General features: G+C 42.6%; 3 protein-coding genes across 4 annotated transcripts in view; 1 reads left to right on the top strand and 2 right to left on the bottom strand.

The window, feature by feature from the left end:
- The window catches only part of LOC138977965 (uncharacterized), a 14509-nt gene extending 5756 nt beyond the window's left edge, over positions 1-8753 (top strand). The window contains exons 2-3 of the mRNA XM_070350568.1: positions 2506-2703; positions 6563-8753. Coding sequence (XP_070206669.1) covers positions 2506-2703; positions 6563-6933 — 569 coding nt within the window. The 3' untranslated portion in view covers positions 6934-8753. The remainder of the gene's footprint in view (positions 1-2505; positions 2704-6562) is intronic.
- Positions 8754-18314: 9561 nt separating this feature from the next.
- Positions 18315-33575, bottom strand: LOC138977970 (ribosome-binding protein 1-like). Of its 2 annotated transcripts, XM_070350579.1 has the most exons (6): positions 33444-33575; positions 32353-32517; positions 31106-31537; positions 30335-30433; positions 27830-27877; positions 18315-20288 (listed from the first exon to the last, which is right to left on the bottom strand). In XM_070350579.1, exons 2-6 carry the CDS (start codon positions 32444-32446, stop codon positions 18895-18897), a joined length of 2067 nt encoding a protein of 688 aa, XP_070206680.1. In that variant the 5' UTR covers positions 32447-32517; positions 33444-33575; the 3' UTR covers positions 18315-18894. The 2 variants fall into 2 exon arrangements, with proteins under 2 accessions (XP_070206680.1, XP_070206679.1); XM_070350578.1 differs by lacking the exon at positions 33444-33575 and having other exon boundaries at positions 32353-32636.
- An 11023-nt stretch (positions 33576-44598) lies between these two features.
- Positions 44599-45426, bottom strand: LOC138979119 (uncharacterized). The gene has a single exon (XM_070351929.1). It carries the CDS (start codon positions 45424-45426, stop codon positions 44599-44601), a length of 828 nt encoding a protein of 275 aa, XP_070208030.1.
- Between the last annotated feature and the right edge of the window lie 12074 nt (positions 45427-57500).

Below are 57500 nucleotides of genomic sequence, written 5' to 3'. Positions count from 1 at the left end.
ACACACACACACACAACTTGACGGGCAAAGGTTCCGAGTTGTGAGTTTTACGGCGTTCGCTATTGTACTGTGGTAGAACTGTATGACTCAACTGTGGTCACAATTAACGACAATAGTTTAACTAGTACTACGATTTATCATTTGATAAATCGATCCAAAAATGATGTCATCTTATTCTTTATAATTGCCTGATTCCAAAAACATATAGATATAATATGTTGTATTCAAAACACGCCTCGAAAGTTAAAAAGAATACAGGAAAGCGCTCTGTCCTGCTTACCACAATACGCTATTGTGCTTTTCTGGCTTGTCAGTTTCACTTCGTGTTGCACGGGAAATGTTAGCGATTTCCGTTTGCCGCGGGGATTGACGAAGCTGTTTTGTCTTGGTGGGTTCAGTTTCATTCTGTGAGTTCGTCAGATTGACTAAATGTTGTAATTTCGCCTTACGCGATTTGTTTCTTTCTTTCTTTTTGAGTGATTCTTCAAGGCACCACTTTTACTGCACACACTAAAAATGTTTCCGCTTTTGTTTCCACGTGCAAAACCCGTATCTCGACCGTGTAAACCTCGCGCCACAGACCCGGAACTTTTAAGTGCACCTATTACAAAATTAAATGAGAATATGGAACAGAATACCCTAAGTGAAAGTCACGGTAAATATAACCTGGAGTAGGAAAGAATACAATACAACACAAAACAGTTCATCACGATTACACGTTCAAATGGAAGGGTGTTTGTACTGTGTGTAAAAGCCTGACAGTATCTGTGATGGTTTACGGGAGGCTTAACTGTCCGGGCGTGATTTCCGGTATTGAATATTCATAAGAGCACCAAAACGAGGCGCCATTGTTGTAGAGGACCAAGTCCACGAAAATAAATTCTTTGAAAATTTCTCACGCTCGACAGAAAGCAGCCAGGATGTTCCCGTTCGGTGAGCGTTCAAATGGAAGTATGCTTGTACTGTATGTAGACGCTCGGGGAGCTCTGTGATGGTTTACGGGAGGCTTACTGTGCCTTTAAAATAAACTTATGTTTAAACCAAGGGTCTCATTCTATCGATGTAAACTGGCCATAGCCGTGGATTGATGATTATCAGAATATTTTTGGACCGTGGTGCGTTTTTGCGCTAGACCTAACTTTTAAAATCTAAATAATAAATTGACAGCTTGTTACACAAACATTCTTTAATCATAAAAGAATTCTTTTTTCATCAAGACAAGATCAGTAATCTGCAATTCGAAGTTGTGAAAGTTTGAAAAAAGAAAAGCCCGGAAGCAGGGTCACGCAAGGGTCGTAGCAGACGACGGTTTATGCATATCGCCGTTCCTCTCAACAGTCAAAAGCCATCGCTAGAGTTCTTGTGAACCACAGCCGTTTGTTTCGTGCATAAAAACGTGCTATTGTAGATAAGCTCACATCGAGTCGCATTCAAATGACTAACTGACGACTACATTGTGAAAAAGGGAAACTGGATCACACGGGTGGGGCTCACGATGGCTCAGGGGTAAGGTAAACCACGCAAAAATAAATTCTTTGAAAATTGTTCGCTCTTTACGGAGGGCACCTAGGATGTTCTCAATCGGTGAGTGTTTAAATGAAAGGGTATTTGTACTGTGTGTAAAAGCCTGACCGTATCTGTGATGGTTTACGGGAGGCTTACTGTGCCTTTAACAAAGGTTACAATCATGACATGTATAGCCTACATGTTACACAGCTAACAGCAACAAGCTAGAATTCTATGTCTTGAGGGAGTACACACGGGGGTTGAGACTTGACGGGCTTCATTGAAGCTTCCGTCGGGCTTCATTGAGGCTTCCGTCGGACTTCATTGAGGCTTCTGTCGGGCTTCATTGAGGCTTCCGTCGGGCTTCATTGAGGCTTCCGTTGGGCTTCATTGAGGCTTCCGTCGGGCTTCATTGAGGCTTCCGTCGGGCTTCATTGAGGCTTCCGTCGGGTGTCAATTGACCATGGTAACTTCACAGTTTCAAAAAGAAGCCTATCAAGGTGTTACTGGACAGCGGTAATCTGAAGAATCGCAGTTACATTCTGAACACAATACAGGGGGAGGGGCTAATAGCTCAGTGGGTAGAGCACTTGACTTGTGATCCGCGGATCACAGGTTCGAATCCACGGTCGGGACGAACACGGGTCAACTTTATGTGCAGACTCAGAGACGGTATCCATGTTCCACCCCTGTTTCACCACCATGGCACATAAAAGACCTCGGTCATTCTGCCTTGAGTGCAGATGGCTGATTAAACACACACACACACACACACACACACACACACACACACACACACACACACACACACACACACACACACACACACACACCTGGGTAGCGCGGCTTTGTCACTGCTAGCTTTCCACTGGGAGGAAGCGACCCATATTTCCCAGCGATTTGACAATAAAGTAATGAAAATGAAAAAAAAATATAAAAAGATTAAAAAATTAAAAATTAAAGTTTAAAAACAAAATCATTTTTCTGTGGTGCGTGCAGGCGGACTAAATTGCTTCCAGTGCTTGGACCCGAAGACTGGGGGGCCGTGTCAGCACGACTTCAAGGGACTGACGAACACCTCTAAGGGAATCTTCCCCAACATTACCAAGCCCTACTACAAGGAATGCTATAACGATACCTTTAATAAGAGGCACATCGTACAGGACTATTGCGTCATTGAGACGTTCCATCTCGGAGGTAAGACATTTAAAAAAAAACCAGTTACACTGCTAACGCTACAAGGGGAAAATGTAAGTTTTACGCCCTCCCGGAAAACCCAGTAGGGGCATGTTACACGGGAAAACCCGGCATTGTATAACAAATAACAATAAAAATGCAGGGGGGGGGGAGGGGGGAGGGGAGTTGTAGACAGCTGGCTGCTGGCTGCTAGAGGAGACCTGAAATGGGCTAGGGACCGGGTTGGGTCGTCTTGGGTCAGTACTGAAATGGTTACTTTATGGGCTGTTGGCCGATCGGACACCGGGGCTTCATATTTTTGCATGCATGTATTCGTGTTTCCAAGGCCTGAGACTTTCGCTGTGTCCCTGGGATCTTTATCGTGCACACAGGGGTGTTCGGACACCGAGGAGAGTCTGCACAAAGTTGACTCTGGGACACCCTAAAATCAACAACACAATATGTAGCCCAACTCCAAGCTACACACCGAATGTCAGCTCAACCGACCCACAGATCTCAGTCTAAAGAAAGAGACAGACAGACAGACAGACAGACAGACAGACAGACAGACAGACACGCATGATACAGGTAATGAACTTAGATTAGAATGAGTTCCTGTCTCGAGTCTCTGGCGAGACATGAGTCATGAGGAAACAACATAAATTATGTTCATTATATGTATCATACTTGTGTCTCTTGTCTGTTCACTGTTACGACCTTTGGGTCGAAGGACCTGTGACCTGTGACCTGTCCAATAACTTGCCATCCTTATGTCTTGATTCTCGGATGTAAGGTTTTGTTTCGGTGGCGTTTCTGTGTTATGTGATTCAGAATGACCTACTCTTCGAGTTGTGCCCACCGTCCCATATATGGGACGCTATCTTTTAGTGGAGATTATAAATTAACTGAACCCAATAAAGTGGTTATCATTCCCCAGACATATCAAGGGAGGCTACGTGTGTCCAGTTTTCGTGTTGAACGGTATGTATGATCTCCCTTACCGTTTCACACAGGTGCAGCCATTTGCATTTTTTGGTCTGAATTGATGAGCAGAATGGCAAGCAGTAAAAGGTAAGTTGTTATTTTCTTTACCAAGGACTTTTATATATCAAACAAAGAATAAATAATGGAGATACTGATGTTATCTGAATATGGATTTCGCGGATTGTTTACAAAAAAGTTTTGCTTGCATCTGAGTGTTTGAAGTGCCGTCCCATATATGGGACTGTGGGCACGAGAGGGGTGGGTTTTTTAACATATACAAAGAAGGATTTGCTTCTCTTGTCTTCCAGACTCTATAATGTCAACGACGAACGGTTTCATCCGAATGCTGGAAGATGACAGCAGTGTCCATGACTGAACTGAGCCTCTGTCTTCATTATCAGAGTGCCACCTCAGTCCTGTGACCCGGCTGAGGACACTGATGAAGACAGCAGACTGAGAAGCGGAAGACGGGGGATTGAAGGGACAGTCTCCAACCTCAATGGCCGTCAGCTGCGCCGGGCGCCTGCTTCTGCCACAGTTGTCAGGAATGGTCAACGCCAGTCACTTTATGAACCCGAAAATGACAGGTCTTCAGATGAAGAAAGAATAAGATTGGACATAAGCTTCAGTGTGTAAAACAGTGATCTAGGGTTATCTGCAGTGGAATTATCAATCCAACGCCCAAACCTCCCTCTGTCTCTCTCTCTAATTTTATGTTTATTGCGGTTTTTAGAATGCACCCTCGACCTCTCGGACCACTACTGCAACTTCCACTGAGCGCAGGCAGAGTCAACGGCAGAAAAATAAACCCAGGCCTCCTTATGAACTTGACATCTTCAGTTCTTCAGATGAAAGAGTAAGTGTGGAAAAACAATTTGTATGCGATGGAACGACAACAATATCGTGAACGTCGTCTCAAACAAGGTTGGGGTACATCCACTTCAGGTGGCAAAGAGGTGGTCAAGGTCAGAGTCCAGGCAAGTTCAACTCCCACAGCCCTTCCTGATTCGCCACTACAACCAAACCATGGGAGGTGTTGATCGCACTGATCAGAACGTTGGCAAGTACAGGGTTGCCATACGCTCGAAGAAGTGGTGGTGGGCCATCTTTGCCTACTGCCTAGACGTCTGTATCCAACAGGTGTGGCATCTGTACCGAGCAACTGAGGCTGCAAAGAACAACCCGCTGGATCTTCTCGCCATCCGCAGGCGAGTTGTCAGGGTCTACCTTGGCCGCGCTTCACTACCATGCAGCACCTGGCCGTCCAAGAGGCCACGTTTCTGTGGACAAGCGGGTCTTGGACGAGATCAGGTTTGACCGACAGGACCATCTGGTGGAATTATGGTCAACACAACTGAGATGCGGAGCTTGCGGCAAGAAGACCAAGCACCGTTGCTCAAAATGCAAGGTCGGGGTTCATGACCGATGCTTCCGGCAATATTACACTAAATGATGTTCTTCAACGTATGTGAACCACGACTGCAACACTCTATTCTTCAGTTGAATTGAAGTCAAAATGACAAAAGCCACCGACTGTTTCCAGAGTCAGAAACGAAACGTCGAATTGTGTTCACAGTTTGTTTCATTCTGTACAAAATGTTAGAATGAACAGTTTATTTCCCATTTATTAAAGGCATCAAAATTCAGTTGTGTGACTTGTTTATGTTATATTGAATGATTTTATTTCAATAAAAGTTCAGATCATCTGTAATTTTTGCTTTTCTATGTAATGTGAGACAGTAAGAAAACCTCTCTCGTGCCCACTGTCCCATAATATGGGACGGTCACGTTTTGTCTTACAAATCACTAATTTCAAAGTTTTACTCCAAATGAGTATGAAATAGGTCAATTATAGACCAAATGCTATGCCAACAAGCAATTTTTGTTTGAAAAAAGAATTGAGCATATATATGGGTTAACGTCCTTTGTGCCTAAGTAGCCTGTGTATTGGGAAATATACGGAGGATTTGCTCTGGTATTTTGTTTGTTTGTTTGTCGAACAACCCCGATTTAGCTCTTTTCGACTCATCGATCGGCATTCCATCGGCTGACAAATACGACGACGACGACGATGATGATTTGTGTTTGGACACCTAGGAAAATCAGTTTGACTTTTCCCGGTGCTCCAACAGAGTCAATATTGTGCAGACTCTCCTCTGTGTCCGAGGACCCCCCACCCCCTCCCCCCCGTGTTTACTCATGTGCACGATAAAGATCCCAAGCTCGTCCACAACAAAAGTCTATATTATAAAGAGTCGCCGTACATATACAGTCCTGATTTGCAAACGACTTCTTTAAAGTTCATCTCTGCGAATGAACTGAAGAGCTTCATTCCTCACCTCGTTCCATGCAACTCGTAATGCCGTCCCCTTGCTATAGTAGATCTTCTGCAACTAAAGCCTATAACTCTTGATTTACAAACGACTGTTTTCATCCCTGCAGTCGAGCTGAAGAGATTTGGTCTTCGTCTCATTTCAGGAAAATCTTACTGGCATCATTTGTGACTAATTCTTCCACAAGCAAGGCCTATTACTCTGGATTAACGCCGAACATCCGTCTTCAGGGCACAAAGACTTGTCAAAGTAGAAGGCCACATAGCTAAATCTAGCGTTGCCGGTGACATCGGATGCAGTCCAGACGCAAAAATAAAGAGCTACATCTGTCTGGCCCGCATACCAGCTGATGTTGGCCTTTAAAGCCTCAATTTAACTGGGCGAAGTTGACTACGCGACGTATACTTCGCGACGCTAGCCGCATGGAGCTTAAGTACTGAGTTTTCGGTATACACAACATCTATAAAAGATGAAAACAATTGGCGGAGTCTCCGCGATGTCGACTTCGGGCTGAATCAAGGACCGGCCTTAACAAACAACTTTGTTTTTTCTCCTCCGTGCAGGCGAACTGAAGAGCTTCATCCGGGACTGCAGCGACGGCCAGAACTTCTCCTTCACGGGCGACGTGAAGAACGAGAAGCTGAACGACATCACTCCCAACAATTTCACCACCTGCGTCTACCGCCTCTCCGCCAACGCCCACATCTGCATCACTCTCTGCAACACGGGGGACTTCTGCAACGGCCCAATCCCGGCACCCAACGACACTGAGGACTGCTACGACAACGAGACGGGAGACAACTCCACATGCGGGGCGGGGTCGCTGCTGCTGGGTACTTCCGGTCCTTTTGGACCAATCGTCGATCGCTTGTTGGGACGCGCCTATCTCCTGCCTGTGTTGGTGTCTATGTTGTCTGTGCACTTCTTTGGCTAAAAGACGAAAAAGACAAAATAAAAATAAAATAAAATGAAAATAAGATCAGGAACAAGACTTGCTCACATGACATTTTCTTTTGTCTGTGCACATCTTTGGCTACAAGACAATTTTGTTTTTGTTTTTTAAATGAAATAAGATCGGGAACAGGACTTGCTTACATGTCTATTGTGTCTGTGCACATCTTTGGCTAAAAGACGAAAAAGACAAAATAAAATAATAAATTTAAAAAATTGAAATAAGATCGGGAACAGGACTTGCTTACATGTCTATTGTGTCTGTGCACATCTTTGGCTAAAAGACGAAAAAGACAAAATAAAAACAAAGAAATAAAATGAAAATAAGATCGGTAACAGGGCTTGCTCAGATGAACAACTACTGTAAAAAAAATACATGACAAGTGTATATATATCAAAGCTTTTTTAGAATTGCAGTGAAGATCGTTTTAAAAGTGTTGAATAATCATGAATTAAGAAGTAGAAACCAACACGCGAATCAATCCACAGGCAGTAACATTATGACCCTGATACGATGAACAAGACTTCGTCTTTACAACAACAAAAATGGTTTGACAAAGTTGGACATTTGCAACAATCAATATAAAAAAATGTTGAAAATCAGGGATGGGACGTCTCAGCACGGAATTCAACTGGACACTTTTTTTTCTTTTTATTTTGTTGAGAGGGGGGGGGGGGTGTAATTGATGATGAAAGCAGAGAAGTTGACGGCATTAGGAAGTAATCAATGATGACAAGAAATATGAGACGGGTGCAGCGGCCTAGTGGACTAGACGCGAGCCTACCAAGCGGAAGGTCGTGGGTTGGAATCCAGGGCTGAGGGGCACAAAGCGCGGGTTCTGATTGGTTGAAATCACAACACATCTCATGTTCAACCAACCCAACACTGTGGTAAGTCTCGTGCGTTTCGATTCATTCAAAGATGCAAAGATTTTCGTTGTTGATACAAAGGGACTTGACGCTCACTTTCTGCACGCTCGGAACGCCACTTCCTACAGTGACGCTGAGAACGTTCAAAAATACCATCAAAATATTAATTCTGCCATACAGCGTTTTAGTTGGTCCATGATAGGTCCAACCATTTGTTTTCCTAATTTATGTCAAGCCTCTGATGCCAAGAAATTGAATGAAGCCGACCCGCTTTGAATTTTCAACTGTAATATGACTAAGGAGTTACGCCCCTTATCCGTCGTTATCAAAGCCTTGTGTAGGGAACGTCATGGCTTTGAGTTCAAAGTGGGTACAGGGTGGCGATTTTTCCGATCTCCGAGGTCAACGTATGTTCAGACCTGCTATAGTGCCTTATCCCCTTCCGTGTGTACACGCAGACACAAGACCAAGTACGCACGAAAAGATCATGTAATACATGTCAAAGTTTGGTGGATTATACAAACACGAAAATACCAAGGATGCATCCTCCGAAATTGGTGTATGTCTGCCTAAATGGTGGGATAAAAACGGTCGTACACTTAAAAAGCATCCATGGGAGTTTCAGCCCATGAACGTAGAAGAAGAGCAAACACAAAATAATATCTGTCTGTCCTGTGATCCACCAAGCGCTTCCACTTAGACACATTCCCCACATCTATAGTCTGCTACTTTTCTGTAAATAGTAGTCATTTTGTTGTTGTTGTTGTTGTTGTTGTTGTTGTTGCTGTTGTTGTCTTTTACTACATTAATTTCGCTGTTTGACATAGATGACATGAATTAATTCAGCAATAAATAGATAGATACATAAATAAATTGAAAATAAATAAATACATTCAAATAAATCGATAAATAAAAAGAAAGAAAGAAAGAAAGCGCTCTCTGCACAGAAAGTCAGGTTATATTTGTTTGGCATGTGCTCATGCACGCAAAAGGATGTTCTTACTCATTTCAAAAATGTTGGCAAATATGTAGTGATTAACAGCATCATGATTTGCACGACAAGAATTAAGGTGTCCCAAGGTTGTTTGTTTTTCTCTGAACATCAGAATGTACTTTTCTACTCCCATTGCTGTATAACGGTGACTATGAGTTCTCCTTTACATCAGTCAGTCAAATTACGCAGAAACACACCGACACAGACAGACACAGACACACACACACACAGACAGACAGACAGACACACACACACACACACAGACCACAGACACACACACACAGACATACGCACACACGCACACACACAATGATACAAGTTTACATGCCGGATCAAATAATGTTGTATAAGCTTCTGTGATACAACCTGATGATACGGTCGTAACTACGTAAATATATATATATATATTTTGTTAACCATATGCAAAGTTGGCTTGAAGACACGCCTCCTTCACGTGAAACAAAAAGTTCAGCCTACTGTCTCGGATCTGATCAGGTTTTACATGGGACAAAACCATCCCTCCACTTGGTCACATACCAACACTGAACAGCCTGGGTGTTACACGGGATAAGACCATCCCTCCACTTGGTCACATACCAACATTGAACAGCCTGGGTGTTACACGGGATAAGACCATCCCTCCACTTGGTCACATACCAACACTGAACACCCTGGGTGCTAGGCCTATCGGTGCACAGTGGCATGTTGTTATGAAATATTGTTGCACAAGCCAACAGCGGCTTTTTAAGAAATTAATTCAAAACTAAATCCGAGCTGATGACAGCAGGCAGTTAGAGTGTTGACGTTTGGTGTGTGTCCAAGAGAAGGGATGGTCTTATTCCAGTCGCCTGACCAGACCCTACATGGTGGGCCCAACTGTTTTGACGAGAAGGAGTGTGCCTGTGAAGGCCATGTCAATTATGTACTGCGTAGACATTTCGCTTGAACGGTTTGATTTTCTTTCGTTTGAACTGTGCAAGACTAAAATCCGTCATTGCAATCAAGACCTCACATTTCTTTGTGTATACCGCCCTCCCCCCAATAAAAAGAACAAACTATCTACTCCGCAGTTTTTGGCTGAGTTCACAGAGCTTTTAGACGAATACGCCAATTTGCACTGTAATCTTGTAGTTGTCGGAGACATCAACCTTCATTATGATTCACAGTCGGACTTGAACGCTAACACGCTGAAAACACTGCTCCCCACTCTCAACTTGTCCCAGCTGGTAGACAGGCCGACGCATCGTCGTGGACACACCCTTGACTGGGTGGTGGTCGGCGGGGACGTCGGCGTCTCAGACCTGATTGTGCAGGACATGCTGATCTCCGACCACTTCGTCATTTCTTTCAGCTTCGACCTTCAGAAGCCAGGCCCTGCCAGACGAGTCGTCACCTCGCGCAACATGAAGCGGATCGACATGGCAGCACTGAAGGATGACGTCAGAGCACTCCAGTTAGACAGACATGACCTCGTGTCCAGCTACAACAGCGACCTGCGCCGGATTCTGGACAAGCACGCCCCTCTCACCACACGCACAGTCACCGACAGACCCTCGGCACCTTGGCTTACGCCGGAGGTCTCCACAGCCAAGCAAGATCGGCGTCGTGCTGAGAGAGAGTGGAGGAAATCGGCTCTCACGGTCCACAGGCAAATCTTTACTTTTCACCGAGAGGCCGTCAAAGAGATGGTGGATAAGAACAGACACCAGTTTATTTCTCAGAAAATCGAGAACAGCACCTCCAGCAAAGAACTCTTTCTGATCACAGGGCAGCTCCTCGGTAAAGTTCAAAATAAAAAGCTACCAAACTCCGTCCCTCTTGATGACCTTCCAGATAAGTTTGGGGACTTTTTTGCCGAAAAAATCGAGAAGATCCGAGTCGAGCTTGATGCTGCTCCTGGGCATCCAGAGCATGCGCCATTTCACGGCGCCCACCTCACCGATTTTTCTCCTGTCACTAAAGAACAAGTGAAGAAGATCATTGAAAAAGCTCCACCCAAATCCTGTATTCTCGACCCAATTCCTTCAGAGCTATTAAATGAGTGTCTAGAGGAATTACTCCCTGTCATTACTGACATCATAAATCAATCCCTCACATCCGGTCAAGTACCCCCTTCTTTTAAGCATGCAGTAGTCACTCCCCTCCTGAAAAAAGCTAACCTTGACATCAACACTTTCAAGAACTACCGCCCTGTCTCCAATTTGCCTTTTGTTTCGAAAGTCCTTGAAAAAGTTGTTTTGGCCCAATTGTCAGAGCATCTCGCTAAGACAGGTATGGTTGAACCATTACAGTCCGCCTACCGCGCAGATCACAGCACTGAAACAGCCCTACTTAAGGTAGCGAATGATCTTCTCACTGCTTGTGACAGCGGCTCTGTTTCGCTTCTGGCCCTGTTGGACCTATCCGCAGCGTTCGACACCCTTGACCACGATATACTGCTGGCAAGGTTGAACACCACATTCGGCATAACAGGCACGGCTCTGGGGTGGTTCTGCTCCTACCTGACTGGACGCACTCAGGCTGTTGTGATCCAGAATAAGCACTCCGAGGACACCATATTAAAGTATGGTGTCCCACAAGGATCTGTGTTAGGCCCAGTGTTATTCACTATGTACATGCAGCCGTTAAGCAAAGTCATAAAGCACCACAATGTCCTGTACCACATGTTCGCAGACGACACTCAACTACAAAAATCCGCACACACCAAACAGTTTACAGAGTTAGTGCAGTCAATAGAATCATGCAGCGATTCCATCAAACAGTGGATGACAGTCAACAAGCTCAAGATGAATGATGATAAGACAGAGATCATGCCAGTTGGCAAACAATCAAAGTTAAAGCTTCTTTCAGAAACATCCAGTCTTACCCTTTCTGATACCACAGTCACATTCAGCACCAAAGTAAAAAACCTGGGTGTCCACCTTGACAGTAGCCTGTCAATGGACGCCCACATCAACTCACTCTGCAGAACCGCCTTTCTTGAAATGCGGAGGATTAGCCAAATCAGACACCTTCTTTCCCTCGACGCAACCAAGACACTGGTTTCGGCTTTTATTTTGTCGAGACTGGATTACTGCAACTCGCTCCTAGCCGGCCTCCCAGACGCCAAGCTAGACCGCCTACAGCGCATCATGAACAATGCAGCACGTCTTGTGCTGCGCAAGCGCAAGCGCGACCATGTCACCCCTCTCCTCATGACCCTTCACTGGCTACCAATCAAAGCACGCATTACATATAAAATAGCTACCCTGTGTTACCGTAGCCTTCAAGACTCTGCCCCTTCTTACCTGTCTTCGCTCTTAAAGCCACACGTCCCCACACGCAACCTCAGATCCGCTGACGCAGGGCACCTTGTTGTCCCACGCGTCAAACTGAACGCTTTCGGCAAGCGCGCCTTTACCTACACAGCTCCCTCTATTTGGAACTCTCTGCCCATGTCTGTCCGCCTTTCTACCTCTCTCCCTTCCTTCAAGTCCTCTCTAAAAACACACCTCTTCCGGGAATACTTCAACCCCTAGCCTGTGCGAGTGATTCGATGTTGTCCGTGTGTGTGTTTGTGTGTGTGTGCGAGTGAGCGACACGAGTATATGCGAGTAATTGGTTGTGTGCACTGTTCAGTATTTGCCACATTAAGGAGAGGGGTCGCTTGCCATCGTAGCGCGCTGTGGGCCGGCTGGGGGCGGGTTGCTTGCGAGGGCTGTATTTTGTACATTGATTATTTGATACATGTATAATTATTAAATGCGTCTCCAGGAATATGTTTAGTTTAAATCTTGTGTCGATACTATTTAATTCTGCCTCGCTATTAGCCATTGAGTAAAACTGTTTTATCACCATTGCTTTATTGTTGTTAATTCGTCTCCAGAAATATGTTTTGTTTTAATCTTGTGTCGATACTATTTAACTCTGCCTCGTTATTAGCCATTGAGTATAACTGTTTTATCACCATTGTTTTATTGTTGTTCTTTGGCCATTTACGTTGAATGACTTGTTATACATTGACATTGATAGTTTTATTCTTCTTCTTCTTCGTCGTTCGCTAGATAGTTTTATTATAAGAACCTTTTTTTTTAATTCCTATTAACTCGATGTTCTTTAACTATGTTTGTAAATTGTTAGAGGATCTTTTAGTAGAAGTGTTTAACTGTCGAAGCTGCTTTTACCTAAGAGACCGACTGTATATTGTGCTGTTGTACTTGTCAGACTTGATTGTACCAAGTCCTTCACATGTTGTAATGCGCTTAGAGCCAAATATTTTTGTTTTTTGTAAGGGATAGGCGCAATATAAATACACTTTATTATTATTATGTGGCCATGAGGTGTGAGATTACGTAGTGTTGTTGTCAGGTTGAATGAGTGTTGTACTTGTGAAGGCCATGTCAATTATGTGGCCATGATGTGTGAGATTACGTAGTGTTGTTGTCAGGTTGAATGAGTGTTGTACTTGTGAAGGCCATGTCCATTATGTGGCCATGAGGTGTGAGATTACGTAGTGTTGTTGTCAGGTTGAATGAGTGTTGTACTTGTGAAGGCCATGTCAATTATGTGGCCATGATGTGTGAGATTACGTAGTGTTGTTGTCAGGTGGAATGAGTGTTGTACTTGTGAAGGCCATGTCCATTATGTGGCCATGAGGTGTGAGATTACGTAGTGTTGTTGTCAGGTTGAATGAGTGTTGTACTTGTGAAGGCCATGTCAATTATGTGGCCATGATGTGTGAGATTACGTAGTGTTGTTGTCAGGTGGAATGAGTGTTGTACTTGTGAAGACCATGTCAATTATGTGGCCATGATGTGTGAGATTACGTAGTGTTGTTGTCAGGTGGAATGAGTGTTGTACTTGTGAAGGCCATGTCCATTATGTGGCCATGAGGTGTGAGATTAGGTAGTGTTGTTGTCAGGTTGAATGAGTGTTGTACTTGTGAAGGCCATGTCAATTATGTGGCCATGATGTGTGAGATTACGTAGTGTTGTTGTCAGGTGGAATGAGTGTTGTACTTGTGGGAACGAATGCTTGTTAAGGTACGCAGTGGGGGGTGGCCGTACTGTGTCTGAAAAAAAGGGGGGGGTGATGGAGAGTGTGTCAGTGTGTGAGTGTATGTTAATTCATGTGTGTGTGCGTGCGTGAGTGTGTTCGTTCGTGCGTGTGTGTGTGTGTGTGTGTGTGTGTTTGTTTATGGGGCTGGGAACGATGCAGAGGTGCCACAGGACTTGCGAGTGAGGCAGAAGGGGTCTTTGTCCACAACAAAGTGGGTGCATTCCCGGTTGGTGTACTTCCTGTGGGCGTTGTTCCTGTACACAGGGAATGCACCCCGTGGGTGCACTGATTTGCTGTAGCGTTTTGCTGATCTCGCTGAAAGTCACTTGATACTCTGCCACTTTGATAACATTTGATATGTTTCTATCCTTTTCTTTAGATATATCCAAGAGATTTGATTTAGTTTTGCAATTTGTATTGACTGAATAAGAAAATTCATGATCAAGTCTTCCTGTCGAACCGAATTTTGGATGATGAAGGGAAGCGAAGCTGAGGTGAGTCATCAGACTCTTAGTTGGCGCGAGATTGAGTGGTATCGCACTCCCCTGCAGGAAATCAACCCGGATGCATTCCCTGTATACAGGAAAAACGCCTGCAGGTGGTGCACCTCCAGGGAATGCCCCCACTTTTGGTCGACATTGACCCCGTCTTTGTTAGTGTGTGGATATGACGTGCATACGTAGTCGTTTGTCAACACTATTCGAACATCATTACTACTGACTTTGAATTTAGTCACCCCATTATTTGATCGTTGCTTCTGTATCTTATTGTTTTTCTATATTTGTTTTTAAAACAAATTAACGAACTTCAAATGATTGTTGTAAATTGTCCATTTTAATAAACGACACTTACTGTTTTAAAACTTGTTTGGCACGGGACCGGCGGAATTGAGTGCATGCATGTTAGTGCATGTGTGTGTGTGAGAGAGTGTAGGCGGGCGTGTCACTGTGTGTGTGTGTGAGTGCGTGTCACTGTGTGTGTGTGTGTGTGTGTGTGTGTCACTGTGTGTGCGTGTGTGTGTTAATTGATTTTGCTTTTTCCTCGTATGTAAAAGTTGCCAAGTTACGCCTATTCTGAATTTTTGTCGATTTATTTATTGGTACCTGATGTTTATGTCAGGTCGATTTTGGCGGCGGTCACGTGATACCTATTACAGAAAGCTTTGATAAGAAAAGTGTGGCAGAAAGCCAAGTGGAGAGCCTTTGACGGCATATAAAGGTTGAATGAAATTACACGTACGGAAATGAATGTTTTTGTTGGCGTACGAAAATGGGTGCAACAATCTTTTTGCACAGTTTAGCTTTTGTGAGACAAAAGAAGGGTTCTGAACATCATTTTTTCTAAAAAGCAGACAAAGCCAGAACATGTGGACCATGCATATAATGCACATTTTTAATTCAGTTCCATCTAACGGCTGAAATGTGTACTCTGAGGCTTGGAGTTGGAGGAACACTGGTATCACTATCAGAAAGGCAGATTTTGGTGTCGGCTTTGTTGAGTTACCGTAGAACGTTATCCTTGCTTATCAGCAATCATTGGGACTATTGCTTTAAAACATTCAAAATCGTATGCCCAATGAATTATGAATTAATGCTTACAAATGTACAAACTCAAATGAAACCATCTCTTTTCGGAACGCATATCTTGAAAAACGTAAACTTACACACGGTCACTTATATATCTTTACTCAAAGACAATGCTTTGTATGTGCAATTCAAACAAAACTGACACTTAAATCTGCATGTTTGAACCATGCATGCAAGATACAAAATCAAAACAATCCCTTGTGGATATCCTCCGGAGAAAGTTGAAACAACACTCAATTTGCCAGAATTCCAGCTTCTGATATATATATATATATATATATATATATATCCCATGACCTCCCTTCTTTGTCTCTGTTACTTCAGTATGGGTATATATGTTGTATTTTTATAGCTCAATAAATACATCATGGACTCCAAAAAATATATGATAGTGCAGATTCCGATTTGGGCAAAGGACTACTTTCCTCCCGACCTTTGACCTCGCGCCGAACAATGTGACACATTTGTATGAAGTTCTAAAATCGTATTACACGGCTCAGAAAACCATATCAGTTGCACGCAAAAATGAATCTCAGAACTGATCTGATGTATGAGATGCAATAAGCAAAAGTTTCTTTCATTATGAAAGCAATGCAGGTCGAAAAAAACGAACATTCAACTTACAAGATAACCAGATGCTAGCGAACCAAAACAAAAACACGAGTACCCTCCCCTTGCATCGTTAGCAGACGACTTTTGAGAATCTGTCGGTAGTGTGTTTTGGTGTGCGCCTTCAGCTATCAAACATCGGCTGTTTCACGTGTTTTGCGAGCAAGTCTACTCTTTTGCCTGGCTCTGCAGTAAGTCCACATATTTTTCCGTAATCCAGTCATATTCCTTCAAAATGCAATCAATCGGCGGTGACAGACGTGTCGGTCGCGTTTTCCTCACACCCATACCAGTTTAAGTTCATCCATGCAAACACACTCGCAAAACAGTTTATCACGTAGATACATTTCAAATAGGGAGCAAATGGTTAAATCTAAACCTACATATTTGTTCCCTAAAATTTGCTTCTCTGTCAATAAGCCTAATTACACACGTTCGAGAAAAACAACGTGGAATCAATTCTGAATCGAGTAAGCCAAATGGGTCCCAAACCCGTTTCGCCCGTTCTGCCGACCTGAAACGCAAAACAAAAGAATTGTGCGCTTCAACTAAATTAATTTCTATTCGACTTCATTACTTTCTTGCAACTTATGAACCTTTACTTAAAGCTTTTAAATGGTCTGAAAGTAGTGTTACCGCGTACTTATCGATGCACTCATTCGTTTTATTTTTTCAGCGACGGTCACTTAGTTTAAGGTTGCAAAAGGGCTAAGTCTCGCTGGCAACAGTTTTACCCTGCACAGATCGCAACAGTGCCGCTAGTAGTCTACACTTTGTGTTTGATGGTAGAATGGGATATACAGGTTACAACACTCGTGTTTTTTTTTATATGGCTTGTATTTTAGTCAAGACCCAGCGGGAATATCAATCGAGAGCCACTCGCCAGAGGCTCGTGTCTCCCGATGATATTCATCCGCTGGGTCTTGACTGAAATACAAGCCATATAAAAAACCACTCGTGTTGTAACCTATACATATACAAACATACACACACACACACGCATACACACACATACACAAATACACGCACACACACACACTCAAACATACACAAAACACGAGCGTACACACACACATGCACACTCACAAACATGCACACACCCACATGCATACACACACAGTGATACACTCACACCCACACCTCATGACACCTTTCTCGAATTTGTTTGCCAAACATATCATTTTAAATCAAAGGTAAGAGTAAGTACAGGTATTAATGCTCTGGAGAAGAACTGCACACCCTTCAACTCAAACACAAACCAACATTGAATAGCCTGGCTTCTTCCTTTGCAGCATGGAACTTCTTTACATTCATGCAGGGATGGCAAATCACAAAATGTAAACTCTCAAGCCACAGTAAATACCACATTTAAACTCTCAAGCCACAGTAAATACCACATTTAAATAATAATAATAATAATAATAATGGAAACTTATAGAGCGCTTACCTAGAAGCTCTAAGCGCTTTACAATGACATTGCTATACACATGTACAAAACCAAAATACAGCATTAAGACACAAAAAGAACAGGAGTACAAAAGCAAATTCATCGTTGAAGTCCATGCAGTCACAATAATACAAACCCACGCGTGCGCACGCACATACGCGTGCGCATACACACACACATGCTATTAAACTCTCAAGCCACAGTAAATACCACATTTAAACTCTCAAGCCACAGTAAATACCACATTTAAACTCTCAAGCCACAGTAAATACCACATTTAAACTCTCAAGCCACAGTAAATACCACATTTAAACTCTCAAGCCACAGTAAATACCACATTTAAACTCTCAAGCCACAGTAAATACCACATTTAAACTCTCAAGCCACAGTAAATACCACATTTAAACTCTCAAGCCACAGTAAATACCACATTTAAACTCTCAAGCCACAGTAAATACCACATTTAAACTCTCAAGCCACAGTAAATACCACATTTAAACTCTCAAGCCACAGTAAATACCACATTTAAACTCTCAAGCCACAGTAAATACCACATTTAAACTCTCAAGCCACAGTAAATACCACATTTAAACTCTCAAGCCACAGTAAATACCACATGTAAACTCTCAAGCCACAGTAAATACCACATTTAAACTCTCAAGCCACAGTAAATACCACATGTAAACTCTCAAGCCACAGTAAATACCACATTTAAACTCTCAAGCCACAGTAAATACCACATTTAAACTCTCAAGCCACAGTAAATACCACATTTAAACTCTCAAGTCACAGTAAATACCACATGTAAACTCTCAAGCCACAGTAAATACCACATTTAAACTCTCAAGCCACAGTAAATACCACATTTAAACTCTCAAGCCACAGTAAATACCACATTTAAACTCTCAAGCCACAGTAAATACCACATTTAAACTCTCAAGCCACAGTAAATACCACATTTAAACTCTCAAGCCACAGTAAATACCACATTTGCTGCATCTGCAGAGTTTATAACGAACACTTTGAAACTAGAATTAGTAGAAATGGTTCAACCAGAAGTGTTGCATTCCACCCGATTTTTCACCAGCCAGCCGGGCGAGTTACCAGGTGCATGGTTTCTACTAGCCCGGTGGAAATTGTATTTGACCCTAGCTGGCGACCTGGCGGACGATTTGGTAATCCCTGTCCACGTTTGTATAATTTGACACAGGTGTCCATTTGCAAAATTAATTGTGTACACAACTCAGCACAGAATGCAGCCACCCTTTTGACTTGTGGTAGGTATCCAAGCGGACGGATTCTTTTATTCAATGCACAAGCCTGGAGAGTTCTGTGGTGGTGAACACAAAGGAAGCACGGTACCTTTAAAGTTGTGGAAGGGGTAGCTTTTTCACAGCTGTTTTAGGAAGATGAGGAACAATCCGTGCTCTCTAATGATGCAGAGTTCAGCTGCTTCTCAAGGATTTCTTTCTTTGCTTGCTCACTGCCTAGCTGAGTTTGTAGAATCTGCATTTCTAGTGCATGTTTTTCTTCTTGCATTTCTAGTTTTTGTTCCAATGCCTGAATTTCGAGTCTTGTTTTTTTTATCTCCACTTCCACCAGTGATGCATAGTCAGAACGATCCTGAGAATGCTCCATTTTCCTTTTTCTTTTCAAGTTCTTTGGCGACACGGTTCTCTTGCTAGTGTCCGAAGAGGAGCGTTCCAGTGATGAGGTGCACGCTACAGAACTGTGGCGCACACCTGGTGGGAGACCTGCCGTTGTTGTGCCGCCAAGACTCGGTGAGGGGATTTCCCACCTCTCTGCGCCAGTGTACAAAGAACCTTCCCCTCTCTCCGCGCCAGTGTACAAGAGGTCTTTCCCTCTCCCCGGGCCACTGTTCAGGGAACGTTCCCCTCTCTCCGCACCATTATACAGGGAACATTCCCGTCTGTCCCTGCCACTGTTCAGGGAACGTTCCTCTCTCTCTGCGCCATTATACAGGGAACATTCCCGTCTGTCCCTGCCACTGTTCAGGGAATGTTCCCCTCTCTCTGTACCATTATACAGGGAACATTCCCGTCTGTCCCTGCCACTGTTCAGGGAACGTTCCTCTCTCTCTGCGCCATTATACAGGGAACATTCCCGTCTGTCCCTGCCACTGTTCAAGAGGTCTGTCCCTCTCCCCGCGCCACTGTTCAGGGAATGTTCCCCTCTCTCTGCACCATTATGCAGGGAACGTTCCCCTATCTCTGCACCATGATTCAGGGAACTTTCCCCTCTCTCTGCACCCTTATTCAGGGAACGTTCCCCTCTCTCTGCACCATTATTCAGGGAACGTTCCCCTCTCTCTGCACCATTATTCAGGGAACGTTCACCTCTCTCTGCACCATGATTCAGGGAACGTTCCTTTCTCTCTGCACTATTATTCAGGGAACGTTCCCCTCTCTCTGCACCATTATTCAGGGAACGTTCCCCTCTCTCTGCACCATTATTCAGGGAACGTTCCCCTCTCTCCGCACTATTATACAGGGAACGTTCCCCTCTCTCTGCACTATTATACAGGGAACGTTCCCCTCTCTCCGCACTATTATACAGGGAACGTTCCCCTCTCTCCGCACCACTGTTCAAGGAACTATCCCCTTTGTCCCTGCCACTGTTCAAGAGGTCTTCCCCTCTGCCGCTGAAGCTCCCCATGCAATGCTGTGCTTGACTGGGGCTGAGAGTGACTGCAATGGCTTTACCGCCTTGTATGTGCACCACTGCCATGGTTGGGCCTGAAGAGCACGGAGGGGTACTTGTGTCTAGATGGAGGCCTGCACATGAACAACAGACTCAGCCCTTTAATCAAACTCGCTGCGGTGTGAGTTTTATCATTCCTGTTGATTCTTTTTAACTGACACAGACAGATTGACAACGTTCCATAATCTAAACTTAAAAATAACAAGAAATGTTTGTGAATGGGACGTTTAATTAACACAAATTGAGTTTTTTCTCAGAAATTAAAGTGTCAGTTTAAACTGAAGGTGATGCGATGGTATTTAGGACTGGACAAGGATGGAGAGGGAGGGGGAAGGAATGGAGATAGCGGATGTGGGCGGGACCTAGAAGTAAGGAGGGAGGGTGTCACCGTGTTGTAGTGGAGGTTTTGGCGCCAAACGTTCTGGCAAGTGAGTGCCAGAGGATACACGCTCTTGCATTAGCGGCAAAGCAGCAGCAGCAGCAGCATTGAAGTGCGCGCGTCAGCAAGTGAACATTATTTGTGAGATCATGTCCGAAATAGAACAATGGTGTAAGGAGTCAAACCTTCCTTCAGCGGAAGTTTAAAAGTTTCATTAACTAATATTTTTTATTTTTTTATGTTGATTTCTCTTAATGATTTGACTAAAGGCTAACTGATGAGTTAAGCCATGAGCACCCAGGTCAGTACAGTGGAACCTCCCTTTTAAGACTTCCCTTTTTATATTTAGTCAAGTTTTGACTAAATATTTTAACATCGATGGGGAATCGAAACGAGGGTCGTGGTGTATGTGCGTGCGTGTGTGCGTGCGTGCGTGTGTGTGTGTGTGTGTAGAGCGATTCAGACTAAACTACTGGACCGATCTTTATGAAATTTGACATGAGAGTTCCTGGGTATGAAATCCCCGAACGTTTTTTTCATTTTTTTGATAAATGTCTTTGATGACGTCATATCCGGCTTTTCGTGAAAGTTGAGGCGGCACTGTCACCCCCTCATTTTTCAACCAAATTGATTGAAATTTTGGTCAAGTAATCTTCGACAAAGCCCGGGGTTCGGTATTGCATTTCAGCTTGGTGGCTTAAAAATTAATTAATGACTTTGGTCATTAAAAATCTGAAAATTGTAAAAAAAAATAAAAATTTATAAAACGATCCAAATTTACGTTCATCTTATTCTCCATCATTTGCTGATTCCAAAAACATATAAATATGTTATATTCGGATTAAAAACAAGCTCTGAAAATTGAATATATAACAAGAAGGGCAAAGCCCATACGACTCACATGCTTGACCTTGACCTTTACATGACCTTGACCTTCAGGGTCAAGGTCAAATAACTAAACCTAGCAATGACATCATACACTAAGAACTGCTTTACACATTTTTCCTACCAAAATGCATGTGACCTTGACCCAAGGTCAAGGTCATCCAAGGTCATGCAACACAAAGCTGTTAATTCAAGACATAGGAAGTACAATGGTGCTTATTGGCTCTTTCTACCATTAGATATGGTCACTTTTAGTGGTTCACTACCTTATTTTGGTCACATTTCATAAGGGTCAAAGTGACCTTGACCTTATGTGACCAAATGTGTCTCATGATGAAAGCATAACATGTGCCCCACATAATTTTTAAGTTTGAAACAGTTATCTTCCATAGTTCAGGGTCAAGGTCACTTCAAAATATGTATACAATCCAACTTTAAAGGACCCTTGCGACCTTGACCTTGAAGCAAGGTCAACCAAACTGGTGTCCAAAGATAGGGCTTACATTGCCCTGTATAGCATACATAGCTAAGGTTGCCATTCTCGATAACTTCAGAAAACAAGAAGAGCAAACGCTCGATCGAGTCACTTTCGCAGTTCTGAATATTATATGAGGCATCAGATGGACAGGAAGAAATTGCTATTCACAACACAATGAGTCACGTTCACATAAAATTTGAGCCCGGTCACTTTTATAGTTTCCGAGAAAAGCCCAACGTTAAGTTGTGTGTTGCCGAACAGAAAAGGCTAGTTATCTCCCTTGTTTTTCTGATAACGTTCGTAAAAGGCTACAGATGTAAATACTTTGATGTAAAGAATAATCCTACAAAGTTTCAATCACATCCGATGAACTTTGTCAAAGATATAAAATGTCTAATTTTTCCTTTGACGCTGACCTGTGACCTTGAAAAAGGTCAAAGGTCAACGAAACCATCGTTAAAGTGTAGAGGTCATTGGAGGTCACGACTAAACAAAATATGAGCCCGATCGCTTTGATAGTTTCCGAGAAAAGTCCAACGTTAAGGTGGTGTCTACGGACGGCCGGCCGGACGGCCGGCCGGACGGCCGGCCGGACAGACAGACTAACACTGACCGATTACATAGAGTCACTTTTTCTCAAGTGACTCAAAAATGCGAAAATGTGAAAAATGGTCGTTTTTAAGACAACAATTACGGCTCCTGTGACCTTAAACTTGAAGTGAGGTCAAGTTGCCGCACATGTTTTTTGAGATCTTGTAACCATACACCATCAGGCCACATCAGGTGTTGATAGACTTAATAATGTCCAAGAAATATCCAACGTTAAAGTTTTCCGGACGGACGGACGGACGTCCGGACGGACGACTCGGGTGAGTACATAGACTCACTTTTGCTTCGCATGTGAGTCAAAAATTATTATCAAAATTAAATTGTCGAAATCAATTTAAAAACACTTTCATCTTATTCCTTGTCGGTTCCTGATTCCAAAAACATATAGATATGATATGTTTGGATTAAAAACACGCTCAGAAAGTTAAAACAAAGAGAGGTACAGAAAAGCGTGCTATCCTTCTTAGCGCAACTACTACCCCGCTCTTCTTGTCAATTTCACTGCCTTTGCCATGAGCGGTGGACTGACGATGCTACGAGTATACGGTCTTGCTGAAAAATGGCATTGCGTTCAGTTTCATTCTGTGAGTTCGACAGCTACTTGACTAAATATTGTATTTTCGCCTTACGCGACTTGTTAATACATACCTTGATCTGTCATATCTTCTGCTCATAGCGTCTGTCAATGTACCCATATTTCAAGACTACCTTTCTTTTAAGACCTGATTTTCTCAGATTTGTGGAGGTCTCAACAGGGGGGTTCCACTGTACCAGTGAAATGCAACAGAAAGCTCTACACAGAGCTGTGGCGGTGACACCGGATACAGCTCAACCACAGCTATAAATCTATTGACACCGGATATACAGCTCAACCACTGCACCACAGCTATAAATCTATTGACACCAGATACAGCTCAAGCACTGCACCACAGCTATAAATCTATTGACACCGGATACAGCTCAACCACTGCACCACAGCTATAAATCTATTGAGTCTGAATACCAGCGTAGGTCCGTCTTTGCATTGCATGTAATAATAATAATAATAATAATAATGGAAACTTATAGAGCGCTTACCTAGAAGCTCTAAGCGCTTTACAATGACATTGCTATACACATGTACAAAACCAAAATACAGCATTAAGACACAAAAAGAACAGGAGTACAAAAGCAAATTCATCGTTTAAATCCATGCAGTCACAAACAAACACACGCGTGCGCACGCACATACGCGTGCGCATACACACACACACATGCTATCACCACACACATGCACAGATACACACAGACATACGTTCACGCACACACACACACACACACACACACACACACGCATACAGACAGGCGCACACACATACATACAACACACACACATACACATGCACTCACACATGAATACTAATATACCTACACAATCTGCATACATGGCGTACACACAAAAAAGCCGCAGATATAATCACAAAACCAAGCTCGTGCTTATGCACATCCATTTATCTAACTAGATAAACCGATTTGTAGTTTGCACAAGGAAAAGAGAAAAAGTAGCAGCACACGATTTCCAGATCACTGGCTGCTGCAGGGGTCACCAGACAGTTTGGGAGTTACTGGTTAGTCTAGAAAATGCTGTGTGAACAGGTGCGTTTTCAGATTTGATCTAAAAGAAGAATAGGATGGACTATGTCTGACAGAATAAGGAAGGGAGTTCCATGTTTTAACAGCAGCAAATGAAAATGCGCGTTGTCCATGTACTTTTCTTTTTTTGTGTTGGAATTCGGAACATTTGAGTGTCAGCGGCAGAGCGCAGCGATCTGGAAGGGACGTACAGGTTTACGAGTTCAGACAGATATGAAGGTGCAGAACCAGTGATGATTTTAAAACAGAGACACGAGCTTTTGTACTTAATTCTTTGATTGACCGGAAGCCAGTGCAGATATTTCAAAAGGGGAGTACAAGGTTGCTTCTTGGAGGATTTACAAATTAATCTTGCAGCTGAATGTTGAACCCTTTGCAGTGGTTGGATGATAGTCTGGGGGCTACCGATTAGTACTGAATTACAAAAGTCTATTCTAGATAGCACACACGAAGAAATTAGTGTTTTGGTGGCCTCTTCAGTCAGACAAGAGCGGACTGAACTAATCCTTTTCAACTCAATGTATGCGGCCTGGCAGGTTTTGGTGACATGCTGTTTCATAGTCAGATCGCGGTCAATAATGACTCCAAGATCGCGGACTTTATCTGCAAAATCAATGCTAACAGCACCGAGTGTTACTGCTTTTGGAAGAGAGTGAGTTTTTTTTAATTTTGAGAAACACATCGCCTCGGTCTTATCGTCATTCAGTTTGAGTTTATTTTCTGACATCCATGTTTTAACAGTTGAAGTACAGATGTTTAGAGAGTGAAGGAGGTTAGGAATGTTTTCAGGTGATTCTGATTTGTATAGTTGTGTGTCGTCTGCGAACATTTCTTGCTCGACGGAATGAGTCGAGATTACATTGGACAGAGGAGTTGTATAGAGAATAAAAAGGACAGGACCCAGCACAGAGCCTTGTGGGACGCCAAACTCAAGGGGAACTGTGGCTGACTGGTGGTCACCAACAAGAACAAACTGCTTTCTCTCAGTTAGATACGACCGAAACCACTGAAGTGCGGTATTGCGAATGCCAAAAGCCTGTAAACAGCAGTGTTCAGCCCTGAAAGTCCACAATGGTGCACTGGCCTTTGGCTAGTGCTTCTCAAAATTTACTATTCATAGCGCAAATTTTACTCGCCAAACCAACCATTTGTTTCAGCAACTTAATCAACTCGCATTTGTTGAGTAGATGAATATTTCTACTCGCCAGTTCTGTGTTTCTACTCGCCACTTTCAGGCCTGGTGTTGTTCCCAGACACTTGGACCTGGATTCAAAATATATACAGTAGAACCCCCTGTTTACGACTTTGGAAAAACCTTGAAAATTAGGTTGTAAAAAGGGGGGGGGGGGGGGGGGGGGGGGGGGGGGGTCTTAAAAGGGGGGTTTTAGATTTTGGCCCGGGCGGTCATGAATTTGGTTGCAGTGTATGTACTGTCATGTTTACACACAAACACACAGTTGCAGTTTACTGTCATATCAAAACACACACACACACCCAAACACATTACAGCAGAACAACTTGAACTCAAATTTCAAAGAAAATGTACTCATGGCGTAATGCTCGCTCCCCGCTGAGTGAAGCACATTTGACATTGTGGCGCAACCAGTAAAATCCGAATGTCCTAACTCGATAGAAAGCATAACGACTTTTCTCCCGAATCATCTTTCCGCTCATATGAATGATTCGTCGCCTTGCATCGCTAAACTTGACCACGATCGTTGAGGTCTTCGTACAGGCTCCTCTCTTTGCGTACTTTCGCTTCGCTATCCTTCTCACCATCTAGATAACACCGAGTCATTATCCTTGACGACACACAGGATTTTCGTATTCCCGACTCCCAAGGAAGTCGCCGCGGATTGCCACTTCGCTCGATTAGCGATTACTTTATTAGCTCTCTACTCAAGAGTCGGCGCTTTTCTTTTTCTTTCGCGAATCTTCGTTTGTCAACAAGACAGTCGTCGTGACAAGATAGTGTGCAGAAAAAACCCGGATGTATCAGGATCTCGCGCGCGCGAGATTTCGTTTTTACATTTAGTCAAGTTATGACTAAATGTTTTAACATCGAGGGGGGAATCGAGACGAGGGTCGTGGTGTATGTGTGTGTGTATGTGTGTGTGTGTGTGTGTGCGTGTAGAGCGATTCAGACCAAACTACTGGACCGATCTTTATGAAATTTGACATGAAAGTTTCTGGGAATGATATCCCCATACGTTTTTTTCATTTTTTTGATAAATGTCTTTGATGACGTCATATCCGGCTTTTCGTGAAAGTTGAGGCGGCACTGTCACGCCCTCATTTTTCAACCAAATTGGTTGAAATTTTGGTCAAGTATTGTTCGACGAAGCCCGGACTTCGGTATTGCATTTCAGCGTGGTGGCTTAAAAATTTGGTCATTAAAAATCTGAAAATTGTAAAAAAAATATTTCTTTTATAAAATGATCCAAATTTACGTTCATCTTATTCTCCATCATTTTCTGATTCCAAAAACATATAAATATGTTATATTCGGATTAAAAACAAGCTCTGAAAATTAAATATATAAAAATTATTATCAAAATTTAATGTTCCAAATCAATTTAAAAACACTTTCATCTTATTCCTTGTCGAATCCTGATTCCAATAACATAGATATGATATGTTTGGATTAAAAGCATGCTCAGAAAGTTAAAACAAAGAGAGGTACAGAAAAGCGTGCTATCCTTCTCAGCGCAACTACTACCCCGCTCTTCTTGTCAATTTCACTGCCTATGCCGTGAGCGGTGGACTGACGATGCTACGAGTATACGGTCTTGCTGCGTTGCATTGCGTTCAGTTTCATTCTGTGAGTTCGACAGCTACTTGACTAAATGTTGTATTTTCGCCTTACGCGACTTGTTATTTCTTCTCGCGATAGTTGGAGGAGCGAGAGCCGCCATGTTGTGTTTTCGTCTGCTCGAAATATGCGCAAAAGTCGTAAATCATCCCAAAAAGCTCGGTCGTAAGTCGCGTTTTGGGTCATTATCCTTGACGATACACAGGATTTGCGTCTTCCCGACTCCTAAGGAAGTCGCCGCGGATTCTATCGTGCGCGAGATTTAGGTTTTTTTTCGTCTCGCGATAGTTCGAGGAGCAAGAGCCGCCATGTATTGTTTTCGTCTGCTCGACTACAAATGCGCGAAAGTCGTAATTCATCCCCAAAAGCTCGGTCGTAAGTCGCGTTTTGGGGTGAGTCGTTCACTGGGGGTTCATTATATAGTAGAATGCATCCGTGGTAGCAAAATCGGTCGTAAAAAGGGGGTGGTCGTAAACAGGGGGTGGTCGTAAACAGGGGGTGGTCGGGTCGCTAAGGGGGAGTTCTACTGTATATCCGATCAAAATATTCTGTCTGCAAAGAAATGGACGTGTCAGAAAAAATGCTGTGTGTCAAATGCTCTTGAACATTCTTCTGGCCTGGGTGTAGAACAATCAATGCGTTGTATCAAAAATGGTACCTATGCCTAAATAACCAAAGACCCAGGCCTGCCTGGGAACAACACTGAACAAGTTCTATTTCACTCTTTTTAAAAAAATGTTCACTGATGATTCTGATCATTAATTTAATTTGTTAGTTCAGTAATTTCATTATAATTATATACGTGAAGTGTGAAACTCACTCTCTTCACCACTGCCTTGACTCTGGCTCAGATCCTCACTCCCTTGACCTGAAAATAAAACCGTAAAGATGTGCATTTGTAGTCTAGTTTGAAAATAAGGCCCAAAAAAATATGTTGGTTTAGGATAACCCGACTGACCCTAAAACTTTTTTGCCGCCAACCCTAAAACTTTTTTTTCATTTCTCAAAAAAAAAAAAAAATGTTTGGCACATTCTGTGAACTATACCGAGACTACGGGAAGTAACCTCCTTTAAAATCGACTTAATTTAAAAAAAAAATTTTTTAATAAAAATAGCCGACCTTATTTTTTGGGTCACGTTACCCTAAATCAACATATATTTTTGTTTGGCCTAACCAGAACAGCAAATGCCCATGTATCTCCCCTTTGTAATACATTGGGGTTGGGGTGGGCAAGGTTACAGGGAGGGGAAGGTGCACTTAAAATGCAAATTTCCAGGCAAATGTAAAGCATTCTTGTTATGTAGTGTTGCGTTTTAGTACACATTCAAATTTGATAGATGTTTAACAACGAGGTTCGTGAAAAGCTTTAGGTGTGTGCCGAGTGTAAAGCGCTCATGCAGCTCCTGACATACCCCTTCCCTCCCTCCCCCCCTCCACACAAACTTCACATGTAAAACCACTGGAAAAGAAATCACAGGTAAGCGCCATTAAGTGCAGGTTCTGAATGCATGTCAAAGTGACACACACCTTCCCAGCACTGAGAATTCGGTTATCTAGAGCAGCCATCTATAAATAGCCCAGCCAGCTGCACACAGCGAGCCAGCCAGTCAGCTGAGGGTGCCAGCAACAAACTGGCCTGTCTGACCGTAGCTGTAATACTCTTACTTACAACTTTATTTAATGATAGCTGAGCCGTTTGTTGCATTTCTTTTTTGAAATTTGACACATGACTAGATCGATTTCTGCAGATACCACTCAATGCAATTGTAATCCCATTTCAATTTGGTAAGAAGTATTTATTAGTACTAACTGATTGAGGTGCTTTGGTGTGTTTTGAAAGTGTTAGCACACTTTTACTACAGACATAATACAGTTTTGTTTTAGAGGCAACAAGCATGCTAAACACAGAACAGCAAGCAGAATGAATGAAGCAAGCCTTACCTTTGCACCAGAAAGTAGAATGAATAACTGCTAATCCAATACACTGCACTCCATTGTATTGTATACAACTTTCACAATTCATTTTGACGGCATGAAAATGAGCACAGTCCACACAAAAACAACAAAATAAAACAGCACAGATACCAACACATTCACTTTCCTTTAGATAAGGCACATATTCATTCCAGTAGTGCTTGCTTTCCACAGAACAGAGAGCACAGTGAGTGGGAGTAGACACTCGTCCCAAAGTACAGACCAAACCCTTGGCGCCCCCCCCCCCCCCCCCCCACCCTTTTTCCCCCCAGACAAGTCTTGCTTCCCCTAGAACTGTTTATTACAACCTGCAGCATAGCATCTCTCCCAACAGGTCTAGGTACCAGCAAAGCTACAGGATTAGAGGGAACTGAGATAAGGGGGCATTTGTTTTAACATCTGGAATCCATTTCCTGCTCAGTGCCAAGGGGCCTGTTTCACTTGAAGCTGCCTACTATCAATTACAGTGGGTATAAACATCCCTGGCTGGACACACAGCAAGCTTATTGCCTGGCTGACAGACTGGTGCAAGATAGTGGGGCATTAGAATGAAGGGAATGTGTTGTAAATCTCCTAGATACAGCACTCGCCAGAGATAGTGAGACTGCTGTGACTTTTTGGATTTCCATCGCCCTGGTAACCAGTCAGTGCGGGCGCACTGGCAGGAACAACTGGGTCCGCTGGGCCGCGAACCAAATTCTGACCTGCACAGCACGGCTGAGAAGGTGTGGACACTGGCAGCTTGTCAACTATCAAAATAAAGCTGTTGCTATGTCATTACACCTTAAATTGACTTGGTGCTACGATAAAAAATTAAATGACCTGTCTGCGTTTGAGGCATTCTCCTTGCCTTGTTGGTAATTAACTGCTTTACATGATTTTAACATCATGCACCATTGCTGTTCAAAGTCAAAGCGGTTCTTTCTTTATTTGGGGTTTAATGTCGTTTTCAACCACGAAGGGTTATATCGCGACGGGGAAAGGGGGGAGATGGGATAGAGCCACTTGTCAATTGTTTCTTGTTCACAAAAGCACTAATAAAAAATTTGCTCCAGGGGCTTGCAACGTAGTACAATATATGACCTTACTGGGAGAATGCAAGTTTCCAGTACAAAGGACTTAACATTTCTTACATACTGCTTGACTAAAATCTTTACAAAAATTGACTATATTCTATACAAGAAACACTTAACAAGGGTAAAAAGAGAAACAGAATCCGTTAGTCGCCTCTTACGACATGCTGGGGAGCATCGGGTAAATTCTTCCCCCTAACCCGCGGGGGGTAAGTCAAAGCGGTTGAACTTACAAAAACGTTACAATGTCAAATTCTATTTCGCACATACTGCTCACCTTTCTCCGTTTGATTGGAACTGTCATCACCACTGACACCGTCACCACTGACACCGTCACCACTGACACCGTCACCACACAGTTTGGACACCAGTTCCCCTGAAATTGTTGATGAACAAAATCATTATATTGATAACATTTTGACAAAACTTCACAATGAAATGTGAAAAGACATCACTTGCAAAAAATGTACCCCCCCCCCCCCCCTCCCCTTTTGTGAATTATTAATTAACAGTCAGTAGTCACAAGATCATATGCTCACTCTCTCTCCACAATTCTGAACATAATTAATGAACAGAACAATTCAAATAGAGTCAATTCTGCGTGATGTTTCAGCACAAACATTCACAGTTCTTTAGATTCTGCCTTGAACTTTTGAAGTATACATAATAAGATGTAGAACTTCACTAGAAGACGAGAAAAGGTTCACTATGTACAGTTCTTAGAAATTACCACAAAAATTCAAATGTACAACGCAAACTTTAATTTACACAGTAACCTTTATCCCACATAGTCTCTGTCTGATTCAAAACACACACACCCAAACCTTCCAACCTAGTACACGTACATGAAGTACTTAACTAGCTGACACGAAGCACAACGCTGCAAATTTCCAAAAGCAAAGTAGAAGTACCCCCCCTCCCCCCCCCCTTTCAAAATGCAGAGAACTTTACATTTGTGCCCACACACACCCACGCCCGCACACACGACACACACACACACACACTTACGCACACATGACACACACACACATTGAACTTGTCTGCCTACCGTGAATATCAGATGTAGATGCACCCTTGACGATGTCCAGAATGATGTCCATGTACTGCGGCCAATCTTCCCGTTTGGTTCCCCCGGTCAGTCTAACCGATCTGCACCCCCCTGTGGCCAGGCGTACGCTCTGTGATGAGGTCATGCTCAGAGACGTTTGTTTCAGGTTCTGGTACTTCTTCCGGCAGTTCTTCGCCGTCCTATGCGCCTCGCTGATGAGATTCACTGCATCACTGATCTCTTTCCACACAGCCTCTTTCATCCGGGTGGTAACACCGTCTGATGAATTTGCATCAATGATGTCATGGTTCTCCTTCACTTTTGTCAGGAGGACTGCTATTTCCGCGTTTGAAAAGTTACCTTTGCGTCTGCCGCGCCTGGCTTCCATGTTGTGTTGTCTGGCCAACATGTGCTTTTGACCCGACATCCACACTGCACATATGTATGATAAAATACATCAGGAAATTTGGTGCGTTTTTAAAGTAAAAATTAGCACCAAGGACACTCTACTTCTTAAAGAACACATTTCTGAATGATTAAATGCATCGTTCCTTAGAACCGCTTAGTCTAAAGAGAACCACTCAGTCTAACTAGTCTTTCTACTTATACCATAGCTATTCCACTTATAAATAGTAGTAGTAAACCCTATTCCTGCCCTGTATTATCTGGTGCAGTGCATCTAAATTATTCAGTCAGACTCTGGGCCTTATCTTCTTCTCCTTTGTTCAGGGGCTGAAACTCCCAAGTTCATTCTTGTTTTCGCACGAGTGGGTTTTTACGTGTATGACCGTTTTAACCCCGCCATTCAGGCAGTCATTCGCAGCTTTTGGGGGAAGCATGCTGGGTATTTTTGTGCTTCTTAGTTCTATAACCCACCAAACTCTGACATGGATTACAGGATCTTTTCCGTGCGTACTTGGTCTTGTGCTTGCGTGTACACACGAAGAGGATAAGGCACTACCAGGTCTGGGATTTGTACTTATCATCTTCCAAATTAGGAGGCCAAAGTCGTATCCACTAGGCCACTGCAACCGTCTGGGCCATATGAAGTATACATATCCTTCAGTTTTAAAAGACATGCAATTTATCAGTTGGTGACTAATGGAATGAGCAGAGTACATGTTTATCTACACACCAATTATCACAGTACAGCTGTGTTTCACTGTAAAGAATAATCTCCCCTCCTTCAAGTTCGAACCCAGAGGGAGACATACGCTATTTCTTGGTTGCCAATGTGAAATACAGACCACATGGCTGTGTTTCAGAAGAATATGAAGATGCTGTAGGATCTTCAGCGACATCAATCTCTATCTTCACCTCCGCTCCATCCACTTGCTCCATCTTTTGAGTGCAGTCAGCTTCCAGAAGTCTTGTCACAACTTTGAACCACGCTGTCAGTGTACCCTTCGAGCCTGTCGGAGGAAATGTAAGATAAGATAAGAAAACTTTAATGTCCATTTTTATTTTACATACATTAACAAGGAATTTGTTCTGTTGGCACCATGTACATCGCATTTCTAATAACACAAACACATGATCAAAAAGAATAAATACAGTACTAAGATCAACTTATTACATGCGCATTTAAACAATGAGCATCGTATAATATCACAGCCGCTGACGTTCATAAGCACAGCTCACGAACGTTTTGCATAAAACACATGCACACACACACAGCTATATTCAGGCACTCACACACACACACACACACATAGTCTGAACAGCTCAAGTGTAGAATTGGAAGATTAACATAAGATCTGTTACCAGCACTTAAAATGGTTATTGCTGTAGGAATAAAAGAGTTTTTAAAAGAGTTCTAGCTGTGGGACTAGGACCGTTCCAATCAAGATATATATCTATTTAAAATGCTCAACTTATTATGTTCTACCTCCTGACCATTTATTTTCAGGGGTGAGGAAAATGATGGATTTTGCTTTTGCCTGTTTCAAATACACATTTCCTTTGTTTTTTTAATAAATAATTATATGTCAGTTCAAGAACTGAAGAAGTAGAACATTTTTTCCCAAACCAACTGAAAAGTAAATGCAATTCAAACTTAACTGACAACGTGCTTTGCACTGTATCTCGTTCCACGGTGTGTATTTCAATACCTCCTGATACGTATCACCCTGTGTGACGTTCACCACCACACTGAATAAGATATGCTCTAAGTCTAAGGTCTAAATGTTGACAAAAATGATTACTTTCACTCAGTTTGTGACCAAAGCAACTGTCGAGAACTGATGTGCATTCATGAGCTAGCGACTTCTCCCGGTTATTAATTAAAGCCGATCCTTTCTCTGGTACTCTAACGAAAAAAGTCAACGATGAAACTTACCAAAGGACACTCTGAATAGCCCACAACCCAATTATGTATACACATTAGATTCCAATGCCCATTGAAGCAGACGTCAATTCAAGCAACAGGAAGAAGGGTTAGCGCGCGCTCCTGAGGCCGGAAGCGATAACTTTGGGGAGAAAAAGTGGACGCGTCTGGCGCCTATGGCATGACAAAGCAAATTGAATTGTACATTTTGCGCAGAAAAATAAAAACCAGATGTAAGGGTTATTGGGATCTTTCGGACCCTTGCGTATTGGAAAAGTTCGAAACTAACGTGTATATTTTTTTTATCAGGAAGGGACATCACTCCATATTTTGTCGCTTTCTACAAACAGTGTATGGTTACTTCCCATTGATATTCCCTGTCCAAAACTGTTGCTACTTACATTCGGCATGACCAGGGGAAATACTGAATAAATCAATTACGGTAGTTTTGACAAAACAAAGTATTAACAAGTACACAGGTCTTGGTCTTTTATAGTGGAACACCCACACTTGACTTTTTATGTGTGTGTTTATCAAGTTTATTCATCGTTTTCAGGATCATAATACTCGGTTATAAGACATTCTTGAAAAATACCTGAAGTCCCTTGGATTTGTCAACATAAATTCTTCTTTGAATGTCAGTCGGCAGACTTTGCTTTGGGGAAAAAATCTGTTCAGATTAATTATTTCAGAACTCCCGAGTATAGTATTGGCATTCACTTTAACAAGTTATTACATCAAAACAAGGCAATTCAATCCAGTCAAAATAAACTGCACTTGATAGGTCAAATGTTAATAGCCATGGCAATGCAATCAAACTACCAGATTTAAAGCTGCTGATGTAGACACGTGATCCACTACACACACACACACACACACACACACACACACACACACACACACATCTGCGCACACGCTCACACACACCACTGATCTAAAAAGATCAGTCACACACACACACACACACACACACACACACACACACGCACACATCTGCGCACACGCTCACACACACCACTGATCTAAAAAGATCAGTCACACACACACACACACACACACACACACACACACACACACACACACACACACACACACACACACACACACACGCACACATCTGCGCACACGCTCACACACACCACTGATCTAAAAAGATCAGTCACACACACACACACACACACACACACACACACATACACACACACACACACACACACACACACACACACACACACACACACACACACACACACACACACACAGATATTCCGACAATGACAAGTTCAGCAGATTTTATTTTTTCAAAAGTGAGAAATCAAGCTGTGGTATATTACACACAATCAAACAATTCTTATGAAGTTTGCAAAAACCGCCACAAATCTGTATAATTACCACACCTTTTCAATTTCAAATGTTTTCAGACTATTTGGTGTGATTTTGATAATTATTGTCTACATGAAGTTGCAAACTGACCATGATTGGTAGCAATAATCATCAACATTGATTAGGTTTTTGAGAGTGAATGTTTACAATTGTTGTCCTTTGAAATGAGAATCCACATAACATAGGCCCTACATCAGAACAGCCTGATTGGCTTTTACTTTGACAATCCATGTTTCAAGTGAATCTCATATACCATTCACCCCTTAGATTTGTCACAAAATTATTAAATGTTTTTCATGCTTTTTGTAATGTTATTTGTTATCCAGCTCATTATGATTAAAAGGTTGTAAAAATGGGTGCAACATGTGTTGACGTATCTATATATATATACGACTAGTGTCTGTCTGTCTGTCTGTCTGTCTGTCTGTGTGTCTGTGCGCGATGCGCGGCCAAGGTTCTCGATGGATCTGCTTCAAATTTGGTGGGCTTATTCAGAGAGACCCCGGACACAACCTCATCGATGAGATATTTCAACAAGTGCTCTCAGCGCGCAGCGCGGAACCGATTTTGGTTCCACCTCAGCTATTTTGGTTCCACCTCAGCTTACCCGGGCCCCCATACCGACACACCATAGCCGCTACACCACATCACAACGCCAAAGTTCTCGGTGGATCTTTTTCAAATTTGGACACCGTATTCAGCTACACCCCGGACACAATATCATCGATGAGATATTTCAACACGGGCTCTCAGCGCGCAGCGCTGAACTCATTTTCGTTTTTGCGTTCATTTCACCATTATAAGTAACTCTTCCTTATCTTCTCCAGTGTTTGGCGTTTATCTCCCTTCCTTCGTGTGGCTTTCCCGTTCAGTTCTAAGTTACTATTACTATTTTTAGAATGTCACTGCGCTGTCCACTGCGCTGTCCACAACGCTTCCCTTGCACCCGTAAGTTGTTCTTACTGTCAAAGTGAAAAGGTCGAATCAATTTATAGCCACGCGAAAAATACACTCTCACCTATCTCTATATATTTATAGATACAGATATGCATATATATATACGGCTTCTCTGTGTGTGTGTGTGTTTGTGTGTGTGTGTAGGCAAAAACCTATGTATTATAGAGTTCTGTTTGTGATGGGGTCTAGCGGCTTTTGTCTGTCTGTATGTTCTGGCATGTGAGAAGCCACAGCAGATAATATAGGGCTAAGAAATATGCTCTAAAATTCTCAATCCCGTTTGACAGGACTTCGCCTTTCAAAGGTGATTGTGGTGAACCGCCACGCTGTCTGTCTCTGTCGCACCGTTCACCCCAAATTCCCGTTTCTGAGGTACTATTTTTAGAATGTCACTGCGCTGTCCAGAACGCTTCCCTTGCACCCGTAAGTTGTTCGTACTGTCAAAGTGAAAAGGTCGAATCAATTTATAGCCACGCAAAAAATACACTCACCTATCTCTATATATTTATAGATATAGATATACATATTATATATATACGGCTTCTCTGTGTGTGTGTTTGTGTGTGTGTGTGGGAAAAAACCTGTTGATTGTAGAGTTCTGTTTGTGATGGGGTCTAGCGGCTTTTGTCTGTCTGTATGTTCTGGCATTTGAGAAGCCACAACAGAAAATATAGGGCTAAGAAATAAGCTCTAAAATTCTCAATCCCGTGTGACAGGACTTCGCTTGCAGAGGTGATTGTGATGAACCGCCACGCTGTCTGTCTCTGTCTCGCGATTCACCCCGGCGAAGCCGGGTATTCCTCTAGTATCACTATATGTGTGGTAATATACGTGTTAACATGTGTAACTTTAGTTGACTGAGCTGGATAAACTACAGTGAAATGCCAGCATACACGGGGTGTTGGTCTGCTTGTGTAACCTATGTCGGCATTAACTGCTGCCATCCTGCAATCTCCTTCCACACCGTCAACAAGTACAGTCAATCTTACCCTTGTGACCACCTCTCAATAACGAACACCTCCCCATAATGACCATCCTGAAGAATTCCTAACAAGCTTTTTTCTACATAATTCACTTTTCCATAGCGATCATCTGTGTTCAACGATCACTATTGGTTGGTCGGTTCGGTGGTTCTTATAGACTCGTTCGACTGTATGTGGTCTTTTCCCTCTGTTACCATTTAAGTACAAGACAGGCACTGCAGAACCACACTAGCTATACTTGCCTTCATGTGTTTTTCTGACCAGATGTGTCATCCTCATGTTTTTCGGTAGGCTCTGAGGATAGGAGTATTTACTTCCACTTTGTTCACATTCTGTTTTTAGCGTTCGTGTCTATCAAGCAATGTTGTTTCAACCTATTGACCCACCTTAATCTCGTACCACACTCAGTATGTATTCAAATTGCTTTTCATCCCAATACAATAGCAAGTGTGGCTACAGATTATGGGGACACTGCACTGAGCATGCATGGTTTTCCCGCCTGTATGTGCTAGTAAGTGTTCCTTGAATTTGGCACCGCACCACGAGCATGCACGTGTTTTTTGCCTGTGTGTGTTATTAAGTGTTCCTTGAATTTGGCACAGCACTGTGAGCATGCACGTGGTTTTTTGCCTGAGTGTGTTATTAAGTGTTCCTTGAATTTGGCACAGCACTGTGAGCATGCACGTGGTTTTTTGCCTGAGTGTGTTATTAAGTGTTCCTTGAATTTGGCACAGCACTGTGAGCATGCACGTGGTTTTTTGCCTGTGTGTTATTAAGTGTTCCTTGAATTTGGCACAGCACTGTGAGCATGCACGTGGTTTTTTGCCTGTGTGTGTTATTAAGTGTTCCTTGAAGTTTACACAGCAATGTGAGCCTGCACGTGTTTTTTGCCTGTATGTGCCAATAAGTGTTCCCTGAATTTGGTGGTCATTGCTTTATCACAGCAATAACGGACACACAATCATGCAATGTTTTTGTCCATTTATTTTTAGCAATGCTCCGTTTCTGTACTGGACTACCCTAGGTGCGCTTACTCCCTCCCTCAGGACGTGCGTGTCGTCTTCATCTCACTGCACACTGCTCTTGCTAGAGTGGGCTGCAGTGCCATCACTGTGTGCACGCTCAGTTTGCCGTGCATGTCCTGTCTCTCCACAATGTTCATGCTAGAGTGGGCTGCAGTGCCATCACTGTGTGCACGCTCAGTTTGCCATGCATGCCCTGTCTCTCCACAATGTTCATGCTAGAGTGGGCTGCAGTGTCATCACTGTGTGCACGCTCAGTTTGCCATGCATGCCCTGTCTCTCCACAATGTTCATGCTAGAGTGGGCTGCAGTGCCATCACTGTGTGCACGCTCAGTTTGCCGTGCATGTCCTGTCTCTCCACAATGCTCAACCTGGCAAATCTCTCAACACAATGTGTACACGCAAATGGTGTTTTCCCAAACAGTATCACCTTGTCTGAAGGCAGACTATCTCTTTGGCATGTATTTTTCCTGCGGTTATCACACGGCCGGGTTTGCTATGTTTCCACGAGGAAGCGTTGTTCTCTGATTCTGAGGGCTGAATACCTGTTAACCCGTGATTTGTAAAAATGTAAAAATTGTTACAAATCACGTTTTTGCGCCCGATATATTCTTGTCATCTCTAAAGTCAAGGGACAAAAACGAAATCCCTTGACTTTTGGGGTAGCGCGACTCTGTTAATTTTAAGATTTTTTTTTCATTTTTTTTCATTACTAGGATGTCCCATCGTTGGGAAATTCCGGTCGCTTCCTCACAGTGGAAAGCTAGCAGTGACAGAGTCGCACTACCCCAAAGTCAAGGAATCTATTAGTCCCGTTTAGCCGTTATCCCAATTCGCCCCCATCCCATTTTGGCGACATTTCTTAGGCCAAGTGTCATTTTACCACCATATCATGTACCATTAGCTCCACATCCCATTTTTGCGCAATCCCGTTTCGCCGTTAGCCCATTTCGCCCCCATCCCATTTTTGCGCCATTTTACAGGCCAAGTGTCATTTTACCACCATGTTATGTACCATTAGCTCCACATCCCATTTTGGCACAATCCCGTTTCGCCGTTATCCCATTTTACCCCCATCCCATTTTCGCGACATTTCACAGGCCAAGTGTCATTTTACCACCGTGTCATACCACTAGCGCCACATTCCATTTTGTCGCCATGCCGTTTTGCCGTCATCCCATTTCGCCGCCATTTTGGATTGTGGCAAAATTGGGATTTGGCGTAAACGGAATGTCTTCCTAGTTGAATAACGCAGTATAGTAGTATAGTGAGGCTTGGCAAGAAGAATAAATACAAAATGGGATGGCGGCCAAATGGGATGGTGTCAAAATGGGATGTCGCGCTATTGTTATGACACGGTAGTAAAATGACGCTTGGCTTGTGAAATGTCGCGACAATGGGATGGGGGCGAAATGGAATGCGGTGAAACGGCATGGCGGCCAAATGGGATATGGTGTCAAAATGGGATGTCGCGCTATTGTTATGACATGTTAGTAAAATGACGCTTGACTTGTGAAATGTCGCGAAAATGGGATGGGGCAAAAAATGGGACGGCGGCAAAATGGGATTGCACCAAAATGGGATGTGGAACTAAAACCACCCCCACCACTCAGCTTAGAGGCTCTAAACAAGAAAAATAATAATAATAAAAGGCATGCATTACTTTGTGGAATGCGATATTTTTCCATTTTTACATTTTTACAAATCGCGGTTTTAGGTTCGACGTGATTTGTAAAATATTTTTACATTTTTACAAATCACGGGTTAACAATACCTCTCACTTCAGGCTCATGTGTTTTAGCACCCTGGCTTCCACAGAAACTCTGAGTTACATGTAGAAGGGGATTCGGCTTGACGACTGAAACACTGTTTGTAGATGTGGGCAGTATGATGTAACGCACGGGTCCTGTGGCCTGCTGTGTACTTCTCTTAGCTGCTGTCTCACTCTTCTTCTGGTCCGACACAGTACACGATGCTTGTTCACAGGTAACTGAATCCCACTTGACACAGCCAGGACTTGAAGTTTCGCTCTCCTGGTTGGATACACATTTTGATGTTTGCTCACAGGTCACTGCTCCTGACATTGTGTAGCCAGGACGTGTCGATTCCTTCTCCTGGTTGTTCCGGCTTTTTGTGGGTGCTCGAGCTGCTGACAGCTGTGTCTTCCTCTTCCTTGATGTCTTCTCACTGAACCTCTTGATGAATGTTGGAGGAAACGTTGCTGGTTGAAAGGGGGACGCCCCGTTGTCTGGGTGTACAGGTGGACCAGGGGCTTGCGTGTGTAGCCTTTGGTCGTCTTCTTGCACTACATTGGGGTGTGCACGTTAAAGATCCCACGATTGACAAAAGGGTCTTTCCTGGCAAAATTGTATAGGCATAGATAAAAAAATGTCCACCAAAATACCCGTGTGACTTGGAATAATAGGCCGTGAAAAGTAGGATATGCGCCGAAATGGCTGCGATCTGCTGGCCGATGTGAATGCGTGATGTATTGTGTAAAACAAATTCCATCTCACACGGCATAAATAAATCCCTGCGCCTTGAATATGTGCGCGATATACATTGCATAAAAATTAAAAATTAAATAAAAAATAAATAAATCCCTGCGCTTAGAACTGTACCCACGGAATAGGCGCGACATAAGCCTCATATTGATTGATTGATTGAAATGAAAACGACCAATCAGAGAAGATTTCTTCAAAGTCTAAGTCATTCTTCCAAATACATTTTTTTTTTTAAGATCACAAGATATAATTTTATGTATGGTTAATTTTGTGTATCATAATGTATGTGAGCACTGATTTCAATTACTGGCACAGTCTTCATGTCTAAATTATAGTGGACCAATCACTATCCGCACAAACACGCACAATTTAAGGCTTATTCCTTTTACGGCCCTAGTTTTCCACATCTCCTGTTGCCAGTGTCTGTGAATTCCACTCCATATCAACACTACCTCCTGATTATAATACCTGTTCTTCTCACATTTCTTATGTGTTAAAAGAGGGTTTCGCTGTATACTCCTCAGAAGTTAGATGCTACACAAAATAAGATCACACACAAACCATGTGTCCAAGGTTCAACAGAACAGGAAAACAGCGGAGGCTCTTCTTCGGCCACGTCAACCTCTATCTAACCTCCGTCAGCTCTGGCAGGCCCCGTCCTTCCTCCATCATGTCACCGCTTGCCAATGATCCTTCCTCATCTGTCGCACAAGTGGACGCTGCTGTGGACAATGAAAATCAAAAGTTAACGGGATATTATTGGTTTAAAACCATAATTTCAGTCAAGTGTGTCCATTAGTATTCACTAATGTTGTATTGATATTACTGGCACCCCTTTTGAACTGATATGGTTTTTACCTTTACAAGGCGACGATGTGAATTTGTGATGTAGATATGTGGCTGGTTATGTGTGAGAATGTAAATAATTGTGTGTGTGTGTGTGTGTGTGTGTGTGTGTGAGTTGTGTCTGTGTGTGCATGACAGTGTAATGTACGTATGTATGCATGCATGGTGATGTGTGTCTGCATATGTGTCTGGTTGGTTTTTATTTTATTTTTACCGTGCCGTGCCAAGATGAAATCCTTTTGCAAAATTGGTGAATAAATATCTTGTATCTTGTATCTTGTATCTTGACAGAATAACTCTTCCCGAACAGTCTATAGACATTCTACTGGTGATAAAACCTTCACCCGTGCTTCCTGGGTCGTGGACGACCCAGTCCCTCACTTAAGTCTCTGTATGTCTAATACTATTTGAATTTTGTATTGGGACTTCATGTAATCCTGAAACACCATAGGAATTGTTCTACGACCAATTGTTAAAGGATGATCTTTGCAATCAAACAAAACACGTAAAAGATGATGTAAATTTGATCAGTCTTCCTGATGTGGATTGTGACGACCAATCAGGAATTCAAAAAGGGGGTTCCACTGTATCAGTGTATGCTCCTCCGACGCTACACAAAACATAATCACACAAACCCTGTGTCCAAGGTTCAGCAGAGCAGGAAAACAGTGGAGGTTCTTCGGCCATGTCGATCTCTATCTTCACCTCGGTCAGCTCTGGCAGGTCCAGTTGTCCCTTCATCCTGTCACCGCTTGCCAATGTTTCTCCCTTTACCCTGTCAGTGTCACTGCTTGCAAATGTTTATCTCTTTCCCCTGTCAGTGTCACCACTTGCCAATGTTTCTCCCTTTACCCTGTCAGTGTCACCACTTGCCAATGTTTCTCCCTTTACCCTGTCAGTGTCACTGCTTGCAAATGTTTATCTCTTTCCCCTGTCAGTGTCACCACTTGCCAATGTTTCTCCCTTTACCCTGTCAGTGTCACCACTTGCCAATGTTTCTCTCTTTACCCTGTCAGTGTCACCACTTGCCAATGTTTCTCTCTTTACCCTGTCAGTGTCACTGCTTGCCAATGTTTATCTCTTTCCCCTGTTAGTGTCACTGCTTGCCAATGTTTCTCCCTTTGCCCTGTCAGTGTCACCACTTGCCAATGTTTCTCCCTTTACCCTGTCAGTGTCACCACTTGCCAATGTTCCTTCCTTTACCCTGTCAGTGTCACCACTTGCCAATGTTACTTCCTTTACCCTGTCAGTGTCACCACTTGCCAATGTTCCTTCCTTTACCCTGTCAGTGTCACCACTTGCCAATGTTTCTTCCTTTACCCTGTCAGTGTCACCACTTGCCAATGTTTCTTCCTTTCCCCTGTCAGTGTCACCACTTGCCAATGTTTCTCCCTTTACCCTGTCAGTGTCACCACTTGCCAATGTTCCTTCCTTTACCCTGTCAGTGTCACCACTTGCCAATGTTTCTTCCTTTACCCTGTCAGTGTCACCACTTGCCAATGTTCCTTCCTTTACCCTGTCAGTGTCACCACTTGCCAATGTTTCTTCCTTTACCCTGTCAGTGTCACCACTTGCCAATGTTTCTTCCTTTCCCCTGTCAGTGTCACCACTTGCCAATGTTTCTCCCTTTACCCTGTCAGTGTCACCACTTGCCAATGTTCCTTCCTTTCCCCTGTCAGTGTCACCACTTGCCAATGTTTCTCTCTTTACCCTGTCAGTGTCACCACTTGCCAATGTTTCTCTCTTTACCCTGTCAGTGTCACCACTTGCAAATGTTCCTTCCTTTACCCTGTCAGTGTCGCCACTTGCCAATGCAATGTTTCTTCCTTTACTCTGTCAGTGTCACCACTTGCAAATGTTCCTTCCTTAACCCTGTCAGTGTCACCACTTGCCAATGTTTCTCTCTTTACCCTGTCAGTGTCACCACTTGCCAATGTTCCTTCCTTTACCCTGTCAGTGTCACCACTTGCCAATGTTCCTTCCTTTACCCTGTCAGTGTCACCACTTGCCAATGTTTCTTCCTTTACCCTGTCAGTGTCACCACTTGCCAATGTTTCTCTCTTTACCCTGTCAGTGTCACCACTTGCCAATGTTCCTTCCTTTACCCTGTCAGTGTCACCACTTGCCAATGTTTCTTCCTTTACCTTGTTAGTGTCACCACTTGCCAATGTCCCTTCCACATCTGTCGCACAAGTGGACGCTGTGGACAGTGAAAAGCAAAACTTATACAGTTATAGGAATACTTGTACCAAAAAACAATCTCAACGCAATGGCAGTAAATCAGAAGTATACATATGATATAATCATAATCATATACAAGGCAGGTCTGTCCATTTCACAGAGAGGGTCTGCTTGAACCTGTGTTAAAATTCTTTAAGTAAAACCAGAAAATCAAGGTCGGCAGACAGGTTTTTTAAAACATTCAAGCGTTGCAGACATACAAGTAGGCGTAAGTATTGCACAACGTCCCATATCACACAGCTATGTTTCACTCATGAAGCATTATCTCCCCTCCCCCAATAGAACATACATACACAGTGGAATCCCCACCCACCCACCCCCACATTTCAAGAGCCTCGTTTGAATAACAATAAATGCGTTTGAGACCGTAGTTTTCCAGACATTGTACGAATGGCAATGGTAATACAAGTTAAAACTAACCTCCATTTTAAAGGCACAGTGCAGCTCACAGCCTTCGTTTTGCTTTTTTGTTGCAGCTGAGTGCATTTACAGTTCAAAAATCCTCTTATGGTAGTAAAACAAACCTAAAACTACCCAACGACGACATCTGTGAAGCTCGACAGTTTCTTGTTCACGCGAATGCATAAATTAACCTAGTTATTACTTGGTGTTTGGTCGGAGTTCGATTCAACTGAGTGATTCCGGCCTCCATTTTGTTTTACACAAACTCATGATGACGTCTGACATAGTTTGCTAGTGACGTGTCTTTTTGTGCATGATGTGGTGATCTACCTGATCTAAATTTAGATCCAAAAATAGGCCAAGACCAGCCGGGTGCGAGTGCGAAATTAATTCTTAAAAAAAATCGCAGTTCTTGATTCTTTGGGTGCAAGTCAATGAAACTTGGTAGTTCTTCTAACAGATAGCTGCCTGAGGTCAGTATGACTAAAAGCCTCAGAGGCTCCGTGCACCTGGATTTGACAAGGTCAGTACCTTTAACTTATGACTCCCTCCCTTGTAACACCTGCTTTTGTTTTCAGATCTTAAAAGCAAGGTATCTTTGTACTCCCTCGATGCTGAGAAAAAAACAGATCACACACTAACCCTGTGGCGATGATTCTGAAGAACATGAAGATACCAAAGGCTCTTCGGCCACTTCCATCTCTTGCTTGGCCTCGGTCACCCGACTGGCAGGTCCGGTTGTTCCCCTGTCCTGTCCGGTTGTTCCCCTGTCCTGTCCGGTTGTTCCCCTGTCCTGTCCTGTTGTTCCCCTGTCCGGTTGTTCCCCTGTCATGTCCTGTTGTTCCCCTGTCCTGTCCGGTTGTTCCCCTGTCCTGTCCGGTTGTTCCCCTGTCCTGTCCGGTTGTTCCCCTGTCCTGTCCGGTTGTTCCCCTGTCCGGTTGTTCCCCTGTCCTGTCCGGTTGTTCCCCTGGCCTGTCCGGTTGTTCCCCTGGCCTGTCCGGTTGTTCCCCTGTCCTGTCCGGTTGTTCTCCTGTCCTGTTCGGTTGTTCCCCTGTCCTGTCCGGTTGTTCCCCTGTCCTGGCCGGTTGTTCCCCTGTCCTGTCCAGTTGTTCCCCTGTCCTGGCCGGTTGTTCCCCTGTCCTGTCCGGTTGTTCCCCTGTCCTGGCCGGTTGTTCCCCTGTCCTGGCCGGTTGTTCCCCTGTCCTGGCCGGTTATTCCCCTGTCCTGGCCGGTTGTTCCCCTGTCCTGTCCGGTTGTTCCCCTGTCCTGTCCGGTTGTTCCCCTGTCCTGGCCGGTTGTTCCCCTGTCCTGTCCGGTTGTTCCCCTGTCATGTCCGGTTGTTCCCCTGTCCTGGCCGGTTGTTCCCCTGTCCTGGCCGGTTATTCCCCTGTCCTGGCCGGTTGTTCCCCTGTCCTGTCCGGTTGTTCCCCTGTCATGTCCGGTTGTTCCCCTGTCCTGGCCGGTTGTTCCCCTGACCTGTCCGGTTGTTCCCCTGTCCTGGCCGGTTGTTCCCCTGTCCGGTTGTTCCCCTGTCATGGCCGGTTGTTCCCCTGTCCTGGCCGGTTGTTCCCCTGTCCTGGCCGGTTGTTCCCCTGTCCTGGCCGGTTGTTCCCCTGTCCTGGCCGGTTGTTCCCCTGTCCTGTCCGAGCCAGGCATTATCGCCACCAAATCTGTCGTTCAAGTATAATAATACAATGTAAGTAATGATACAGATACATATTTTTTTTCTGCAGTCAATTCATGTATATATAATAAATATAAATATACTAGATGAATACCCGCTTCGCCGGGTAGCCGGCTTCGCCGGGAAGAAGTAGAGCCGAATACTGCAATACTACAATAAGTGAGTGGCGCACCGTACGCCGGCTTCGCCGGGTGAGTGGCGCACCGTACGCGATTGACGCCACACGAAGCAAAACTTCTAAAAATAGTAACGGGAATATGGATTGAGCATTGTGGACAGTGACCTTCTAAAAATAGTAACGGGAATATGGTTTGACGCCACACGAAGGAAAGAAGATAAACGCAAAACACTGGAGAAGATAAGGAAGAGTTACTGGGAATGGATCTGGGAAGATGAACAGAAAAACAAAAATCGGTTCAGCGCGGCGCGCTGAGAGCACGTGTTGAAAATTCTCATCGACCAGGTTGTGTCCGGGGTGTACCTGAATATGCACACCAAATTTGAAACAGATCCATCGAGAACTTTGGCCGAGCATCGCGAACACACAGACAGACAGACAGACAGACAGACAGAAGTCGTATATATATATATAGATATCCATTTTCAAACCCTGCCCAAAGCACTGTATACGTACATGTTCAATCGTTTGGAGAAAAAAAATAATAATAACACGACAATATTTAGAGAGAGATGCTGCTTGAAGAGTGAATATCAAGGACTGGGTGGCCGAGTGGTAACGAGAGGTTGTGTGTTCGACCCTGGGTCGGGCCGCTATTTTCTCCCCCCTTTCCTAACCTAGATGGTGGGTTCAAGTGCTAGTCTTTCGGATGAGACGAAAAACCGAGGTCCCTTCGTGTACACTACATTGGGGTGTGCACGTTAAAGATCCCACGATTGACAAAAGGGTCTTTCCTGGCAAAATTGTATAGGCATAGATAAAAAAAAAATGTCCATCAAAATACAAGGTTGTCGTCACCAAGACTGAGACTGGTCTCAAAAACCGGGAAATCTTTAGATGATGCAGTTGTTTTTTATTTCAAACCCTCGAAGTATTCTCCCTTAGCGGCTACACACAGTTTAAGTCGTTGGACCCAGTCAAGAAATGACCGTTTGAAGTCGTTTTTTGGCACCTGGTTCAGACACTGGAAAACAGCCGATCCGAGGGCTGATCGACTGTCAAATCGACGCCCAGCCAATTGTCTTTTCAGATGAGGAAACCAAAAAAAGTCACAGGGTGCAAGATCAGGAGAGTAGGGAGGATGTGGCAAAGTTTCAAAGTTTTCTTCCTCCAGGTACTCTTTCACCACCTTGGATTTGTGAGCAGGTGCGTTATCATGAAGTAATTTGATCCCTTTCAATCCTGTAGTTGGTCTGGCTCTCTTGTAGTAACGAACGATGCCAGCAAGAACTGTTTCCTTGTAGTACACCCCAGTGATGCTTCTGCCTTTTTCGCGTGGTTTTTGAAAAATGACGCCCTTTGTGTTATAAAATATTGTGTATAAAACCTTCTTGCCGGAGCGACTTTTTCGCACGATCCGAGGGGCATTGGCACCTTTTTTTTTATCCATGCTTTGTTTTGAGCTTTTCTTTTTGGCTCAAAGAAGTACACCCAAGTTTCGTCTCCAGTCACGATCTCATCCAAGCGTTTTTGATCACATCCGTCGTATATCTTGAGTAGCCGTTGGGCAAACGTAACCCTACACCTCTTGTTCTCTTCAGTGAGGAAATGTGGTACCCATCGCGCGCACACCTTTGTGTATCCAAGTTTGTGTTTTAAAACTCTCAAGACAGACGACGACGAAATGTCCTGTGTTTCGGCAATAAAATGACTGCTCACTCGGGGATCTTCATCAACTAACCGTTGCACATGGGACACCATTTTATTGTCGGTTACAGGTGGTTTCTTCACTTTTCCCCTTGCATCTTCCACAGACGTTTTCCCTGTTGAGAAATGCTTTGCCCACCGAAAAACTGTCGCGCGAGATGGTGCTGTGCCTGGGCTTACAGTTCTCAGCTCTTCAAGTATGTCACCGGCCGTTTTACCAAGTGCCGTTCTTATTTTGATGTAGGATCGAAAATCCTTCTCTGAAAATGTGCTTTTTGCCGCCATTTTTTAGGCCAGTGTCTCTCGCTTACATGACTAAATACACTGTATCTTTACGAAAACACAACGGATCACAAAGAAATTATGCACAATAATACGTTGTGTACCAATCTTGATAATGACGTCATTTGTTATAAATGTCGTCATTTGATTCTGTGCAAAAAAGACCAGTCTCAGTCTTGCTGACGACAACCTTGTACCCGTGTGACTTGGAATAAAGGCCGCGAAAGGTGAACATTCGCCTAACAGGCTTGAGGTTTGCTGGTCGATGTGAATGCGTGATATATTGTGTAAAAAATTCCATCTCACACGGCATAAAGCGCTTTGAACTTCGGATAAGGCGCTATATAAATAAAGAGAATAAAAAAAATAAAAATAAAAAAAAGAGTTAAACCAAACATGCTGTGTGCAGTAGGTAAGTGGGTAAATATATATATATGGCAGCGTTATGCCCCTTTGGTATGATGATGTCAAAGACATGGATATTGCCTCGGCACTAAAGTCACGGACCCGTGTCTCTAGCCACAGCCTAATTATTTAGTAACCTAAAAATGTAGGACAACCGCACACTTACTCCAGGGCGGCCCACTGCAGGAAGATAAAAGACGTAAATCATGGCCAGGTGAGACCCCCCTGCAGGAGAAGCTGAATGGTGACCTGGCGGCCCTCAAGAAGACGGCGGCATTTGTAATTGTATGCACCACAGGAGTGGACGTCTGAAGAAGCGAACGAGGAAGAAGATTTTGTTTCCCAGGTATCCCACATCCTGTATCTGCTGCAGGTGATAATGTTCTTTGCGCTTTCTTCCTGGATGTCTTTTTGTTTGTTTGTTTGTTTGTTTGTTTGCTTAACGCCCAGCCGACCACGAAGGGCCATATCAGGGCGGTGCTGCTTTGACATTTAACGTGCGCCACACACAAGACAGAAGTCGCAGCACAGGCTTCATGTCTCACCCAGTCACATTATTCTGACACCGGACCAACCAGTCTCCTGGATGTTGCTTTATTCACAATTGAACAATATTTTACTTGTTCATGACCGAAATAAAGCTTATCTGATGCGGGTGTTCCTTGTGCTGCCTTCCTGGCCGTTGCTTTCTTCACATTTGTACAATCTTTTACATGACCGAAATAAAACTTATCTGATGCGGGTGTTTCTTGTGCTGCCTTCATGGCCGTTGCTTTCTTCACAATTGAACAATCTTTCACTTTTTCATGATTCTAATGTCAGTGTCAGTGATGATTATGTGCTGCATGTAGGGATTATTGCCACCATGGAAAGTTGCACTACGGTGGAACCCCCTTTTGAGACCTCCACAAATCTGAGAAAATCAGGTCTTAAAAAGGAAGAATTCTTAAAACGGGGGTAATTTTACAGAGCTTATAAAAACATGGGTGGGATTCTTCCGGTATATGCCGGAAATCCGGATTCGTAATGTCTGTGGTGACGGTTTTTTTGGTTGTTAATCATACAAATCCTTCAGCGTCTGGGGGCCCCCACCCCCACCCCCGTAAAATTCTTCAGGATTCATGACATTTTTCAGTCCCACCCATGTAAACAAAAGGTCTGGATAAACAAGGTCTTAAAAGGGGGGTTCCACTGTACAACTGTTTTGTGGGGACGCCAGTTTTTGAGCCAGAGCTTTGATATCAATTGTCATTAGGGTGTGTGTAACTGTCACATGCATGTGTCCAGGTGAGACATACAGGCTGTTTTACTAGTTTCCACACCATCTTTGTACACAGAAGAAACACCATTTGATGTGACAGAGATTAAGAAGCACTACCACATTCGTTTCGTTGGCATTTTCGGTTGTAAAACGTCACACCTTTTTGAGTACACGTGACTTCCGATCTCTACGAACAGAAATTCGCTTCGCCAAGAGAAACGAAATTCGTAGAATTGGTCATTCTGACGAAAGTGACTTCGGTCGCGTTTTATATTCGAATAGTCATAAAATATGCCTACCTTGTGTAATCGATGTATGCTCTGACATCTTTAGGCGCGATTTATCATTGAAATGTTTTTAAAAAATCAAGTTTAAAAAGCCGTAAAGCAGGCTTGAATTGGGTAAGTGAGTGACTGAGCAGACGAAAGAAATTTCAAGATGGCGACCCAAACATCAGGCCGACTCAACTTTTCAGTCGGCTGGTCAAGCCGCCTAGAGGAGAAAAATGCATGAAGCAGTTAAAGTTTATGATGTGTTGAGTTGTGGCCTGAGTATCTGATGCGTTTCAGCAGAAGTGAGGCAGCTGGTATTATCTGATCGACACTTCTGAACCGGTGCGACCAGCGAAACGAAATTCTTCTGTCCTCTTAACCGCTGTACTAGCGACACATGGTGTTCCCCCGCCGAGTGTCTTTTGCAACCACAAAAATGCCAACCATATGAATGTGGTAGCCCTTCTTAAAGTCTCTACTAGTAGTACTAGTATCTTCTTTATTTATCCATGAGGCATATCTAAAAGGTATGTTACATTTTTGTTTGTTTACTGTATAAGTCATTTTTATTCTTGTTAAAAAATACATTTTCCCATAGCAAGTCTTCAGACTCTGGCAAGGAATTTTCAAATCAGAGATGCCACATTGGGCTTCTCTTACACTGTGAGAGGCGACTGTGCCAGTAGTTTGCAATACAGTATTCTATGCTTTTTTTTCCTTTTGACAATTGTCATGTTTGGGAATTTTGTTTTATTTCGATTTAAAATGAAAGAATGTTCTCCAAACAGAATTTCTATGGAAGTTGACTTTTTTTTTAAACATGCATGTTGTGTGCTCTGATGTGGAATTTGGTCATTTTGGAATTAAATCGAAGTCTCAACTTGATATCGGGCTTTGTGTGTTCGTTAGTTTGCGCGTGTCTTTTTAAATGTTCAGTTGGTGTAGAATGGTGGTGCCAGGTACGTGTCATTTATTGTGGGGTGGAAGCGTGAGACATTATAGTCTTTTGTAGTTGTTCTGACTTCAGCCCTTCCCAAACATAATCAGACCACGCAGGCTTGTGAGTTTTACATTTGAAGCGATGACATGCACACCTATATCTAGACGAACAAAAACTCAGACAGCACACACACACACACACACACACACACACACACACACACACACACACACACACACACACACACACACACTGTCTTTCTTTAAGTTCAGCTTCACACACAAGAAAACGAGCTTCGCTCTAACTAGTCTAATAAGTTTATTAGCACAAGGTAAAGCTTTGCAATAAAAATACATGAACAAAAATATAAGGTATAGTCCTGTGGTTGAACAACGGTATTTTTGCTTATGATGAAAGGTGACGTGTTCATGTCACACACAAAATTAATTCTACCATATAAAATGTATTCTAGTAAACCCGTGTCCTTACAGATAGTATCCACATTGTATGTAAAATGCTCGTCAAAATAAATGTATAACAGAAGAGCGTCCAGAAAGAGTCACTTGAGGTGTATATTTTGCAGGAAAAAACCTCTTCCAGTTTCATGCAAAAATCCAATAACAGATAGACTGCTAACGTACCAAAATTCAGAATAAAGAAACAAGTAAGGTTAATCAATGGAACGTTTAAATGTTGAAAAAATTAAAACATCGACCCAGTGGTCTGCACAGTGAACAGACGAACAAACAATTAATATGGGGATGAACGAAACTTATCTGATGTATTTCATCCTATCTCTGGCAGAGATAAGATAAGTTTCGTTCTTCTCATATTATTAATTGTTTGCTTGCTTGTTCTAGCTGGTTGATTCCTGGGTTTGATACAAAAACTGAGTACATCTAAAATTCTAATTTTTTAACCTTTGGATAAGAATGAAATTCCAATTTGAACCAGCTAAAAATCAATCTTTTATAACATGAAATTGACAATTTCACCCGGATGTGATTATAACTATTTCAGCAGGTTAAGATGAACATTCTGATTCTATTCAGCGAAACTCAGAATCCAGTCAGAAATCTCAGCTGAGCTTTGACACGTACATTCGTTTTCCAGAGTGGAGTCTCAGTGATAACGTGCATGATCGTACCAACACTCCGGTCAGTCAATACTGTGCCTATTCCACTTCTTCAATTGCAGTCAAAATGGCTAACAGAAGCAAGCGGGCATCACTGTCCGTAAAGAAGAAAATTGAAACTATTGAAGGAGTTGGACAGATTCTGCATAAACAGAAAAAGGGGATCACTGAATTTTTCCAGATCCCAACAACCACATTTCAAATGTTCTGAAACAGAAAGAAAAGTACAGGCAACAGTTCTACTCTGGGGCCAATCATTTGAGAAAACGAGTTATAAACATGTCTAAGAGAAAATTAATTATTATGTTCACCTATTTCCTTTTGACTCGGTTTAAAGATACCACACTTAAATTACTTTCTTTTAGTGGTTCCGACTGTACCCTTTATATAAAGACAATGCAATGTTTTTAGCGGTTCCGACTGTACCCTTTATATAAAGACAATGCAATGTTTTTAGCGGTTCCGACTGTACCCTTTATATAAAGACAATGCAATGTTTTTAGCGGTTCCGACTGTACCCTTTATATAAAGACAATGCAATGTTTTTAGCGGTTCCGACTGTACCCTTTATATAAAGACAATGCAATGTTTTTAGCGGTTCCGACTGTACCCTTTATATAAAGACAATGCAATGTTTTTAGCGGTTCCGACTGTACCCTTTATATAAAGACAATGCAATGTTTTTAGCGGTTCCGACTGTACCCTTTATATAAAGACAATGCAATGTTTTTAGCGGTTCCGACTGTACCCTTTATATAAAGACAATGCAATGTTTTTAGCGGTTCCGACTGTACCCTTTATAAAAAGACAATGCAATGTTTTTAATATGTTTTTGTATTTCTTATTTAGTCTTTAGCTAGCGCACTGCTGATAGTTAAATAACTTGCTATTAAAACAAAACAGATTTAGTAAAATAAGGCAAATGGAATTAAAATTATACTCCAAGTCAACATTGTTTTATTTTATTTCTAATAGTACATGTACTCCGTAAAACATACAAGAATTAATTATGCATTGAACAAACATCTATTTTGAAAATGTAAAGATTTAAAGCAAGTGTAAATATAAGGGTTTGTCTAGCGGTCATTTACTACTTAATGCACAACACAATTGATTATAAAACGATATACTACGAGTTTAAGCTTCGCAAAGTAAATACACGATTAAATGGTTTCTAGATGCATTGTAATTGGAAACAAAATGAAAAATCTGTTTATTTTAAGGTTAAACATTTGTGGGGAAGTGAAAAGTTTGTGGGGTGTTTGTGGGATTCAATAAAACAGAAGACACGGCAATAGACAAATTCCGAAAATAACTCCGTCAAGTTTGTGGGGGTTCGGGAAGAGTGAATGCCAAAACCTCGGACAATAATTTGAGGGGCCAATCACTAGCGAGGGGTGCGTCGGAAACGCGTGCTGCGTACATAATTTTAGAAGCTGTCCAAAGATGTGTAGCTGCTCTCTAAAGTGTTGCATGGTTCTGACAGGATGTCATTGGTCTTAATTTGGTACGTGTTCATTTCAATTATTATTTAACTCCGTGATATGCACTTCAAGTGCAAAAGCTTTTATCTTTTTTTTTTAATTTCTTATTTCCACTTAAACAGCGCACTGCTGATCAGTCAATAACTTGATATTAAAAAACAGATTTTGTAAAATAATGCAAATGGCATTAAAACAAACGCGCACATGGTTTTTATTTTTAATAGTACATATACCACTTAAAACATACACAAATAATTAATGAATTCAACATCTATTTTAAAAACGTTAAGAATTGAATCAAACAAAGGAAAGTGCATGTATCCTAATCTTATGGATAAATGGCGGGTATCTACAACTGAATGCATATCAAAATTGATTATTAAACAATAACTACTGAGTTTAAACAAAGCAAAGTAAATACATTGTTAAATAACTTGTAGATAATAGGAAACAACATGGATGTTTTATTTTTTACTTTTAGGTTGAACATTTGTGGTAAGTGAAAAGTGTATGAGGGGTTCGTGAGAACCGTTAACGTAAGGCACGGCAATTACGTTTGCAAGCAACGTAATGAGTTATCATGCAAAAGAAGACATGAGTGGGCAATGCGAATCGTAAGCTATCAAGAAAATCAAAGCGAAGGACAAAAAGAAATGTTTCTGATAGATTTCGTTTTGTTTAAATATTGGGAAAAAGTTAAGGTGATATTGCTGAAAGGAAATGTTACCCTCACCGTAACAAACATTTATGATTTTGTTTAGCTTTGAAACTGGGACACGGTAATTCAGATACTTACTACTGCCCAGTAGTGTGCGTGTGTGTGTGTGTGTGTGTGTGTGTGTGTGTGTGTGTGTGTGTGTGTGTAAGTTTCTTGTTCTATTATCATTATGTTAGAATATGTGAATAAGATATTAATTGTCATTGTACATTTGTTGCTTATTGTATTAGTGTGTGCCTGGAAGATATTGTTACACAGTTTATGTTGTGTAAGTATTGTGTCATATTTTTCTTTTTATATTAAAGTTTGTACGTTATTGTTTATATTCATTCAATGTTGAACTAGTGTGTTTAATTCATAGTTAATATGCGAACTGCAGAGAGCACGATTCTTCGTGGATCGTGCTATATTTTAATTTAGTTCTCGTTATTATTATGTTTTTTATTATTATCGTGTGGAAACACCGTTTGAATTTCGACGGAACAACGCTTAAAATACGAGGCATGATAGTGGCACAACTCCAGTTGCAAATGCTCTCTTCGTCAAACGCAATACACAAGGCAGGGGCGGATCAGTTGCTTTGTAAGGGGGGGGGGGGGGGGCACTTTGAATCGAAAGTGAATGTGATGGGCGCGAAGCGCCCGAATTTGCTAGAGGGGTCCGGGGGCATGCCCCCCCGGAAAAAAAATTTGCCCAAAGAAGCAAAATGGTGCCATCTGGTGCCATTTGAACTTAGAAATGGTCATAGAATCAGCATAAAAAAATCTCTTTTTTTTCTTCTACTTTTTTTCTTTTTTTTTTCGGGGGGGGGGGGCCGGCCCCCCCCCCCTCGTCCGCCCCTGCAAGGCATTGCATTTTGTAAGTGAATAATCTGTGACGCCATGGTGTTAAATGCCTAATGTATTTTGACAGACTCTTGGTCTTACAGCATTTTGGTAAACGGAGGGATAATGCAGTGTCATTTCAATCAATATTTGATTAAAGAAACAAAGGGAAACAAAAACAACAACGTATTGTCCCCAGAGTAAGCCTAGTTTTACATCAGAAACAATTTTCTGTCTTAAATATTTTTGGAACGTGGACAACTCAGAAAGTCGAGCAGCTGAAACCTATCTATTGACTTTTTGTTTTGTATAAGACACAACAGAAATCTATTTTGGAGAGGTATCATCTGCTGAACGAAAGGGAACATCAGATCCTATTACCAATTGTATATACAGCACATGCAGGCCTGTGGGAACAATATTAATTGACCAATCCTTCGCCTATCAAGCCCCTGTGACCTGGAATAGATTACCTCTGCCTCTCAGACACACAGATTCTCTCACTACATTCAAGACAAATCTCAAAACACACCTCTTTCAGCGCAAGTGATTTTCCCTCCAGCATCTCCCCACCCACCCCATCCCGCCCCACCTCACCCCCTACCTAGTGCCTAAAATAACGTGTATATATATTTTCTGCGCTTTGTGTCAGCACTGTTTGTGTGTGTGTAAATAGTATTGTTGACACGTTTTTATACAGTAGCCTTATGTGGTTCTTGTGCCTAGGCTGTGTATTGGATTTTCATTGTATGCCTGCATCATTAGTTGTCAGTAATTATCACATGTGCTGATTGTTCTCTTTGCCTGCGCGCGTATAGTATGTTGGTTATGATTGGTCATAGTATGTTTGTTTATGTTTGGTCGTTATCCTTGCCTGTGCGTGTATTGTATGTTTGGTCGTTTTCTTTGCCTGTGCATGTATAGTTTGTTGGTTATGTTTGGTCGGTTTCTTTGCCTGCGCGTGTATAGTATGCTTGGTCGATGTACGTATTGTAAAGCGCTAAGAGTAGACATTTTTCTAGAATAGCGCTATAAAAGTTTGCATTATTATTACCAATGATTGAACCCGCACAAGAAAAGGCTAACTTAAACCTAGAATATATGTGTATGGTGATTTCCTAAAAGTGACAAAAAGATCAATCATTTAATAAAGCTTCTTCAGCAAAAAGAGTTAAGGCCCGACTACTAGCTAAACGGGGGTGACAAAATCATACTTTTTCGATACAGCCATATTAAAACATATTTACATGAACTTTGGTCAAATGATGTTTTTAAAGTTCTAATGTTAAGCTGGAAGTGTTATTGTTTCTGAACTAGAATTACAAATGTGTTTAAAATGTTTTAAAATAATAAATACAAAATAGCATGCATGAAAATGAACAGCTGGTTTTCCCATGATCGTTTCAAAACTATAGCTATGCAGGACTTCATTTTTCGGCTTTCTAGGTAAAAATGATATATTTGTAGCCTAAACCAAAACTGAATGTCTACCCTAAACAGCTTTTGCCACACTGTTATGCTAAAAAATGTGCACGTTCTTTTAAATAAACCATTCACACAAAAAATCAGTTTTTATTTAGTCTATACATTGAATTTGTTTCAGGATCTGCGTATTTTCAACAAACATCTCAAGTCAAGGGAGGCAATTTGTGTGAGGGAGTGGCTTATTATTCGGAAATAGTAAAAATACTATAGGTACTGTCTACTGTTCTCAAATAGCCTCGGAATGAGCACGATACCCCTATGTATGAAGACAAATATATCAACAACTATAATGGTAAAGGAAAAAAGAACTACAGAATCAAAAAGTTCAGCAAATTTTACATTTGTGGAGGCTAGTCACAATTAAAACAACAAAAATAAGCCGGCTTCAGTGGGGAATTGAATTTACTATCATCTTTGTCCGGGGGAGGGGGCAGTGAACCCAATTTAGCTAGAGCTGCAGTGTGTTAGAACTTGAGGATTATGTGCATTCAATGTCTAAAAACCGTTGCTGAAGAGTGTATTTACGGTTAATTTCAGAGAGAATAAACTCTTCAAAATATCAAAATTTAGTAAACAACTATATGCACGTGTGGTGCTTTACACTTTTGACTTGAAAAAGTAAAGATATAATTGATACACATTGTTTCACAAAAACGGTCGTTTTGTATGACTTTTAACATTCCGATAAAAAAAAATGTATGCTCCTGCAAAGAAAACATAATGCTGCGATATCCAGCTTAAAAAACAAAACGGTGTTGATGTTGCGTTTACACTTATTATTCTCAACAGCTGTTTTAGTGTCACAGGCTTCATCAGGGTGGGACATCGCGCACCGTCAGGAGCATCCAAGTAAGCTTAGGGTTATACAATACAACATTTGAGTGTGAAGAATTCACTTTCAAATATTCCATTAAACAATGAAAGCGCTACCACCGTGAAGGTTTGAATTGAAAAGCAGGTACAAGGAAAAGATCCTTCAACATGAATTCATTACAATACTTTTTGAAACTGTTAAAAATTTGGTGTCTGCTCTCTAAAGTGTTGCACGGTTGTTCTCTTTCTCCATCTTTCTGACCCCATGTCGTGGGTCTTACTCAAACGCCTGAGTGCAGGTGAGGGGATCACATGTGACCTCCCTGTCCCCCCGGTCCGGTGTTCTCATAGTCATTGTCGCCATCACCTTGGTAGACTGCGGGAGGACACGTCACACCCTTCTTTGCACCTGTAATCACAACACACCCCTTTCAGATTCCATCTCCAACAATTTCTCGGGAATATATCTACTTCGTCTTAACCTTTTGACTGCCGGAAGAACTTATTCTAAAAAATTGAACAAAATATCACAACATGTAAGGTATAACAACTAGACTAAATCTGAGAAAATTGTCCCAAGGGAAGCAATCACCTTGCTGCAC

This window comes from Littorina saxatilis, linkage group LG10 (assembly GCF_037325665.1).
Source record: "Littorina saxatilis isolate snail1 linkage group LG10, US_GU_Lsax_2.0, whole genome shotgun sequence".
Classification (NCBI taxonomy): domain Eukaryota; kingdom Metazoa; phylum Mollusca; class Gastropoda; order Littorinimorpha; family Littorinidae; genus Littorina; species Littorina saxatilis.
The sequence above is the reverse complement of the archived record's forward strand: the minus strand, read 5'-3'. Positions and strand labels throughout refer to the sequence as shown.

What these genes read in the sequence shown, in the direction of transcription:
- LOC138977970 (XM_070350578.1), bottom strand. Translation starts at nt 32,620, where the DNA reads ATGCGATGTACATGGTGCCAACAGAACAAATTCCTTGTTAATGTATGT. An exon ending in ATCTACATCTGATATTCACG is followed by an intron (nt 30,434 to 31,105) that starts GTAGGCAGACAA and finishes CAACAATTTCAG; the next exon opens with GGGAACTGGTGTCCAAACTG. An exon ending in TCAAGGCAGTGGTGAAGAGA is followed by an intron (nt 20,289 to 27,829) that starts GTGAGTTTCACA and finishes GTTCATGTGCAG; the next exon opens with GCCTCCATCTAGACACAAGT.
- LOC138979119 (XM_070351929.1), bottom strand. Translation starts at nt 45,426, where the DNA reads ATGCCTGGCTCGGACAGGACAGGGGAACAACCGGCCAGGACAGGGGAA.